The 72,089-nt window shown below is 47.4% G+C and overlaps 1 protein-coding gene across 1 annotated transcript; it reads left to right on the top strand.

Annotated features, from left to right (window-relative positions):
- Positions 1–47,145: 47,145 nt before the first annotated feature.
- On the top strand, positions 47,146–62,881 carry LOC122928472 (protein mono-ADP-ribosyltransferase PARP12-like). The gene is made up of 12 exons (XM_044281332.1): positions 47,146–48,000; positions 48,141–48,276; positions 49,342–49,633; positions 50,211–50,297; positions 50,383–50,503; positions 56,288–56,450; positions 58,571–58,694; positions 59,707–59,803; positions 60,531–60,612; positions 61,257–61,387; positions 61,462–61,613; positions 62,118–62,881. Exons 1-12 carry the CDS (start codon positions 47,711–47,713, stop codon positions 62,420–62,422), a joined length of 1,980 nt encoding a protein of 659 aa, XP_044137267.1. The 5' UTR covers positions 47,146–47,710; the 3' UTR covers positions 62,423–62,881.
- The last annotated feature ends 9,208 nt before the right edge of the window (positions 62,882–72,089 follow it).

The following is a 72,089-nucleotide window of genomic DNA, read 5'->3' as shown; positions in this document are numbered from 1 at the left end:
TTCATGTCCGTGGATCCTCCAAAAATCAAGGAAGACCCACGGACGGAAAAACGGTCACGGATCACGGACCAACGGAACCCCGTTTTGCGGACCGTGAAAAAAAACGTCCGTGTGCATGAGGCCTCACACTTTCGGGCCCCTAAAAAGCCAGGGCAGTATAAATACCCCACATGTGACCCCACTTTGGAAAGAAGACACCTCAAGGTATTCAATGAGGGGCCTGGCGAGTTCCTAGAAATTTTTTATTTTTTGCATAAGTTAGCGGAAATTGATTTTTTTTTTTTTGTTTTTTTCTCACAAAGTCTCACTTTCCGCTAACTTAGGACAAAAATTTCAATCTTTCATGGACTCAATATGCCCCTCAGCGAATACCTTGGGGTGTCTTCTTTCCGAAATGGGGTCACATGTGGGGTATTTATACTGCCCTGGCTTTTTAGGGGCCCTAAAGCGTGAGAAGTCTGGAATATAAATGTCTAAAAATGTTTACGCATTTGGATTCCGTGAGGGGTATGGTGCGTCCATGTGAGATTTTATTTTTTGACACAAGTTAGTAGAATATGAGACTTAGTAAGAAAAAACAAAAACAAACAAAAAATTTCCGCTAACTTGTGCCCAAAAAAATGTCTGAATGGAGCCTTACAGGGGGGGGGGGGGTGATCAATGACAGGGGGGTAATCACCCATATAGACTCCCGGATCACCCCCCTGTCACTGATCACCCCCCCTGTAAGGCTCCATTCAGACATCCGCATGATTTTTTACGGATCCATGGATACATGGATCGGATCCACAAAACACATGCGGACGTCTGAATGGAGCCTTACAGGGGGGTTATCAATGACAGGGGGTGATCAGGGTGATCAGGGTGATCACCCCCCTGTCACTGATCACCCCCCCTGTAAGGATCCATTCAGACATCCGCATGATTTTTTACGGATCCATGGATACATGGATCGGATCCACAAAACACATGCGGACGTCTGAATGGAGCCTTACAGGGGGGTTATCAATGACAGGGGGTGATCAATGACAGGGGGTGATCAGGGAGTGTATATGGGTGATCACCCGCCTGTCATTGATCACCCCCCTGTAAGGCTCCATTTAGACGTCCGTATGCGTTTTGCGGATCCGATCCATGTATCCGTGGATCCGTAAAAATCATACGGACGTCTGAACGGAGCCTGACAGGGGGGTGATCAATGACAGGGCGGTGATCAATGACAGGGGGGTGATCAGGGAGTTTATATGGGGTTAATAAGTGACGGGGGGGGGTGTAGTGTAGTGTGGTGTTTGGTGCGACTGTACTGACCTACCTGAGTCCTCTGGTGGTCGATCCTAACAAAAGGGACCACCAGAGGACCAGGTAGGAGGTATATTAGACGCTGTTATGAAAACAGCGTCTAATATACCTGTTAGGGGTTAAAAAATTCGGATCTCCAGCCTGCCAGCGAGCGATCGCCGCTGGCAGGCTGGAGATCCACTCGCTTACCTTCCGTTCCTGTGAGCGCGCGCGCCTGTGTGCGCGCGTTCACAGGAAATCTCGCGTCTCGCGAGATGACGCATATATGCGTGACTGTGCGCAGGGCTGCCACCTCCGGACCGCACATCTGCGTTAGTGATCAAAAAATAATTTTTTTTTTTGTCACTGCGGTGGGGCGGGTGTGGGCGAACACACGTGTGGGCGACCGATCAGGCCTGATCGGGCAAACACTGCGTTTCGGGTGGAGGGCGAACTAAAGTGACACTAGTACTATTATAGATCTGACCGTGATCAGTTTTGATCACTTCCAGATACTATAAAAGTACAAATGCTGATTAGCGATACGCTAATCAGCGAATAACGGACTGCGGTGCGGTGGGCTGGGCGCTAACTGATCGCTAACTACCTAACCAAGGGACCTAAACTATACCTAAAACCTAACGGTCAATAACAGTGAAAAAAAAAGTGACAGTTTGCACTGATCACTTTTTTCTTTTCACTTGTGATTGACAGGGGTGATCAAAGGGGTGATCAAAGGGTTAATTGGGGTTCAGGGGGGTGATCAGGGGCTATAGTGTGGTGTTTGGTGTACTCACTGTGAAGCCTGCTCCTCTGCTGGATCCAACCGACGAAAAGAACCAGCAGAGGAGCAGGCAGCCATATAACAGATCATATTTACTAATATGATCTGCTATCTGGCACTTTGATTGGATTTTTTAAAAATCAGCAACCTGCCAGCCACGATCATTGGCTGGCAGGTTGCTGACGAAATACCTCTGTGCGAAATCCCGGCGCGAACTGCGCATGCACGCGCGCATAGTCGCGTCATCTCGCGTCTCGCGAGATGACGCGTATATGCGTGACTGTGCGCAGCGCTGCCACCTCCGGAACGCACATGTGCGTTAGGCGGTCCGGAGGTGGTTAAAGAGGACCTTTCACTTTAATATTTATAATCAAATTATTATCCTACCTTATAGTGGGACCCCCCCCCCTCCCCCATTGATGTCTTGGCACTTTTTTTTTTTCTAAAGAACCCCCCCGTTCGTCCGCTGTAGTCCCAGTATCTTTTGGCGCCTCATATGACGCCGTATATCGGTTATACTGGGCGTGGACTTGAAGTTCTCCTGGGCGCGATTATCTTCTCTCTGGCTGAGAGCTCATCCAATCAGAGCGCCCCGCTCTTAGCCAGGGAGAAGGAGCTCAAGTTCTAGCCAAGACATTACTGGGGGACGCACTATAAGATAGTATAATAATTAGATTATAGATATCCAGGTGAAAGGTCCTCTTTAAGGTAAAAAATGGCAAGGTCCTTAAGGGGTTAAGGTCCAAATTGTACTAAATAGTAAAAAATGGATATGGTGATGTTTAACAGGTAGGACAGACAGTTTCTGGAGCAGCTTAATGAATTTATGAATGCATTTTTATTCCCTAGGTCAAAATGAGGGACATATAGAGCTGTGAGAAACGAAAGGTGGAATCTGAATGGTTTCTATGGGAAACTAAGCCAGTTCCCCTTTGCATCAGTTTTGATAAATCTCCTTCATAGTCTGAGGAAAGGTTGTCCCCCCCCCCCCCCCCCAAAAAAAAAAATACCCACAGGTGGACAGAATTGAAGCCCCGTCAAACACATAAACCAGCATCAGCTGATACTGGATATTCTAATAGTCACTTTATTGCCCTCATGCAAAAGTCCAAAGGTTTATCATCTGTGTTTACCCAGGGTGGAGAGCGAAAATGAATAATTCTAGGTACATTGTGGGAATTTTTTTTCAGTATTTCCCTCACAGATATAAAAATCCCTAGAAAAATATTAAAACCATTCTTTGTTATGGTCATAAATTCTATTAGTTTCATATCCGTTTCTGGGATATTTATCTAGCTAGAATTTGTCATTACAGGGGTTGTCACCCAGCTTCTTCATAGTCTGAGTATGTTTTTGCCATCTGTTTAACGTATACATTGGGGGGGCGGGGAGGGATACAAAAGCATAGCACACTATGCCTTTCTATCCTGCAGAGTCTGGTAAAAAAAAAAGTATATGTTAACGTATAAATTTTTATTTCTTGCTCTTATCATTAGGGGGACACAGGAGACCATGAAGTATAGCTGCTGCCACTAGGAGGCGACACTAAAAAAAGTGTTAGCTTCTCCTCTAAGCTATATCCCTCCTGCATACACTGAGCTAATCAGTTTTAGCTTAGTGTCTGTAGGAGGCAGACCTTCCTGCTCTGAAGTCTTTTTCTATCGGGTAGTTTTTTCTCTGGTACTTCTGTTGCATTGGACATCGACATTACACTCCGCTTAGGGTAGAATATTCTCCCATATCTGGCCACTTTGTGCATTCCTCTGGGCGAGAGTTGCTCTCTGAGGGGTCTACACCCCCCCCCCCCCCCCCCCCCCCCCCAGTGTTTCTGGCATCAGCATCAATTCAGCCTACTGTTAGTGTTGGCCGGTCCAGGCAGTTTTGTCTGTGGTGTATCGGACAGCTTCTCTTGTTTAGGGAACTGACAACGTGCCTCTGCGGCTCTGGGGGCATCCGTCTACTATAGTACCCTCTCCTTAGGAAATATTTTTTTAGCAGAGGTGTACGTTGTGGTTCTTATTCTGCCTCCATTAGTGTACTGAAAGCTACATCCCTAGATATTCCTGGTGAGCGTCTGTGCTGTAGCCTGCTCTCATTTCACAGTGACGTTAACCTGTCTCTGCTCTGCTTCCTCAGCCTGTCTAGCGCTTGTCATGATGTTGTCCTGGATCTGGCATCATTCAATCTTCCTTTTGTCTAATGATGGACTTTTTTGTGGCTTTACTCTTATGCTGAATTTCTCCCTTCAGCATGGCTGGGATGTTACTGATCCCTGAGGACACTGTTTTCTCCTCCCAGACTACTCACTATTCGCGTATGGTTTTTCCAGTCAGCTCCATTGTGGCTTTCATCTTCTATGACCATCCCTATTTTCTCTTACGAACTGGCCTACAGATGTCTCTTCATCTACCGGGGCGGTCACTCCAGGACTGTTCCTTTGCCTTCTGCGCAGTTGATTCCGTTCAGATTACCCTGTTTTTCCTTATGTTGACATTTCTCTATGTTTTATCTGGGTCCTCCTGTCACTTGTTGGCTGGGTCTCATACGTATCCGGATTCTACAGACCCATTTCTATTGTATAGACCTCCCCCGGTTTTCCATGGGCTCTATTGTCATGCAAGGCGTTCTGGGTTTCCTGTCCGGACTTCCACACCAGTTCTGTCGATATCCAGAAGGTCCCATCCGGATATTTTCAGTCGTCAGAATTCCTTATCCCTCTTGTGGATATTCTGTGCTGCTATCCACATATTCTGACGTAGCCCTTTGGCTTCATTTAACTGGGCTTTCCTCTTTTTACCCAAAGTCACTGTATGTTCTACACTCTTTGGCTGTTCCTCGTGGTTCATGTCCTTTGGGTCCCATGTCCTTTCCCCACATTTCCATGCGGGATCTCATGGCCAGCCTTAGATTTGTTCTGGTCTTTTGTTCCTCCCCATGGCACTACCTTAAAATGTCCAATGGTCTTCTGTGACCCCCAATGATAAAAGCGAGAAAACACGATTTTCTTTGTGCTTACACTCAAAATCCTTTTCTCGCTGAGTTCATTGGGGACACAGCACCCACCCAGTACGCACATTGCTGGCTATTCCTGAAGGGCCCCCATCTGTTCTTGGTTTTGACCCATCTCCACTTCTCTTCTTGCTCTTGTTTTCTGTTGGCTTCTCCTGGCTGCTGCTACTGCTTTCGTACAAAATGCTTAGCTCAGTGTCTGCAGGAGGGATATAGCTTAGAGGAGGAGCTAACACTTTTTTGCTTAGTGTCGCCTCCTAGTGGCAACAGCTATACAGCATTGTCTCCTGTGTCCTCCAATGAATTTGTCGAGAAATCCTATTTTTTAAAATGGAGCTCTACAGAGATGGAGGCCACTGTATGGCATCTGTTTAGCTCAGCAGTTTTTTGTATACATTAAACGGATGGCAAAAATGTGATGTAAACCCAGCCTAAAGTGGATAGCCTGATTAGGTGAGTTATCCATCGGATTACCAGGTATTTAACTTTAAAAACGGAAAATTAACCAATTCACTACCACCCGGGAAATAAAGACATTCTTTATTCCATATCTTCCTCTCTTTTACCCATGTCTTTGTTTTCTTGTGTTCAATCTACAAACCGGATTCCCAAAAAGTTGGGACACTATACAAATCGTGAATAAAAACTGAATGCAATGATGTGGAGGTGCCAACTTCTAATATTTTATTCAGAATAGAACATAAATCACGGAACAAAAGTTTAAACTGAGAAAATTTTCAATTTTAAGGGAAAAATATGTTGAATCAGAATTTCATAGTATCAACAAATCCCCCAAAAGTTGGGACAAGGCCATTTTCACCACTGTGTGGCATCTCCCCTTACAACACTCAACAGATGTCTGGGGACCAAGGAGACCAGTTTCTCAAGTTTAGGAATGGTCTCCCATTCTTGTCTAATACAGGCCTCTAACTGTTCAATCGTCTTGGGCCTTCTTTGTTGCACCTTCCTCTTTATGATGCGCCAAATGTTCTCTATAGGTGAAAGATCTGGACTGCAGACTGGCCATTTCAGTACCCGGATCCTTCTCCTACGCAGCCATGATATTGTGATTGATGCAGAATGTGGTCTGGCATTATCTTGTTGAAAAATGCAGGGTCTTCCCTGAAAGAGATGACGTCTGGATGGGAGCATATGTTGTTCTAGAACCTGAATATCTTTTTCTGCATTGATGGTGCCTTTCCAGACATGCAAGCTGCCCATGCCACACGCACTCATGCAACCCCATACCATCAGAGATGCAGGCTTCTGAACTGAGCATTGATAACAACTTGGGTTGTCCTTGTCCTCTTTGGTCCGGATGACATGGCGTCCCAGATTTCCAAAAAGAACTTCGAATCGTGACTCGTCTGACCACAGAACAGTCTTCCATTTTGCCACACTCCATTTTAAATGATCCCTGGCCCAGTAAAAACACCTGAGCTTGTGGATCTTGCTTAGAAATGGCTTCTTCTTTGCACTGTAGAGTTTCACTTGGCAACAGCGGATGGCACGGTGGATTGTGTTCACTGACAATGGTTTCTGGAAGTATTCCTGAGCCCATTCTGTGATTTCCTTTACAGTAGCAGTCCTGTTTGTGGTGCAGTGTCGTTTAAGGGCCCGGAGATCACGGGCATCCAGTATGGTTTTACGGCCTTGACCCTTATGCACAGAGATTGTTCCAGATTCTCAGAATCTTCAGATGATGTTATGCACAGTTGATGATAGATGCAAAGTCTTTGCAATTTTTCGCTGGGTAACACCTTTCTGATATTGCTCCACTATCTTTCTGCGCAACATTGTGGGAATTGGTGATCCTCTACCCATCTTGGCTTCTGAGAGACACTGCCACTCTGAGAAGCTCTTTTTATACCCAATCATGTTGCCAATTGACCTAATTAGTGTTAATTGGTCTTCCAGCTCTTTGTTATGATCAAATTTCCTTTTTCCAGCCTCTTATTGCTACTTGTCCCAACTTTTTTTGGGATTTGTTGACACCGTGAAAATTTGAATCAACGTATTTTTCCTTTAAAATGATACATTTACTCGGATTAAACGTTTGATCTGTCATCTACGTTCTAATACAAATAAAATATTGACATTTGCCATCTCCACATCATTGCATTCAGTTTTTATTCACAATTTGTTTAGTGTCCCAACTTTTTGGAATCCGGTTTGTACATACTTTTTTCATCCATTTGTTTCCCATTTCTCTCCCTGGTTGAATTATTCCACCTCCTCAGTGACAGCAGCACATTGTCTGTACATTGCTACAGGAACCTGTCATCATGTACCCACACTGCTCTATTTGCCCACGCTACCCATCCTGTGCCCTGCATCACTTCCTCCCTAGCACACTCACATGCGGAGTGGCTCTATTTAGACGACGTTGTCCTCTCCCATCCAAACCTGAGCCACACATACTAGAGCCCTGCAGCGTGTCCTCGCTGTCCCTCAGGGCCTCCACAATTGCTGCTAGTATTCCTCATTTCTGGTAAGCTTTTTCAGACGGTTATTATGAGGTTGCTCCCAGGGGCGGATTGACCATAGAACCTACAGGGAAATTTCCTGGTGGGCCAATGCTGAGGTACATAACATTCTGATCCTCTCATCATTAATTAATGCTAGAGTCATCAAGCACTCATGCACTTGGCCGGCGGTCACTGGTGCCCTCCTGAAATGCTGTTCTCAGAACAATCATACAGCTAAATACTGCAGTGGGGACGGCAGTATGTTGTGTTGCACTATAGTATTTGGTCGGTTCTGCTGGGGTAGTATTTTGTGCTGTGCTAAGGTAATGCTGGCCCTTCCCTTCTGTTTTCCCTGCCTACATGGGCTGCCCTGCCTTCTGGCATTTTGAACCTGCCTACAAAGAGGCCCAGGAGTGGATTGGGAATTTAAAGTGGCCCCATGTTGTAGGTGGGTTCAAACTGACAGAAGATGGGCCAAAACAAGTAGGCGAGGACAACCAAAGTAGGCAGGGCCTGCAATACTGCAGTGCAGCGCAGAATACCGCCCCAGCAGAACCAAATACCACAGGACAGCACAAAGTACTGCTGCCCTTACTGCCTTGAGGACAGTAATACAGTTCTGGAGGGCGCCTGCAGCCATTGAGCATCAGATCATTATGTACCTGGCCTGCGGCCATCAGAGGGCTTGAGTAGCCCTCTGGGCACCGGGCCACCCCTTTAGGGTCTATGGCCAATCCGCCCTGATGGGGCCACTTTTAGGTTGTTTTCCAGGGCCACTTTAAGTTTCCAATCCGCCCCCGGTTGCTCCTGTGATCCTATACTCTTATACACATGCCTGAGATAGCGAAGTCACCCACTGATATATATTGACACTTGTGGATCGCTTATGGAGAGCACCCGACAGGATAGGGAGGGTGATGAGGGACTGTTGGTCCCCTCTTCCCTCTCCTTAATTTCCCTGGTTTGGAGGAGTATAGGCCAGGTAGTGTTTGGTAGGGAGGTTAGGAAGGGGTTAATGGAAGTGGGAGGTGGAGTGTTAGGAAAGTGGGAGAGTCGGTGGGAGGAGGTTTAGGGGAGGTATATATAGGGGAGTGTAGGGGTGAGGACTTCCTCTTGACAGGGTAAGCAAGTTGGTGAGTACTTACCGCTGGCTTGGCTCTAGAGATGTCCGCAGGTGATGATGCGCTGCGCGCTTCTCTCCTGGCGCGTTTTCAGGCGGAGGGGGAAGGATGGCTGCGATCCTTTTTGCGCAGCTTCGATCCTTCCTCTGCCTCCGTCCCTCATGTGTCTGCCCCGTTTCGTCCGCCTGGTATGCCGCTTGGTGAGTTCCCCCCTCCTGAGGTGCCTCGTGGTCCGCGGCGCTCGGCCCGTAATCGCCGCCCCCCGGCTAGGCTGCGGCCTGTGTCTCCCTCCCCTATCGTTGCGGTGGCTTCCCCTGCTCCATGTGTGCCGGCATCGGGGTAGGGACCGGAAGTAGGCCGCGTCTTGGCTCCTCCCCTTCCGGTTTCTCCCGCGGCGGGCTCTGGTGTCCCGGCGTGGCAGGCGAGTGGTGCCATTTTCATGGGGGCTCGGCATTCTAGCGATGGGGCAGTGGATGACTGCCCCATCACTCCTCCACCTTCCCAAGTGGTCCCTCCCTCCCCTTGTTGCCCCCCTTTGACAGCATTAGTTTGCCCACCCCCCCCTGTGGGGGTTGACTTGTCGGGGGGGAGGCCCCCCCCTTACTGGGGGTCCATCTTTAGTGTGTGGGACTGCAGTTTTGGAGCCTGGTTTTCAACACCCCCTTACACCAGTACTTCCCACTACTTTCCCAGCGGCACCGGCAGTGGTTACGGGCAGGCGCAGGGAGCGATCATTGTCCCCCACTTCCTCCAGAGAAGGCGGGAGGCGGGGGGGGCGCAGCCGCTGCAGACGTCGTTCCAGTCGGCATTCCAGGTCCTCCCGGTACAGCAGGCGGTCCAGATCCTCCAGGTGGCGTTCCCCATCCTCCTCAGAGGGGTCTTCGGGCGTATCGGAGGAGTCTGTCAGGACACCGCGTTCCGGGCGTGGACGACTGGCGGTTGGTGAGGTTTCCAGGGTCCCGAGCCTGGCTTCGGTGGCAGTACACAGGGAGGCTGTGCCTGTACCTGCGGTGGTTCCGTCGGCGGTTCCGGTTCCTGGTGAGTACCAATATGTGGGGGCGTGGGGAGCGGGTGGGGGTAATACGGGTTTAGAGTCTTTATTGAAGTCGTTGTTAGATAGGTTGCCCGTGGTTTCACCTGTTCCTCTTGCGGGTCCGAGTGAGGGTGGGGCGGAGGTTCCGGGGGCGGCGCTTCCGCAGGTGGCGAAGGCCTCTGTGGTGTTGGCAGGTATCCATAAGGATTCATGTTTTTGTGGGGTCAGTCCTTTGGGGGCTCATTTGGAGGAGTCGGTGAGGGAGAAGATCTGGTCTCACCAATATGTGGACATATGGTCTTTGGTGTCGGTTGATCAGCATGGTGTGGATAAGGAGAGGCGATTTGTGGACAAGCCTTATGATAAGCGGATGAAGGTTGCGCGAACGATGAATAATTGGTTGCAAGCGTTTGCGGTGTTGGGGTGTGTTATGGGGCAGAGGCATCCGGAGCGGTGCGCAGAGTTGTTTATTTACATGGATACGGTGTATAGTGCGTATAAGGCGCATGGGGGTAGTGCTTGGTGGAAGTACGATGAGGAATTTCGTAGGCGGTTGGCGCTTCAGCCAGAGTTGGGGTGGGGGGTGAAGGCCACGGATGTTTGGCTCCGTTTGATGACGGCTCCTCGCCCCCCTTCCTTTCCAGGGGCGGCCACTGGCGCTGGGGCCTCAGCGGCCCAGGGTTCAGTGGCCGTTAGACGCCCGGGTGCCTGTTGGTTGTACAATGAGGGTCACTGCAAATACGCTGGATTGTGTTGGTACAAACACGAATGTTCTGCCTGCGGGGGTTCCCACCCTGCGGGTAGGTGTCCCAGAGCCCAGGGTCGAGGGGGTAAGCCATCGGCGTCCTTCGATCCGAAGGACTCCGGTCAGCGTGGAAAGGATGGCCCCTTGGTTAGACCGGTACCCCAATAGGAGGGCGGCGGACGTTTTGCGGAAGGGGTTTTCGGAGGGTTTTTTCATACCTTTTGTCCTTAATAGATCCCTGGTTCTTTCGGACAATCTTAAATCGGCGAGGGAGTTTCCGGAGGCCCTTAGGGAGAAGCTGCAGAAGGAGGTGGCGGCGGGCAGGATTAGGGGCCCCTTTGTTCACCCCCCTTTTTCAAATCTGAGGGTTTCCCCGTGGGGTGTTGTTCCCAAAAAAGAGCCGGGCAAATTTCGCCTGATACATCACTTGTCGCATCCGAAGGGCGCATCTGTGAATGATGCTATCCTTCAGGAAGAGGCATCTGTGTCGTATGTATCTTTTGATCGGGCGGTGGCGCTAGTGCGTGAGGCGGGAAGGGGGGCCCTCTTGGCTAAGTCGGACGTGGAATCTGCGTTCAGGCTTTTGCCTATCCATCCGGATTGTTTTCATTTGCTTGGGGGTTGTTTTGAGGGGTTTTTCTATTACGATACCTGTTTGCCCATGGGGTGCTCCATTTCGTGCCACTATTTCGAGTTGTTTAGTACATTCTTGGAGTGGGTGGTGCGTGTGGAGTCCTGTTGTTCGTCGGTTATTCATTATCTCGATGATTTCTTGTTTGTCGCACCGGGGGGCGATGGAGCTTGTCAGTCTCTTTTGTCGTCCTTTTTGTCCTTGATGGAGCGTTTTGGGGTTCCCATATCTGCTGAAAAGACGGAAGGTCCGGTGACGCGGTTGTCTTTTTTGGGTATCGAGATTGATTCCGTGGCTATGGTTTTTCGTTTGCCGCAAGACAAGTTAGTCGGGCTTAAGGCTTTGATTGAAGGGTTTTTGGTGGTCCGGAAGGTGACTCTTAGGCAGTTGCAGTCGTTGCTGGGTTTGTTGTGTTTTGCGTGTCGGGTTATGCCGATGGGGCGGGTTTTTTCGCGTCGATTGTCGTTGGCGTCGAGAGGGGTGGTCTCTCCTCGGCATCGGATACGGCTGACGGCGTCTCTCAAGGCTGATTTGAGGGTGTGGCGTGAGTTTTTGAGTTCTTACAATGGCCATACTTGTTATATTTCCCAAGAAATATCTAGTTGTGAGTTGGAGTTGTGGTCTGATGCGGCTGGTTCCTGTGGATTTGGTACAGTGTTGGGTAAGGAATGGTGCGCGTCCCCGTGGCCGGAGGAATGGAGGGCTAGGGGTTTGGTGAGTAACCTGACATTGTTGGAATTGTTCCCCATTGTGGTGGCGGTGGAGATTTGGGGTGATAGGTTGGAGAATCGGCATGTGTGCTTTTGGTCGGATAACCTGGGTACGGTTCAGTGTATTAACAGGTTGTCGTCCTCGTCGCTGCCGGTCTTAGCGTTACTTCGGCAGTTGGTACTTCGGTGCTTGGAACGTAACATTTATTTCAGGGCCCGCCACGTTCCGGGGGTGGATAACAGGATTGCTGATTCTCTCTCTCGGTTTCGTTGGCAGGTTTTTCGGGAGCTTCATCCGGAGGCGGAGATGGATGGATTGGATTGCCCGGATTTCCTGTGGCGGCTGGTTCTCAACAATTGATGACGCTGGTCAGCTCTTCGGTGACTCCGGCCACTTGGCGGGCGCATGGTAAGGCCTGGGCTGAGTGGTTGGTGGTGAGAGGTGATAGGGACGTGGCATCCAAGGATTACGCGCGTTTGGAGGTTACGGTGGAGTGGTTGTTGGGGTTGCGCGGCCGGGGGGTGTCTGCTCCGGTGGCACGTCGTAAGTTAGCGGGGGTGGCTTTTTATTTTAAGTTATGCGGGTGGCCGGATGTTACGAAGACGTTTTTGATCCGTCAGGCTATGAAGGGGTGGCAGAGGGAATATGTGGGGCGCGATAGTAGGCGGCCGATTTCATTTAGTTTGCTGGGTAGGTTGGTGGCTGTGTGTCGGGTGGTGTGTTCTTCAGAGTTCGAGCGGGCGTTAGTTGCGGCTTGTTTTGGGGTTGCATTTTTTGCGGCTTTGCGTGTGGGGGAGCTGGTGGCGCCTTCGGCCTCTCGTACTGGGGGTTTGTTGGTGTCAGATGTGATTCTTAATAATAATGCGTTGCGTATTCGGGTTCGTTGTTCCAAGACTGATCAGCTTGGTAAAGGGGTGTGGTTACCCATTCTTCTGGTGGCGAGTGGGGCGTGCCCGGTGCGGTTGGTGGCGGAGTATAGGTCACTGAGGGTTAGTGGGGGGAATTTTTTCGCGCATGCGGATGGGTCCCCCTTGACTAAATTCCAGTTCGCATCCGTGTTGCGTAAATGTTTGGCGGAGTTGGGTTTCGATCCGGGCGAGTTTGGTACCCATTCCTTTAGGATAGGCGCGGCGACGGAAGCAGCTAGGGCTGGTTTGCCGGAGTCGGAGGTCATGCGTATTGGGCGTTGGCGGTCTGCCTGTTTTGCGCGGTATGTGCGACCAGAGTTATTGGTGGATTGATAGCACAAAAAAAAAAAAAAAAAAAAAAAAAAGCGAGTTTGTGTAAGTTGCTTGTGGTTTTTACTAATTCTTTTTCTTTTCAGGAATCGCCCGTCCGGTGGTCTGGTTGGTGGGGCATTCATACATCTTCTGGGCGGCGCAGAGGGCCGAATGCAGGCCGGGAGGTCGCAGCCTGGGATTCAGGGAAGTGGAGGTTCATTGGAGGGGGCTTCGGGGGTTGAAATGGTCTCAGGTGTTGCCGGAGGTGGTAGAGATTGGGCGTGGATCGGTGGGGCCGGTGATTCTGGTCCTGCATGCAGGTGGGAATGACCTGTGTTCCCAGAGGATGCTGGAGTTAATGGCCTTGATGAGGTCTGACCTGGAGCGTTTCCCTGCCTTTTTCCCGGAGCTGGTGGTGGTATGGTCAGAGGTGGTGCCTAGAGTGGTTTGGCGTGGCGCCAGGAATGGGGAGGCTATGGAACGGTGTAGGAGAACGTTAAATGCCCGGATGTCTCGCTTTGTGCGCTCCAAAGGGGGGGTGGTGGTTCGTCATTGGCAGTTAGAGGGAGATAATAGATCTTTGATGAGGCCGGACGGGGTGCACCTCACGGAGATTGGGCTGGATATATTTTTGTCCGGTTTACAGGATGGCGTCGAACAAGCTTTTAGTTTGCTGGGTGGTGGTCGGAGCCCCGTTTGAGATACGGTCCTCCTCCGTGGCGGCATTTGGAAAGCAAGTCGTGGTGAAGAGTGACTGGCGTACGTACGCCCTGGGGATCCAGGGTGGTACACCGCATAGGAGGAATGGTCTGTGGAGGAGGTGGTGTTTTGTTACCATTTTGTTAAAGAAAAATTTTTGCTGTGGCCGATCATCACCCAGTAAAGGATTGGTTAAAGAGCTGAGGTGTCAGAGTTTTTATTTGGTTGAGTTAAAAGGGGGGGGGGGGGTTCGGTGGTCCCTGCTCCTCCTTCTCTCCCTCATTCATTTCCCTGCCCTATCCCTAGGTTAGTACCAGCAGTCTGGAGAGCACCCGACAGGATAGGGAGGGTGATGAGGGACTGTTGGTCCCCTCTTCCCTCTCCTTAATTTCCCTGGTTTGGAGGAGTATAGGCCAGGTAGTGTTTGGTAGGGAGGTTAGGAAGGGGTTAATGGAAGTGGGAGGTGGAGTGTTAGGAAAGTGGGAGAGTCGGTGGGAGGAGGTTTAGGGGAGGTATATATAGGGGAGTGTAGGGGTGAGGACTTCCTCTTGACAGGGTAAGCAAGTTGCCCGCCCTCCCGCCCCTTTTGAGTGGTTTGATTGTTTTTTATAGCAGGTCTATTTTATATATTTATATAAAAAAAAAAAAAAATAAAAGAAAAAGTTTGTGGTGGTTTGTTCACTGTTTCTCTATTTTGAGGTTCGGTGGACAAGGGAAGTCACAGCTGGAGGCGGCATTTGGAAAGCAAGTCGTGGTGAAGAGTGACTGGCGTACGTACGCCCTGGGGATCCAGGGTGGTACACCGCATAGGAGGAATGGTCTGTGGAGGAGGTGGTGTTTTGTTACCATTTTGTTAAAGAAAAATTTTTGCTGTGGCCGATCATCACCCAGTAAAGGATTGGTTAAAGAGCTGAGGTGTCAGAGTTTTTATTTGGTTGAGTTAAAAGGGGGGGGGGGGGGGGTTCGGTGGTCCCTGCTCCTCCTTCTCTCCCTCATTCATTTCCCTGCCCTATCCCTAGGTTAGTACCAGCAGTCCTGGGTGCTGTCATCTGTCTTCCTATTAGGAGTGAATGGCCATTATCACATATCGCTTAAATGTTTGGTTTTATTCCGTGTGTGGCATTGCTCCAAAACCATGGAGTAGCTGCATAGCTGATCACAGTATGCCCCTGGTGGTACTGACACTGGACTAATGACTTCAATCCCGCCTCCAGTTTATGCCTTCTGTAAGTTGGATACCATGCCATCATTTTTCTGCAGGAATTGGAGGACTGTCATTCCTAGCGCTATAACCTTTGGGGGACATTTACTAAGCATGTTGCGCCAGAATTATGGTGGTTATATGTGCCCAAAATAATGGCGTTTTGATTTACGCCAACTATATCAACAGTTTTCTCCTGAATGTTCACCATAAAGAATGCATCACACCAGAAATGACTTATAAATGTCAAAGTGGATGGGCTATAAAATTGGCCCATATTACGCCTCATTTATAATCCTTTTATTGGCAGGAATGGCTACAATTGTTGCAGACAATTAAGCCAGGTGAGGGACTTGACCTGGAAAATGTTGCCCTGGCACCATGACTTCCTAAAGTACTGGGACCCTCCCCAGCCTGGCCTTGATAACCACCTCTTGGAACTGAAGGAAAGTTCCTTTGTGGCCTGCACATTGAAATAACACGTACGCATTGCACATTGCCATCTGTACGTGTATGGCCAGCTTTTTGTTCCACACTTTCGTTTTTTGGTGTGGCACTGGACTTCAGAAGTTGATCTGAAAGATCCACCCCTCCCATGTACCTGTTATAGGCCAGGATACAAACTGGTTGGGGGGTAGTGGTTAGTGCAATCACTGCAGCAGATGTTCCAGATGTTCTTCTTCTTTTCATAGGTATCAGTAAGCAGTGGTGGTGAACCACAAGTCCCAGCAGGCCAGATACAGCACAGAGGGGCACAGGTAGACTCTGCATGCAGCCGCCAGCTAAAATGACTGCATGCAGAGGGATTCCCTCTGCTGCTGTATCGCTGCCATTGGTAGGGGACGCCAAACACTTAGGTCCCCTTAAGCCTGACCTTGGTGGAGACTGGTGCAGACTAGTTCATCACCAGTCACCTCCACATGACCGCCCCGCAGCTTCCTTCTGCTTCCGGCGCTGCGATGTGCCGGTCTTCATCGACCGTCCAAATTGCAGAGCTTGAAGCTGCAGGGGGGCAGAAATACACCATGCTGCCCTTACCCAGTATGGATGCTGGCCAGTAAGAGCAGCCATGGTCCCCTGATTCCCCCAGAACCCGGCGGACCTTGCAGCTGCGCCATACATGTATGGCTCAGGTCCTTAAGGGGTTAAAGTGACTGTTGCAAAACCAACCTCGCCACTGGGTGCTGGAGAAGCCTGGTTGCCAGCCTTTTGCCACAGGATTATGGGCCCTCTCATCAGCCCATGCTAAACTTAAACCTCATGGCAATTTAACTGTTTGGCATCTGAGCGCTGTTCGGATATATTGAGCGCTCAGATCCAAGCCATCTGGGGATAAGTTGAATGTGGGGGTTCTGTTCAGTTTGATAGGAGTTATGTATTTTTGTGTAGTTTTGCTGTTGTTGTGAATAGAGGTTTTTTCTGTACCTAGTTGGCTTACCACACCCAGTTAAGCCAATTATCTCACATAGCCTAACCCTGGGTTCACACCTAGGCGTTTCTCAAACGCGCGTTACTATGCGCGTTTTGTCGTGCGTTTTTATGCGCGTTTTTTTAAATAGTGAACGCGCGTTTGACGCGTGTTTGGGTGATTGACAGCAGTGTTGTCCAAAGAGTCTATGGCCCAAACGCGCGTCAAACGCGCCAAAAAAAGCTCCTGTACTTGTTTGAGCGTCGGGCGTTTTACAGCGCGATCGTACGCGCTGTAAAACGCCCAGGTGTGAACCATTCCCATAGGGAATCATTGGTTTCTCTGTGTTGAGCGTTTTACAGCGCGTAGGAACGCGCTGTAAAACGCTCAGGTGTGAACCCAGCGTCACTCTCTGTAAAAACTGGTTTTGGGCAGAAAAGCCATGCTTCCTTTGGTCACAAAGGACTTTTACTAACTTTTGAACCCCTGGTCTAATTCGTGCCTTTTTTGGATATGTTAAATGTCTATGTTTTATGTAATAGCTGCACAGTTAAATATTCTTATGTCTTTTATTGTCTTTTGCTACCATGTGGCTAATTGAGTTTTGCCTCTGCCTTTGGAGATAAATTGGATTACTTCCCAATTGTCTCCAGAACAGAAGACATTTTGAAAAAAACTGTATTCTCCTGCCTGTGATAATTACATTAACCCATTGTGTAAGGTAATTGTATCACAGGCAGAGGGGAGGATTTGGTGTGGGAGTGTCTGAGTGTATTGTACAGGGTTACTGGTTGTTTTACAAAACCCAGTGGGTGGTACTAATGTGTAAGAATGTGTATATAAGAACAATAAACACACAGCTCTGTCTGTCCACTGCTTTACCCTCAGCACAGAGCTTGGTCTCGTTCTTGGGGGGGATTTATTGTATGCTGCCAGTTCGACTGATAGGAGTGTAAACCTTTCATATGGTTTTTCCTATTCGACTGTATGCAGCATTCATATGGTTTCCGGTTCGGGAGATTGGTGTCTTTGGTAGCTGCCTTTGCATCTGGAATATCTTATAAACGGCGTTTACCCCTTTTTATGTCCGGGGTGCCGTTACAGTGACATTCATCAAAAAAGAAACCATAACAAAAACATCCCAAGTCTCAGACAAAAGTCACAATTCACCACAGGAAATGTCGCAAATATGCTTCAAAAGTTGCAAATATGTTTATAAAGTTGCAAGTTTGACCTGACAGAGTTGGCTGAAATGGCGCATCTCAGTTTAAAAAAGTTGCATTTTAGTGCTATTGGCGGTAAAATGTTGCAAATCAAGATAAATATGTGAATAATCAAGTTTATATTAAAAAAAATCACAAGTGGCGTGCGGCTTTTGATATGAGGTGAAACAAATCACCACTTTTGATTTGTAATAATATTTTTGGGGCGCAAATTACACCATTATTGATAATAGTCCCCTTTTGCCTGCAAGTAGTCCCTTGTGAGTCTGTTTTTTATTCTGATAAAACATACATAGGGACTGTAAGCCTGCAAGGGGGGGGGGGGGGGGTTGCGTACGGTTCTGTACATTCACGGAGGCACAGATGCTATAAAGTTCACGTCACTTTTATTTAGGGTCCGATTTCAGGAGGGTTACATCAACACATGCTTTTTAGTGGAACCCAGGATTTCCAGTATTGCAGTAACAAATCACAAAACAAAAGCCTTCCCGTCTGCGACTAACTAATAACACAAAGAGTTTGTCTCACCTAGGCTACGGTTGTTAGGCTGACGTTCACACAGCAGGTAGTTTGCGCACTGGTCCTCAGTATTCACAGCACCGTGTGCTGTCCTTGCAGGCCTCTACCTAAGTGAGCCAAAGCACTCTGTAAATAGTAACCTAACCAGGTTAACTGCCTTAAGGCGTTTCAGAGCATACCAACAAACTGGCCTGGAAGGAAGGGAACGATTGCTCCCTATACCAACCTTAACAACCGTTCCGCATAATCCAGGCCCCACGTATTTCCAGAAAGAATCCTGCCTAAACAACTAAGTTTGTTCAGGACACAGCACTCCCTGGATTACACTTACTTCACCCAGGTGAGAAATCTGGGTGAAACAAACCTTCCTTCCACCGGTATTCCACCTGCATGACCACAGGACAACCGGGGGGACATTTATCAATAATGGTGGAATTTGCGCCCCCAAAAAAAATACTAACGTTACAAGTCAAAAGTGGTGATTTGTTTCACCTCGTATATCACAAAGCGCACGTCACTTTTAAAATGTGACTTTTTTAAATATAAACTTGATTATCCGCCTATTTCTCTCGATTTGCAACATTTTAAACGCCAAAAGCACTATAATGCAAATTTCAAACCGAAATGCGCCATTTCTGACACCCCTGCCAGACTGCACTTGCAACTTTTGAAACATATATGCGGCTTTTGAAGCATATTTGCAACATTTCCAAATGTAAATTGCAACTATTGTCTCAGACTGGGGACGTTTTTGTTGTTTTGTTGAATGACAATTTACTGACAAAACCCTGTTATTTAGCTCATTTATATTAGCTAAAAATAAATGCGATTTGTATCACGATCTTTGGGTCTACCCGCAGACCTATTACCTATGGGGTCAAGTGGCGCAAATAGTGAAAGAAATATGGAACCTTAATATTCCACTAAGACCTTTGATCTATCTCTTCCATTACTGAGAGGAGACGGGCAGTGAGGGCCCAAACAAACAAAGGCTACTGTCTCTCTCCCATGCCATTTGCTTGGTGACCAAGAGGTGCCTTTTGCAAGACTGGTTGCAGCCCACGATTCCGTCAAGAGGGTCAATCCTACAAAACCTAAAGGGTTTATAGAACGTAGAGAAACAAAAAGGCATAAAGAGGGAAATGTAGACAAGTTCTTTAAAAAATGGCGCTGTTTCATAGTGCAACTCCTCTCTATCTAGTATATTGAAACGATAATGAGGCCCTTTACTTTGACCCAATGGTATCTGAGTATGAGTTTGAAAGGTACATAGCCCGCGGAATACTCTCGCTGGATTAGTATGGGAGTGTAACATGCAGATAAATGTTTCTTTCATGGAAGGATTCTTTTTGTTGAGGACATGTTTGTATATGTTTTGCTGATGGTTGTACGATGCGTTGTGTCTCAAATAAAGATATAAAAATAAAAAAACACTGTTTTAATACTTACCTATCACTTGTTGGTTTTACTTTTCATAAATGTGACTTTTTAATAAAGTCACATCTTTCTGCCATAAATGCAAATTTTTACACAAAACAAAACCACATAAACTGACTTAATTGTCCACAACAATTTGAGCCATTTCTGCTGATAAGAGGATGATAAATGAGGTGTAATATGTGTCAGGATCTTGCCTGATTCCTCAGGTCGCAGTACCTAATCAGACCAGGATCAGGTACCAGCAGTCAATCGGGACAAGTACTGACACTACACACACCATCGAATTTGATCACCCTGCTTCCTACAATCTACGAGATTGCACGGGAGATCAAATTGTTGCCGGTTCCTTCTGACTAAAACTTCTGAGATTCTGCTCTGTCCAATTTATAAGAATTGGTCCAGGCAGTCTGTAAACCCGCCTTTAGGGCGTGACATATGGGTTGGCTGTGACTTTTATGACCGGTCCATCATGCTGAAATCTGGTCTAAAATGGATTTCTGCCAATAACTCTACACAGGAGAATGCCCGCCCGATAATTGTGGGCTCATTTTTCATCTCTCAGTATTGGGGTCACGGGGTACCAAACACTGGGTGTCCACATCACCCCAATCAGAAGAACTGATTTCCTGAGCTAGGATTTAACATAGGTGGTTGGATTTTGGTATGTGTGGCACTGTCACCTCCTGACCGTTAAAATGGCGTACCTCAATAATCTCTATTGAGTTGTGTTTTCGAGTTATGAATGGAGTAAGATTTTTGGATTTTCCCACTGACAGCGAGGCATGGAGAGCAGCTTGCCCCCACCCTCCTTAAGTGTGCCACTATCATAAAGTAATAAACCCCTCTGAAGCTGTCCACTATACAGGCATGTTTATATAAAGTGTCGTGGAGGCCAGTGATCATTGTCACCTCTGGGTCAGGGACTAAGAAGTTTATGGCGGTGGTCTGGTTTTGGATGTGGGGGAAGATGGAGAGGGGGAGAAGGGACAGTTATTTGTTTGAATAAGGGGGAGCTCCGAGTCGGAGAAGGGACAGTTATTTGTTTGGATAAAGGGGAGCTCCGAGTCCCCCAGAACACAGGCCAAGCACTCATGCTCAGTGTGCCACACCTCCCCCTTTTAGAAGGTGCCTGGGGAGGATGACTCAGGTCATTCTCCAAGGCTCCTGTCACTGTGGTTTCAGCAGCCCTAGACAGCCCATCCGGATTCCCATGGTCGCTCCCCTTCTTGTGCTGGACGGTGAAATCATACTGCTGCAGAGCCAAACTCCATCGCAGCAGTTTTCCGTTGTCACCGGCTACACGGTTCAGCCAGCTCAAGGGGTTATGGTCAGTTATCACCGTAACGTTGTGCCCATAGAGGTATGGCTCTAATTTCTTATGAGACCAAACTATGGCAAGACCACTCTTTCTCAATAGTGGCATATGCCACTTCCCGGGGCAGCAACTTCCGGCTGAGGACAGCTCCTAGGCCATAGGTACAGGCTTCCGTTTGTACCACAAACCTGCGGGTGAAATCAGGGGCCTGAAGAACGGGGTAGTGGGATAGAGAGCGTATTTCAAGGCATTGAAAGACGTCTCGCAGTCAGGTGTCCAAGTGACCAGCTTGGGGAGTTTTTTTTCTTAGTGAGGTCTGTCAGGGGCTTTGCTAAGGCACTGTAATTGGGCACAAATTTCCGATAATATCTGCATGTACCCAGATAAGACATTACTTGTTTTTTGGTCTGCGGGGTGGGCCAGGTAGTAATAGCTTCCACCTTGTCAGTCTCAGGTTTAATGGTGCCTCCGTCTACCAGGTGTCCCAGGTAGCGGACTTCAGTCATGCCCACCTGGCACTTTTTGGGTTGATAGTCAGCCCAGCGAAGTGGATTTTCTCGAGGACCTGGGTCAGTTGGGTGAGATGCTCCTCCCACGTGTTGCTGAAGACAGCGATGTCATCGATTATAAACCACTGCGCAATGTTCCAACTGTAGTGTCCCACTAGGTAAAGGTGGGCACTACACAAGGGTTAATGTGTTTATTGCATTTACTGTCATGTGTTGTATTTCCCTGTGTTATCTGGGTGTCAGGGTGCAGTTTAGCCTCCCAGATGTTAGAGGGAGCTAGAGAGCCATATATATATATATATATATATATATATATATATATATATATATATATAGAAACATAGAAACATAGAATGTGTCGGCAGAAAAGAACCATTTGGCCCATCTAGTCTGCCCAATATATCTGAATCCTATGAATAGTCCCTGGCCCTATCTTATATGAAGGATAGCCTTATGCCTATCCCATGCATGCTTAAACTCCTTCACTGTATTTGCCGCTACCACTTCTGCAGGAAGGCTATTCCATGCATCCACTACTCTCTCAGTAAAGTAATACTTCCTTATATTACTTTTAAACCTTTGCCCCTCTAATTTAAAACTGTGTCCTCTTGTGGTAGTTTTTCTTCTTTTAAATATGCTCTCCTCCTTTACCGAGTTGATTCCCTTTATGTATTTAAAAGTTTCTATCATATCCCCTCGGTCTCTTCTTTCTTCCAAGCTATACATATTAAGGTCTTTTAACCTTTCCTGGTAAGTTTTATCCTGCAATCCATGGACCAGTTTAGTAGCTCTTCTCTGAACTCTCTCTAGAGTATCTATATTCTTCTGGAGATATGGCCTCCAGTACTGCGCACAATACTCCAAGTGAGGTCTCACCAGTGTTCTGTACAGCGGCATAAGCACTTCACTCTTTCTACTGCTTATACCTCTCCCTATACATCCAAGCATTCTGCTGGCATTTCGTGCTGCTTTATTACATTGTCTTCCCACCTTTAAGTCTTCTGAAATAATTACTCCTAAATCCCTTTCCTCAGATACTGAGGTCAGGACTGTGTCAAATATTCTATATTCTGCCCTTGGGTTTTTACGCCCCAGGTGCATTATCTTGCACTTATCCACATTAAATTTCAGTTGCCAGAGTTCTGACCATTCTTCTAGTTTTCCTAAATCCTTTTCCATTTGGTGTTTCCCTCCAGGAACATCAACCCTGTTACATATCTTTGTGTCATCAGCAAAAAGACAAACCTTACCATCGAGGCCTTTTGCAATATCACTTATGAAGATATTAAACAAAATTGGTCCCAGTACAGATCCCTGTGGAATCCCACTGGTAACATGACCTTGTTTTGAATGTTCTCCATTGACTACAACCCTCTGTTGTCTGTCACTCAGCCACTGCCTAATCCACTCAACAATATGGGAGTCCATGCTCAATGACTGCAGTTTATTGATAAGTCTTCTATGTGGGACAGTGTCAAAAGCCTTACTAAAATCTAGATATGCGATGTCTACTGCACCTCCACCGTCTATTATTTTAGTCACCCAGTCAAAAAAATCTATAAGATTTGTTTGACATGATCTCCCTGAAGTAAACCCATGCTGTTTTTCATCTTGCAATCCATGGGATTTTAGATGTTCCACAATCCTATCCTTTAATAGGGTTTCCATTAATTTGCCTACTATTGATGTCAGACTCACTGGTCTATAGTTGCTCGATTCCTCCTTACTACCTTTCTTGTGAATGGGCACGACATTTGCCAATTTCCAATCTTCCGGGACGACTCCTGTTACTAATGATTGGTTAAATAAATCTGTTAACGGTTTTGCCAGCTCACCACTAAGCTCTTTTAATAATTTTGGGTGTATCTCATCAGGCCCCTGTGACTTATTTGTCTTCACTTTAGACAGCAAACTTAGAACATCTTCCTCTGTAAAGACACATGCATCAAACGATTTAATAGTCATCCTTTCTAGTGGAGGTCCTTCTCCTTCTTTTTCTTTTGTAAAAACTGAACAGAAGTATTCATTAAGGCAGTCGGCTAGCCCTTTATTCTCTTCTACATACCTTCCGTCCTTTATTTTTAATTTAGTTATTCCTTGTTTTAATTTCCTTTTTTCATTTATATATCTGAAGAATGTCTTATCCCCTTTTTTCATAGACTGAGCTAGTTTTTCTTCTGCCTGAGCTTTAGAAGTTCTTATAACTTGCTTGGCCTCTTTCTGCCTAATCTTGTAGATTTCCTTATCTTCATTGCTCTGTTTCTTTTTATAATTACAAAATGCTAGCTTTTTATTTTTAATGATTTGGGCCACTTTTGCTGAGTACCACAGTGGTCTCTTCCTTTTTTTGCTTTTACTGACAAGTCTAATGCAATTTTCTGTTGCCTTCAATAATGCACCTTTTAAGTAGTCCCATTTCTCCTGGACTCCATGTAATCCGTTCCAGTCTGATAAGGACTCATTTATGACTAATTTCATTTTTGAAAAGTCTGTTTTTCTAAAATCTAAAACTTTTGTTTTTGTGTGGTGGGACTCTTTCACAGTTCTTATATTAAACCACACTGACTGGTGATCACTAGATCCCAAGGTTTCGCCTACAATGACATCATATACCGAATCCCCATTTGTGAATATCAAATCCAACCATTTGTTGTAGGGATAACCCCAGTAGGGAATTTAGAATATCTGTACTCCTGGTAGAACTTGCTATTTTGGTTTTCCAGTTTATATCTGGAAGATTGAAATCTCCCATAATGATAACTTCTCCTTTCATTGTCATTTTAGCTATTTCTTCAACTAGTAGATCATCTAGTTCTTTAACTTGATCAGGTGGTCTATATATCACACCTACACGAGTTACTGCATGATTAGCAAACTGCAACGTAACCCAAACTGACTCTATGTTGGCCTCACCAACTTGTATTAGGTTAGATTTAATGCTATCTTTCACATACAGGGCCACTCCTCCTCCTTTCTTGCCTTCTCTGTCTCTTCTGTACAAAGAGTACCCTGGTATGGTTATGTCCCAGTCATTTCTTTCATTAAACCATGTCTCCGTAACAGCCACTAAATCTACATTCTCAGATGCCATTATTGACCCAAGTTCATTGTTTTTCTTTACCTAAACTGCGAGCATTTGTAGAGAGGACTCGGAGCTTATCATTTCTTACCCTCTGTGCTTCTGACCTGTTCTGGCATTGTTTCGGAGGGCAATTGGACTCTTTTATTTTCACTCTTTTGCCCCCCCCTTCCTAGTTTAAATACTCTTTTGCAAATTCTTGGAGTTGTTCACTAAGTACATTTGTTCCTTTGAGAGAAAGATGCAAACCATCTTTTTTGTACAGTTCCTTTCTATTCCAAGTAGAGCTATTTTGAGAAACAAAGCCAAATCCTTGCTCTTGACACCATTTACCAAGCCATATGTTGAACTCCTTTACTGCGCCTCTGCCTATCATTCTGAACATTATGCACAGGCAGAACTTCAGAAAATGAAATGGTGGATGCAAAATCCTGTACGTCATTACCAAGTGTGATAAAAGATTTTTTCACCTCTGACACTTCATTGCAAGCCAGGTCATTTGTCCCTAGATGGACAAGAACATCCACGTCCCCTTCCTGCTTTGCTTGCTTAACAATATTAATAATACGTCTTCTATCTCTTCTAGCAGTAGCCCCAGGGAGACATCTCACAAAACCATTTTCTTTAAGCTCCACACTTCTTATGATTGAATCACCCAGCAACAGCTGCTTCCTTTGAGACTTCACTTTATCTTTTTTGTCCTTGGCTGCAGTCTTGCATACATTAGACATAGGAGTCGATGGTTTCTCACCATCTGTGCTTGAGTCCATATTCATGTTGTCCTTACATTCTGAGAGTGCTGCAAATGAATTTTGGAGAATCACCGACTGTGGGACATGTCTTCTATCCACCACTCTAAGTCTTCCAGAACCTACAGTAACCCATCTGCCATTTCTGGGGGTCCTCTGTGGCAGTGGCATTGCATCAGTCCTAGCTGGAGTTTGTTTAACAGATAATGTAAATATCTTAGATTTCAAAAATGCAATTTCCTGCTGCAGTAAGGAGAACTGTCTACAGATCTGACAGCATCCGAATCGCCAAAGAGTGGAACATGAAATAAATGCACAACAATTCCTGCACTGAACCAAGTCTGCCATTTTAAAGAGGAGAAAAAATATATAAATAAAAAAAGAAATAAAAATTGGTAAATTTAAATCAAACAAATCTTACCTTCTTTTTGTATTGTTTCCACCTTCCAGCCTACCTCCTGACTATCTCCTGCAATATCTCTTCACTGTACTTAATGTAGTACTTGAAGGTAGAACTTGCAGCTAATGAATTAGGAGACAGGGGAGTGAGACAGGGGATTAGCCCAGTGAGACAGGGGATTAGCCCAGATTAGCCCAGTGAGACAGGGGATTAGCCCAGACAGCGGAGTGAGTAGTGTATTCCAGGGAACTAGAGGAGTTACCTCGTCAGCCTGAAGCTCCTGAGGCTAAGCTTAGCTCAGTTGAGATACCCCAGTAGTAGGAGAGCACCTCCTGGGAGCAACCTGCAGTTTCTCTACCAAGAGAGGAGAACACAACCAAGTACAGATAAGTAACCTGATGAGCAGAGACACTATAAAGTGAAGAGCAAGGGTCTATACTGGAGGAAGGAATTCATACCAAGGATTTAAGCCAGCACTTAGGCATCCGGGCCTTGGGATCCAGCCAGCTAGAGTAGCTGAGGGGATAGAGCAGAATTGCACTGCAAAGCATTAACTGTTTGCCCTCCAAGTATCTTGCATGATTAATACCTGCCATCATTGTGAAGTAAGCCTGCTTGGGACATTGTGTTCAAGGGACTGCATCATCATCTGTAACTTCTGTAATAGACTGTACAAAGTTGGACTGCTTACCGTTTACCAAGTAAAGCAACATTTGGTTCACCATACAATCTGTGTACCTCAATTACTATTCCTACCAACCGGTGTGCCACCGTTACAGGCACTGGCGTCACGATCCTTAAAGGGGCCTTGCCTCAGGCACTCTAAACACCTGCAACAACCAGGGCACCTCACCCAACATCAGGCCAGGTCTCTACACCCAGAGTGTGCCCCAGAGGAACTAGTGTCTGCCTCTCATTCACTGCTGCATGCCTGCCCAGGGTCCTCCAAAAAGTGAGTAACCCTCGATTGCCCATACCGTGACCTCACTGTTGCTATACCCTGCAGGTCTGGCGTGCTGCACAACCCCCCCAGCAAGTCATTTACCACTCGCTGAAAGGTGGCTGGGGCATTTTTCATGCCAAAGGGCATCACTAGAAACTCAAAAAGCCCAAAGGGGGTGATGAAGGCCGGGGTCAGGGGTATCTGCCAGTACCCTCGGCTCAGATCCATGACTGTTATAAACTGGGCTGCTACCAATTTGTCTAACAGTTTATCAATCCTGGGCATTGGATAGGCATCAAAGACTGTCACAGTATTTAACTTCCGGTAATCTACACAGAACCGGGTTGTCCGGTCCTTTTTTGGGACAAGGACGACAGGAGCAGCCCAGGCACAGTGGGATTTTTGGATAATGTTTAAGCCTAACATCTCCCCTACCTCTCGCTTCATATTGTCTAGGACTTCCCGGGTAATCCAGTAGGCAGACTGCCGAATCGGGCGGTGACTGACGGTATCTACATGGTGCTCTGCCAATTGTGTCCTACCTGGTTTCCCCATAAAAAGATCCTGCTGCACAGAAAGAACTGCTGCAAGTTCACTTTGTTGCTCCCCAGAAAGCTTCGGGTTGATTTGTAAAGCTTGCATAGATCCGCAGCCCTTGCTGCCTGCCAGGAGATCAATCAGGAGATCCTCTTCTCCATTCTTGGGTAGGCTACACACTGGCAGGGCCCATGTAGCCCTGTCCTGGTGGGCTTTAAGCATATTCACATGAAAAGTCCTTTCCCTCTTTCCCCCGTCATCCATAGCCACTACATATGTCACTTCATTCACCCGTTTTGTAATGGTATATGGCCCTTCCTAGGCTGCCTGGAGTTTATTCTGGAGCATGGGAATCAGGGCCCACACCTTCTGCCCAATTTCATAAGCTCGTTCTCGGGCATGCCGGTCATACCATCTTTTCTGGTTGGCCTGGGCCTTGGTAAGATTCTCCCAGACCTGACCAACCAGAGTCTCCATTTTCTCACGGAGGGTTAACACATAGTCCACCACGGATGTCCCGGAACCCGCAGTCTCTCCCTCCCAGGCCTCACAAATGAGATCCAGGGGTCCACGGACCCGTCTCCCATACAGAAGCTTAAAGGGGGAGAAGCCTGTGGATGCCTGGGGTACCTCCTGGTATGCGAACAACAGGTAAGGGAGATAGCGTTCCCAGTCCCGGCCTTGGGTCTCCACAAACATCTTAAGCATCTGCTTTAGGGTCCCGTTAAAGCGTTCACAGAAACCGTTTGTTTGCAGATGGTAGGGGCTGGCAACTATATGCTCCACCTGCATTTTCTTGCACACTCACTGCATCAAGTTAGACATGACTTGTCCCCCATGATCAGTGAGCATCTCCTGTGGGAACCCTATGCGAGAAAATATATCTAACAGAGCATCTGCCACTGTCTGTGCGGATGGAAGACAAAGCAACAGCCTCTGGTTATCGGGTGGCATAGTCTACCACAGTGAGTATAAACCTTTTGCCAGAAGAGCTGGGAATGGCCAAGGGTCCGATGATATCCACTGCCACCCTCTAGAAGGGCTCATCAATTATGGGCAGAGGGATCAGCGGAGCCTTACTTACATCCCCATGTTTTCCGACTCGTTGGCAAGTAACACAGGAACGACAATAGTTGGCAATGTCCGTTCCCATGTTAGGCCAATAGAACCGTCAGGACAGCCTGGCTTTAGTTTTCCGTACCCCCAAATGCCCAGACCAGGGGACTTCATGAGCTACTCTGAGTAGCTGAGCCCGGTACCTTTGGGGTACAATAAGCACCCTCTCAGCAACCTGTGATTGGCTGGGGTCAGGGAAAACCGTCTCTCTATATAGTTTTCCCTGTTCCCAGTAAACTTTTACCTTGTCAGACTCTCCAGGGGGCCTGGCGGCAGAGGCCCTTAGATCTTCCAAAGTGGCATCTGTAGCCAGGGCCTCCTCGAACTCCAAGTTTGTGGCGGGTGCCTGCTGCACCGCCCAGGTAATATCAGGGAGAGGAGGTGGGGGAGCGGTATCCCCCCCAGATGCTTCCCCTGGGCAATCAAGTTCCCCGTATTCTCCTCAGCAGCATTCTGAGCACTCTTCTGTCGAGTCACAACTGCTATGGAGGGTACAGGGGCGCCCCGGTCAATGGTACCTTTTTAACTCAAGTATATCACCTTCATCATTCATCTGGGAAGTCGGTGGGGGACAGACAGGTGTCTGTCCGGCGTTCCCCTCTGTGGAAAGAATATGGTTAGGCAAAACACAATGGTTCACCCCCAATCCTTGCCCAAAGTCCTCTTCCAAGGGTCCCTGGTCCACTGGCAGAGGGGGGTGAGGCAGGGTCGGTGGGGGTAGAAGCAGGTTCATACTGGGAAGTCATGCGGCCCGTCAGTGCCCAGCAGCACGTTAGCAGGGATGGAGTCTGACAACCCCACTTCTCTCAGGCCGCACCCTGCACCCCAGTCTAGGAACACACAAGCCATGGGGACAGTAGGGCTGACTCCCCCAATCTCTGTGACCGTCATGGTCTTTCCGGGAAGGATGTCTTGGGGGTCCACCAGCTCGGGACGCACAAGGGTCAGCTGTGCACCGGTATCTCGCAGCCCAACTAACCTTTTTTTCCGATTTTAACAGGTTATCAGCATGGGGATTTGGCTGGGTGGCCACACAATACATGGCAGGGGGTGAACTGGAGGGTTTCCCCAGTGGCCCAGATTTCTTCTTGTCCGGGCAGGTGAGGCTGATATGGCCGGTCTTGTTGCACACATAGCAGCGCCGGACATCTGTGGTTGCGGGTTTCCCGCCAGAGGGGTGGGTGTTTGCCCCAGTGGGCATTCAGTTGGCGGCACGCAGGGGAGGAAAGCTGGACTTGGGGCTCTTCCAACTAGGACTCGGCTTGTGGTGGTCGGGCACCCTGCTTGTCACATACAGGTCAGCAATCTCGGCGGTTTTGTCTGCTGTTTTGGGCTGTTGCGTTAGGACAAATTGCTTGACCTCAGGGGGGCAGATGTGAAGTAGCTAGTCCTGGATGGTGAGGTCAGCAAGACCCTCATAGGTCGTAATGTCCAGGGCCTTGACCCACTGGTTAAAGGCAGATCTCAGGCCACCCAGGACATAGGTGTAGCTGTCAGTGGGGCCAAGCTGCAGAGTCCTAAACCGTTTCCGATACATGTCAGGGGTGAGGTTGTAGCTTTTGATTATGGCTGCTTTGATTTTAGCATAGTCCCCATCACAGTCCATAGGCAGGTTAGCAAAAACATCCAGTGCCTTCCCTCTCAGGCCTGGAGTGAGATTTTCCCTCCTGGGCGTCGGGGAGCTGATACTGGCGACACACCTTTTCAAAGCTCCCGAAGAAGCCATCAAACCCTGACCTCTCATCCATCACGTGGTACTTGTCAAAAGATGGCATTGATTGACGTACCTCTCTGGTTTCTGTGGGGGCTGATGATGCAATGCCCCGGTCAAGCCGCGCTAACTCCAGCTTCAGCTGGCGCTCAGCTTGGCGCTCTGCGGCTTCCCTCTTTTTTGTCCGGTCCACTCCAGCAATCCCTCTGAGCTGACAGAGATTGACTAGCGCTTCCTTCGTCATCCTCTGGTATGAAGTAGACATGATGGTGCACTTCTCCCAAATAAAAGATAGAAAAGAAAAACAAGAGTGGGTAGGGGAAACTGTCCTGTATGTATATGTTCTGCTTCAAAACCAAAATAAATAACCTCAGCACGGTCAGCTCACCTGTACACTGGCACCGTACTGCCAGCTGTTAGTGGAAGATTTAATTGCTTAAACCAGGTACTAATGCTTTAAAATTAAATCCCACCTCCCAGTGTCGGACTGGGGAACCTAGGGACCACCAGTAAAATTTATTCTGGGGGCCCACCATACGGATTCATTCAAATATACCGTATTTTTCGATTTATAAGACGCACCTGATAAGACGCACCTAGGTTTTTGAGGAGGAAAATAAGAAAAAAATATTTGAATCAAAAGGTGTGCTTTTGGTAGGTTTTGAACTAATGGTGGCCTGTGGATGACGCACTGTTATGGGGATCTGTGGATGACGCACTGTTATGGGGGGCTCTGTGGATGACACTGAGGGGGGCTCTGTGGATGACACTGAGGGGGGCTCTGTGGATGACACTTGTCATCCACAGATCCCCATAAGTGTCATCTACAGATCCCCCATCAGATGGATCAGTGTGGAGGGAGGAGGCGGGGACACTCATGGCGGGGCCCGGTGCAGTGACTCTACTCTAATACACCGGGCCCCGTAACTGTCAAACATTCAATTTGATCTCTATATCTAATTATATATGCGCTGTACGGTACTTACTGTAGTACCGGAAGTATAACATTAGAACGGCGCAGACCGGCATCTCCCTTGGTCATGTGCCGCCTGTCGCAGCTCCCTCCTGATGCGCCGCTTGCCCCAGCTCCCTCTGTCATGCGCCGCCTGCCCCAGCTCCCTCCTCATGCGCTGCCTGCTTATCTCACTTTATGAATGAACAGGCAGGCGGCGCATGACAGAGGGAGCTGGGGCAGGCGCCGCATGACAGAGGGAGCTGGGGCAGGCGGCGCATGAGGAGGGAGCTGCGGCAAGCGCTGCGCCGTCTTAATGTTATACCTCCGATACTAAAGTAAGTACCGTACAGCGCATCTACAATTACATATAGAGATCAAATTGAATGTTTAACAGTTGCGGGGCCCGGTGTATTAGAGTAGAGTCACTGCACCGGGCCCCGCCATAAGTGTCCCCGCCTCCTTCTTTCACACTGATAATTCGCTGGCCGCGCTGTGGAGCATAGCGGCCAGCGAAGTATTCGCTTTATAAGACGCATGGCCATTTCCCCCCCACTTTTGGGGGGGGGAAAAGTGCGTCTTATAAAGCGAAAAATACGGTAATAAATATTTTAACAAGTTTTTTATATGAACATAGGCTGGTTGAGGTGCTGTACACTGAATATATGTATGTAGTGCAGTAAGTCTACTGTATTATGTGCCACTTGTGCAGGGGGGAGACTAGGGGCCCACCTTGCTCAGGGGCCCACCAGGGGATTCCCCTGTACCCCTGTGGGCCAGTCCGAGCCTGCCACCAATCTGTCAGGATCTTGCCTGATTCCTCAGGTCGCAGTACCTGATCAGACCGGGATCAGGTACCAGCAGTCAATCGGGACAAGTACTGAAACTACACACACCATCGAATTTGATCACCTTGCTTCCTACAATCTACGAGATTGCACGGGAGATCAAATTGTTGCCGGTTCCTTCTAACTAATAAACTTCTGAGATTCTCATTTTAAAGCAAACAGGTAGCTGAAAATTAGGAACTCTATTTGCCTTACCCTGGGTTCACACCTGAGCGTTTTACAGCGCGTTCCTGCACGCTGTAAAACGCTCAACATGGAGAAACCAATGCTTCCATATGGGAATGGTTCTCACCTGGACGTTTTGCAGCGCGTACGATCGCGCTGTAAAACGCCCGACGCTCAAAAAAAAGCTCTTGAGCTTCTTTGGGGCGTTTTGTCGCGAGTTCCCGTACATAGACTTTCGGGAACGAGCGACAATGGGCGTTCGCTTGTCTCTGTATGCGCGATTGCAAACGCCCGTACAATCGCGCATACAGAGCGCTCCATCCCGAACGCTCAGGTCTGAACCCAGGGTTAAAAAGTATTGCCCGTACTAGGTTAAATAATTGGTTTTAATAAAAATTGAAATATTTAAAAAACAGAAGCATACAAATATACACAGAACAGTTATTAAAATAAAAAGGATAAAATAAAACTGACGCCTACTTTACTCACACAGAGACTTGCAGCTATCAGGTCCTGAGGCAAGACAGAAAGACACGGATCCTCATTCAATCAGATTGGCCTCAAAATGGGGAACACTGTACAATCTGCTCTGTCCAATTTATAAGAATTGGTCCAGGCAGTCTGTAAACCCGCATTTAGGGCGTGACATATGGGTTGGCTGTGACTTTTATGAGCGGTCAGTCATGTTGAAATCTGGTCTAAAATGGATTTCTGCCCATAACTCTACACAGGAGAATGCTCGCCCGATAATTGTGGGCTCATTTTTCAGCTCTCAGTATTGGGGTCACAGGGGTACCAAACAGGGTGTCCACGTGACCCCAATCAGAAGAACTGATTTCCTGAGCCAGGATTTAACATAAGTGGTTGGATTTTGGTATGTGTGGCACTGTCACCTCCTGACCGTTAAAATGGCGTACCTCAATAATCTCTATTGAGTTCTATTGTCGAGTTATGAATGGAGTAAGATTTTGGGATTTTCCCACTGACAGCGAGGCATGGAGAGCAGCTTGCCCCCACCCTCCTTAAGCATGCCACTATCATAAAGTAATAAACCCCTCTGAAGCTGTCCACTATACAGGCATGTTTATATAAAGTGTCGTGGAGGCCAGTGATCATTGTCACCTCTGGGTCAGGGACTAAGAAGTTTATGGCGGTGGTCTGGTTTTGGATGTGGGGGAAGATGGAGAGGGGGAGAAGGGACAATTATTTGTTTGGATAAAGGGGAGCTCCGAGTCCCCGGAACACAGGCCAAGCACTCATGCTCAGTGTGCCACAATATGCACCAATTTGATATCCCCGCCCACTTTGACATTTCTAACTCACTTGATGCATTCTTTATGGTGAAAATCCTGGAGAAAACTGTTGATATATTTATAGCAAATTCAAACGCCATTCTTTTTGGCGCATTTTACAACATAATTCCGTCCCAACATGCTTAGTAAATGGTCCCCACGGGGTGGCAGTTACAGCACTATAGCATATTCAGGTTCCAGTTTGGGTCACCTTCTTAACCCCTTTAGGCGGCGGTGATCGGAAATGCACATGACGTACCGGTATGTCATGTGTCCTTAAGTACCAGGACAACATGCTGTACCGGTACGTCATGTGTCCTGAAGAGGTTAAAGGAATTCTTTAATGATTATCCCTCTGTGAATAATTTGATTTATTGATTGTTGACACTGACAGTCAATTCGTCAGTGCTGTGATTATACAGGTGCCCCATAGCAGTGTATGCTAGGTACAGGTGCCCAATAACAGCCCCATAGCAGCAGTGTAATGCCAAAAAAATAACAATGCTATACAACAGTGGTGGCAAACCTATGGCATGGGTGCCAGAGGCGGCAGTCAAAGCCCTCTATTTGGGCACCCGCACCCTGGAAAAAGTCTATGGTGTACCAATATGCCTTAGGCCCCTTTCACACGGGCGAGTTTTTCGCGCGGGTGAAATGTGTGAGTTGAACGCATTGCACCCGCACTGAATCCGGACCCATTCATTTCTATGGGGCTGTGCACATGAGCGGTGAATTTCACGCATCACTTGTGCGTTGCGTGAAAATCGCAGCATGCTCTATTTTGTGCGTTTTTCACGCAACGCAGGCCCCATAGAAGTGAATAGGGCTGCGTGAAAATCGCAAGCATCCGCAATCAAGTGCGGATGCGGTACGATTTTCACGCACAGTTGCTAGCAGACGATCGGGATGGGGACCCGATCTTTATTTTTCCTTATAACATGGTTATAAGGGAAAATAATAGCATTCTGAATACAGAATGCATAGTACAATAGGGCTGGAGGGGTTAAAAAATAAATAAAAATAATTTAACTCGCCTTAATCCACTTGTTCGTGCAGCCGGCATCTCTTCTGTCTTGTTCTGTGAGGAATAGGACATCACTGCGTTCATCACATGGTCCGTCACATGATCCATTACCATGGTAAAAGATCATGTAATGGACCATGTGATGAGCGCAGTGACATCATCAAAGGTCCTATTCCTCACTAGAACAAGAGAGAAGAGATGACGGCTGCGCGAACAAGTGGATTAAGGTGAGTTAAATTACTTTTATTTTTTAACCCCTCCAGCCCTATTGTACTATGCATTCTGTATTCAGAATGCTATTATTTTCCCTTATAACCATGTTTATAAGGGAAAATAATACAATCTATACAACCTTGAACCCAAACCTAAACTTCTGTGAAGAAGTTCGGGTCTGGGTACCACATTTAGTTTTTTTATCACGCGCGTGCAAAACGCATTGCACCCGCGCAATAAAAAAACTGAACAACGGAGCGCAATCTCAGTCAAAACTGACTGCAATTGGGTACCTACTCGCGCGGGTTTGCCGCATTGCATCCGGACCTTATCCGGACACGCTCGTGTGAAAGAGGCCTTAGACTTTTCCTGCCATTCATCAGCGCAGGGTGCACCTGTGAGCGGCACAACCAGCGCATTGAATGCAGCCAAGCTATTATAGCTAAATGATAAAGTCCATGAAGATATACTATTTTGGTATTCAGGTTAAATTGCCATGTTGGCACTTTGCGATAAATACGTGGGTTTTGGGTTGCAGTTTGGGCACTCGGCCTCTAAAAGGTTCACCATCAATGGCCTAGTGTGAACTCAGTGGTAAGTCTTTCCCCAGTATAGTGTAACTGCTGCAGTCAGTCCATAGTCTAGTGTAAATGCTGTGGTCAGTCAGTCCCTAGTCTAGTGCAGTGGTGGTGAACCTATGGCAAGCGTCTCTGTCGGCACCCACACCCTGGAAAAAGTCACTCAGTCTATAGTCTAGCGCAAGGATGGCCAACCAGTGGCTCTCCAGCTGTTGTAAAATTACAATTCCCACCATGCCCTGCTGTAGGCTAATAGCTGTAGGCAGTCTTTGCATGCTGGGAGCTGTAGTTTTGCAAAAGCTGGAGAGCCGCAGGTTGGCCATCCCTGGTCTAGTGTAAATGCTGCGGTCAGTCCGTAGTCTTGTGTAAATGCTGCGGTCAGTCAGTCCATAGCCTTTATAACTGTCTACCACCCACTTCTACCCAAGATGTCACAGTCCTTGGGGAAACACTGGTGACTTAATACTGGGCTAGGCTTACCTCTTGGTGGTGGAGTTTAGTACTCTTACACTGACATGTAAGTGACCACGCAACATACAGGACCAGTTGGTAAGGACAGTTCTTTCACAAGCGCTGACAGCGCACATTCCCCTGTCCTCAATGTGGCCAGTGTTCCAATATAATTTAGGGAGATAAGGTTGTACATCCATGTTCAGGAAAAAATATATGGATTTACAGCTTCAAAATACAATTCCATTCCCAAATTCATTGGGCTCCCAAAGGCCACTAGTGCTTCTACAGTGGAGCCTTGGCTGACCATTCCTGCTGTTGCTCTATACATCCCTATGAGTAGTATGGGAACAGCTGAGAGAGCATGGTGGACCCCAGTGGCGTAGGGATCGCCATAGCAATGGCTATGGGGCCCTAAGCCACTGGGGGGCCCTGGCTGCCCGCTGAGGATTAAATTATTATTTTTTTAAATGTGGGTGGCGGTGTGATAGGGGCCCCGGCCCCCCCCCCTTCATTGGTGGCAGCGGCAGTTCCGATCGGAGTGCCAGCAGTGTAATGCTAGGGCTCTGATCGGTTACCATGGTAGCCAGGACGCTACTGAAGTCCTGGCTGCCATGGTCAGTTACTCTGCAGCATACTTACATGCGCTGTGGCCGCTGGGCGCTCCTCCTTCTTGTAACTCGTCACAGGTCTGTGCGGCGCATTGCTATAAGCATAAGCAATGTGACGCACAGACCTGTGAGTTACAAGAAGGAGCGCCACGCCAGGCTGCCACAGCGGATGTAATTATGCTGCAGAGTAACTGACCATGGCAGCCAGGACTTCAGTAGCATCCTGGCTGCATTACACTGCTGGGACTCAAATCGGAACTGCCACCAATGATGGAGGGGGGGCGCACTGCCCACCAATGAGTTTAATACAGGGGAGGGGGCGTACTGCCCACCAATGATTTTAATATAGGGGAGGGGGGCGCACTGCCCACCAATGATTTTAATATAGGGGAGGGGGGGCGCACTGCCCACCAATGATTTGAATACAGGGGAGGGGGGCACACTGCCCACCAATGATTTTAATACAGGGGAGGGGAGGGTGCACTGCCCACCAATGATTTTAATACCGGGGAGGGCGCACTGGGGGCTGGTGGAGAGGGCACTGGGTCCACTGAATACCACTGTGCTGATGGTGGAGAGACTGGCCTCTACATAATTTTTTTTCCAGAGCAGCTTAGAGAAAAAAGGCCTCAGTCTCCCACACTCCTTCTGTCCGGCCAAGCCAGCCAGCACCCCTGAGGCCAAGCCAGCCAGCACCCCTGAGTCTTCAGGACTGTAAGTAAATATTTTTTTTTGCCTTCCTCTGGATCAACTTGCAGGATAACAGGCCGAACTGGATGGACAAATGTCTTTTTTTCGGCCTTATGTACTATGTTAAATTATATATAAGGGGAGTTTATAATATGAAAGAGACTAGTTATGTCAGAGCGGCTCTTCACCTACGCGTGCATCAGCACTAGATATATATCCCTTACTCTCCCTAATACCCAAACTACACAAGATACATATCCCTACCTTCTGTCTAATATACATACACACCCCACGATATGTTCTTTCACCTTCTTGTGTTACAGACCCCTGTACATTTTAACAATCTTCTTTAATACACAGACATTTAGATTCATACATTTCCTACACTGGCACAAATGCGTTGCCAATGACCAACTGTCTGTGCTCAGTCCTACGCGTAACTGTTGAAAGTGCATGAGGAGCTGCGGATGTGGCGGCAAGGTCCGAGAGGTATGTGGGGGTGGGAGATCCGGGGGGCATACATTTTTTTTTGCTATGGGCCCAGTTATTTCTAGCTATGCCCCTGGTGGACCCTAACTAATTATTGCTTAGAACATATAGGAAATGTCATATTTGGCATTGTCCTTATAAATATGAAATTACAGATGTTACAGTGCTCTATCAATGGACTGAATTTGTTAAAAAGGTTAAGTTTAGGTTGTTACTTGATAGCCTTGCTTTTTAATCCACTAGATTATGTACACATCTGTGTTGGAGGATATTTTTCTAATCCAACTGGCTGCCAACTTGGTGGAAACCACATGGACCCCATTATATGGTGGAGAGACTGGCCTCTACATAACTTCGATGTATCGAGCGCGGGTATAAATGTAAGCCAGCTTCCTAGCTGTCTTACATTTAGAACATTTTCTACGCCTAAACCAGGCGTAGAAAATGACGAATGAGATTGGCCTGCCAGCCCTTTCCCGCCCACGCTACTCCCACCTTTTTAAGCCTGGCATGAGTGGGGGGGGGGGGGGGGAATCACAGATTGCACCGCAATCTGGGCCAGAAATACGCCTAATATAGGAGTATTTCTGATAGTAAATGACCCCTATATTTCTATAAAGTGAGTATTGTGATACACCTTCAGATCAAACATGAGGTTCTTAGCGCACAATGTAAAGAAATTGTGCGAGCAGATCTGCCCCGTCACGGCGACCTCAATCAGATGGGTCCCTGCCCTAAGACTTTTTTGTTTAACTGGACACCCAGATATACAGCACACATAATGTAATACAATGTACAGTCGTGGCCAAAAGTTTTGAGACTTACATAAATATTGGAAATTGAAAAAAGTTGCTGCTTAAGTTTTTATAATAGCAATTTGCATATACTCCAGAATTGTCATGGAACCATGAACCAGACGTGCAACAAGAGATAAGTGGAAATAAGAAGGCTTTATTGAAAATCAAGCTGTAAGCAAAAGTCCAAACGGATGGCTAAACCGAAGCAGGGTCTTGCGAAGCCAGAGGTCAGGAACCAGAAGGGTAGTCAGACGAAGCCAGGATCAGGAACCAGCGGGGTAGTCAGACGAGGCCAGGATCAGGAACCAGAAGCAGCAGCAGTCTTAGAAGCATGTGAACACAGGAGGACCAAGCAAGGAACTGAAGCCACAGACCTCCTATATATATGAGCTAGGCATCCAGCTCCTCCCAGTGGGAAGGAGAAGCCGCAGGGTGGGAGGCTACAAGAAACCCAGAAACCAAGATGGCCGCCAGCACATGTCAAACGAAGGAGAACAGCAAGAAGGTAAGACCATGACAGTACCTCCCCCTCAAGGGCCCCTCCTCCGCGGAGTAAGTAACGGTTTCTGAGGGAAGCGTGCGTGGAAGGCTCGGAGCAAGGCAGGAGCATGGACATCTGCGGAGGGAACCCAGGAACGCTCCTCTGGACCATAACCACGCCAATGGACCAAAAACTGCAACCGACCGCGGACCAGGCGTGAGTCCAGGATATTGCTCACCTCATACTCCTCACGATTGCCCACTTGGACCGGACGAGGCCGAGGAACCGAGGAAGTGAAACGATTACACACCAATGGCTTCAACAGGGAGACATGAAACACGTTGGAGATCCGCATGCCAGGAGGAAGCGCAAGGGCATAGGCTACCGGGTTTACCCTGCGAAGCACTCGGAAGGGACAAACAAAGCGAGGCGCCAGCTTGGGAGTGGGCACTCGAAGGTTGATGTTGCGGGTGGACAACCATACACGGTCTCCGACCTGGTAGGAAGGAGCGGGTGCTTGTCTGCGATCAGCCTGGAGTCTCTGGCGCTGCGCAGAGACCTCAAGGGACCTCTGGATCTGTACCCAAGAAGCACGTAGGACGGAAAGGTGATCCTCCACAGCCGGAATATCCTGGGGAGAGAATACCTCCGGTAACACGGCAGGTTGGAACCCATAATTGGCCATGAAGGGAGACGTCCCAGAGGAAGAGTTCACCGCCGTGTTCCTGGCAAACTCAGCCCAAGGCAGGAGGTCAACCCAATTGTCTTGGTGATCGGAGACATAGCAACAAAGGAATTGCTCCAAGGCCTGATTGGATCGTTCTGCGGCCCCATTGGACTGAGGGTGGTAGGCCGAGGAGAAAGAGAGATGAATCCCCAACTGGGAGCAAAAGGCGCGCCAGAACCTGGACACAAACTGACTCCCCCGATCCGACACAATCTCCTTGGGCAAACCGTGCAACCGGAAGACCTCCCTGGCGAAAATCGTGGCCAACTCTTGTGCAGAGGGTAACTTCTTGAGAGGAACACAGTGGCACATTTTGGAAAACCGATCCACAATCATGAGAATGACCGTATGGCCTCGGGATGCAGGGAGGTCCACAATGAAATCCATCCCCAGGTGTGACCATGGGCGCTCCCCGGTGGCTATGGGTTGCAAAAGGCCCAACGGAAGGTGCCGAGGGGACTTACTCTGGGCACAAACGGAGCATGCCGCTACATATGCGGCGATGTCGGAACGTAGAGAAGGCCACCAGAACAGACGTGAAAAAGCCCAGGACAGCTGATTCTTTCCAGGATGCCCCGCGGCCTTGGAGTTATGGTAGGTTCGCAACAACCGAGTGCGCAACTCCTCAGGCACAAAACATCTGCCGTTGGGTCTCCCAGAGGGAGCACCAGATTGAGCCGCCAAAATCTGCTCACCCAGGGGAGAGGTCAGGCTAGTGCGAATGGCGGCCAGGATCTGATTCGGAGGTATGACCGAAGTCGGAATCGACTCCTCCCCGGACAGCTCGGAGTACTGCCGTGATAAGGTATCCGCTCTGATGTTCTTGGAACCGGGTAGGTAGGAGACCACGTAATTAAAACGTGACAAGAACAGAGCCCATCTGGCCTGACGTGGTGTCAATCTCTTGGCCTCAGAAAGGTAGGTCAGATTCTTGTGGTCCGTCAGGATGAGAACTAGAACCACCGAACCCTCGAGCAAGTGCCTCCATTCTTTAAGGGCCTGCACGATGGCCAATAACTCCCTGTCACCAATCTGATAGTTGCACTCCGCGGAAGACAGTTTCCGGGAGTAAAACCCACAAGGAAGCAGAGGACCCTCTGGTGTTCTACGCTGAGACAGAAGGGCGCCTACTCCCGTCTCAGACGCGTCCACCTCGAGGACAAAGGGCAACCCAGGGCTGGGATGCGACAGAATCGGAGCCGACACAAAGGCGGACTTTAGAGCCTCAAAAGCTCGGATGGCCTCGAGCGGCCAGACCTGGAAATTACTGCCCTTCCTGGTCAGATCCGTGAGAGGCTTGGCTAGCATAGAAAAGTCCCTGATGAACTTCCGATAATAATTGGCGAAGCCCAAAAAGCGCTGCAGGGCACGAAGACCACTGGGCTGGGGCCACTGTAAGACAGCCGAAACCTTCTCGGGATCCATGGAGAACCCCTCAGCGGAAATGATGTAACCTAAGAAGGTTACCTGGGATCGGTGAAATTCGCATTTCTCAAGCTTACCGAACAGCTTGTTCTCTCGTAACCGTTGCAACACTCGTCTGACATCCATAATGTGGGCCTCCATGGATTCAGAATATACCAAGATGTCATCCAAATAGACCACCACACACTGCTGCAACAGGTCACGGAAAACATCGTTGATGAATTCCTGGAAGACTGCGGGCGCATTGCACAACCCAAAGGGCATAACCAAGGATTCATAATGACCGGTCCTGGTGTTAAACGCGGTCTTCCACTCATCGCCCGCCTTGATCCTTACCAGGTTATATGCCGCCCTCAGGTCAAGTTTGGTAAAGACCGTGGCCCCTTTGAGGCGATCGAACAGCTCGGAAATCAAGGGTATCGGGTAAGCGTTCTTGATCGTGATGCGATTGAGACCCCTGTAATCGATGCAAGGCCTCAACTCACCGCCCTTCTTTTTCACAAAGAAAAATCCAGCCCCTGCCGGGGACGAGGATTTGCGAATGTGTCCGCGTGAAAGCGCCTCCCTCACGTACTCCTCCATGGCCTCATTCTCCGCTACCGACAGTGGATAGACTTTGCCACGAGGAGGAACGGCACCAGATTGTAACTCTATGGCACAATCGTATGGGCGGTGCGGAGGTAGGGCAACCGCGCGCACCTTATCGAATACATCCTGGTACTCTTCGTATTCAGGAGGCAACAGAGAGTCCGAGGAAGTACACAGCAACTTGACAGGCCCATGGATGCAACTAGCCCCACACTGCGGTGACCACGAGAGGATCTCGGCCGATCTCCAATCGAAAGTCGGATTATGCTTCTGGAGCCAGGGGTACCCCAAGACCACCGAGTAGTGTGGAGACGAAATAACCTGGAGACAGACCGACTCTCTGTGAACGGCACCAATGGCTATCCCCACTGGAAGGGTCTCATGAGTCACGTGTGACGGCAGAAGGGGTCTGCCGTCTATCGCCTCAAGAGCCAGTGGGGAACCTCGAGGCTGCAGAGGAATGGAATTGGCGGCAGCGAACACACTATCAATGAACAAACCACCAGCACCAGAGTCCACCAACGCCTGGGTCGTCACCGAGCCCCCGACCCAGGAGAGGACAACAGTGATCAGTGGTTTGTCAACACGGGAAACCGGGGACGAGGAGACTCCACCCAAGATCTGCCCCCGACAGGATCTCAGGTGCGAGCGTTTCCCGGACGGTTCGGACATGCCAACCGAAAATGCCCACCGAGACCACAGTACATGCATCGGCCCTCGCGTCTCCGGAGTACCCTCTCCCCCTCGGACAGGCGAGCAAACCCCAGCTGCATGGGTTCACCCCCAGACAAGTCATCCCCAGGAGGCGTGGGAGGAGAGGGAGGCACGGGTGGGACAGCAAACGTAGGCGCCAATCTGTTAGAAGACCTCCGCAGGTTCTCCTTAAAGGAAGGTCTCTCCCTGAGTCTGGTGTCAATCAAAATCAGGAAAGAAATAAGAGACTCGAGCTCCACTGGTAGGTCCTTAGCTGCAACCTCATCCTTCAAGGCATCCGAGAGACCATGAGAGAAAGCAGCGACCAGAGCCTCATTATTCCAGCCCACCTCTGCTGCCAGGGTACGAAACTCAATGGCGTATTCAGCTACGGATCGTGAACCCTGTCTGATGGACATAAGGAGCTTCGCAGCAGAGGCAGCACGAGCCGGCACATCGAATACCTTCCGAAGAGAAGCAACAAAACCGGAAAACTCGGCAACCACCGGATTGTTGTTCTCCCATAAAGGGCTGGCCCAGGCCAAGGCCTTGTCCGAGAGCAGCGAGATCAAGAAGCCCACCTTTGATCTCTCAGTGGGAAAGGCATGTGGCAGCAACTCGAAATAAATGCCCACCTGGTTAAGGAAACCTCGGCACTGAGTTGGCTCTCCCCCAAAGCGCTGTGGAAGGGGGGCAGAACCGGTCATACCCCGAGACACCGCAGGCGCAGCAACAGGTGTCGGGGTAGACTCTGGCGCAACAACCGGAGCGGCAGTAGGAGCGGGCCCAGGAGCGACAACCGACCCATCGGCAACGGAAGCGAAATGAGCCGTGCGTTCAAGCAGGGTTTGCAACGCCACAGCGAACCGACCCAACAGGTGATCCTGCTGATCAAGTCTGGCAACCAGCGTAAGTAGCGAGGATGGCCCTGTACCGTCAGAATTCATGGCTTGGTCCTAATGTCATGGAACCATGAACCAGACGTGCAACAAGAGATAAGTGGAAATAAGAAGGCTTTATTGAAAATCAAGCTGTAAGCAAAAGTCCAAATGGATGGCTAAACCGAAGCAGGGTCTTGCGAAGCCAGAGGTCAGGAACCAGAAGGGTAGTCAGACGAAGCCTGGATCAGGAACCAGCAGGGTAGTCAGACGAAGCCAGGATCAGGAACCAGCGGGGTAGTCAGACGAGGCCAGGATCAGGAACCAGAAGCAGCAGCAGTCTTAGAAGCATGTGAACACAGGAGGACCAAGCAAGGAACTGAAGCCACAGACCTCCTATATATATGAGCTAGGCATCCAGCTCCTCCCAGTGGGAAGGAGAAGCCGCAGGGTGGGAGGCTACAAGAAACCCAGAAACCAAGATGGCCGCCAGCACATGTCAAACGAAGGAGAACAGCAAGAAGGTAAGACCATGACAAGAATGTTATGAAGAGTGATCAGATGAATTGCATAGTCCTTCTTTGCCATGAAAATTAACTTAATCCCAAAAAAAACTTTCCACTGCATTTCATTGCTGTCATTAAAGGACCTGCTGAGATCATTTCAGTAATCGTCTTGTTAACTCAGGTGAGAATGTTGACGAGCACAAGGCTGGAGATCATTATGTCAGGCTGATTGGGTTAAAATGGCAGACTTGACCTGTTAAAAGGAGGGTGATGCTTGAAATCATTATTCTTCCATTGTTTACCATGGTGACCTGCAAAGAAAAGCGTGCAGCCATCATTGCGTTGCATAAAAATGGCTTCACAGGCAAGGATATTGTGGCTACTAAGATTGCACCTCAATCAATAATTTATAGGATCATCAAGAACTTCAAGGAAAGAGGTTCAATTCTTGTTAAGAAGGCTTCAGGGCGTCCAAGAAAGTCCAGCAAGCGCCAGGATCGTCTCCTAAAGAGGATTCAGCTGTGGGATCGGAGTGCCACCAGTGCAGAGCTTGCTCAGGAATGGCAGCAGGCAGGTGTGAGCGCATCTGCACGCACAGTGAGGCGAAGACTTTTGGAAGATGGCCTGGTGTCAAGAAGGGCAGCAAGGAAGCCACTTCTCTCCAAAAAAAACATCAGGGACAGATTGATCTTCTGCAGAAAATATGGTGAATGGACTGCTGAGGACTGGGGCAAAGTCATATTCTCCGATGAAGCCTCTTTCTGATTGTTTGGGGCATCAGGAAAAAGGCTTGTCCGGAGAAGAAAAGGTGAGCGCTACCATCAGTCCTGTGTCATGCCAACAGTAAAACATCCTGAGACCATTCATGTGTGGGGTTGCTTCTCATCCAAGGGAATGGGCTCACTCACAATTTTGCCCAAAAACACAGCCATGAATAAAGAATGGTACCAAAACACCATCCAACAGCAACTTCTTCCAACAATCCAACAACAGTTTGGTGAAGAACAATGCATTTTCCAGCACGATGGAGCACCGTGCCATAAGGCAAAAGTGATAACTAAGTGGCTCGGGGACCAAAACGTTGACATTTTGGGTCCATGGCCTGGAAACTCCCCAGATCTTAATCCCATTGAGAACTTATGGTCTATCCTCAAGAGGCGGGTGGACAAACAAAAACCCACTAATTCTGACAAACTCCAAGAAGTGATTATGAAAGAATGGGTTGCTATCAGTCAGGAATTGGCCCAGAAGTTGATTGAGAGCATGCCCAGTCGAATTGCAGAGGTCCTGAAAAAGAAGGGCCAACACTGCAAATAGTGACTCTTTGCATAAATGTCATGTAATTGTCGATAAAAGCCTTTGAAACGTATGAAGTGCGTGTAATTATATTTCACTACATCACAGAAACAACTGAAACAAAGATCTAAAAGCAGTTTAGCAGCAAACTTTGTGAAAACTAATATTTGTGTCATTCTCAAAACTTTTGGCCACGACTGTAGAGCATCATCGCTATATCTGTAACTAATCTATCAGCATCACCGCTATATCTGTACAATAATCTATCAGCATCGGTGCTATATCTGTAACTAATCTATAAGCATCATCGCTATATCTGTACACTAATCTATCAGCATCAGTTCTTCATTCAGTTCCCTGGCTGTGAGCTGGCCAATCGCAGCGCATAGCGTCACAGCCAGGGAGAAGGAGACGCCCCATGAGGAACATGGCTGTCTCCTCCTCCCCAGTGGTGTTACTAGAGGTCTATGGGCCCCAGGGCAAACTTTGGTTTGGGGGCACCCACCCCCATTAACCCGCAACCCCATTACCCTGCCCTGTGTGTGTGTGTGTGTGTATATATATATATATATATATAATTTGGCCCCGACCCAGACTATAATATATTTCATTTGGCCCCCACCCAGACTGTATATATTTCATTTTGACCCCTGTATATAATTGAATGATTGGCTACCCCTGCCCCCCTCTCACTCTGTATAGATTATATTTTTTTGTGGCCCCTTCTTATATGGCTGGTGTGGGCCCCCCCTTTCTAAATTAAGTTCCTAGGGCCACTGCCAGGTGCCCCCAGTATGGCACAGCTCCTGCCAGGCTGCCACCCTCTCTGTATAGATATTATTTTCTTTTTGTGCCCCCTCCCCCGGCCCTTTCTAAATTTAATTCATAGTACTGGGTGCCCCCAGTATAGTGCGTGCACAGCGTGTGCATACCTAAAAAATAAATACTTACCCCTGCTCTGTTCCGCGTTCGGTCGTCCCATCTCACTGGCAGCATCATCACGTCTTCCCACGAGACCCGTGACCTCCAGCGCCGGCATTGAGCAGAAAGGGTGTATGTATGGGGATGTGCGCAGCCGCACTAGCCATAGAAAAAAATGAGCGATATCACGTCATCAGTATGCCCTACACTGCCAGGTATTTACTGTATATATACTCGATTAGTGACTGTCAGGACAAGAAGTGTTACAATCCGGCGGAGACATATCTGGGAAACCCTTGCTGTGTGTGGATAAGCATTATCCTTCTAATGGCTCAGCTATTTCCATTGGCCCCATAGAAATGAATGGGAGTGGTGGCCACGCAAGCGTGGTGCGCTCCCATTCGATCCTAAGGGGAGAGCACTTGGCGGTGGCCGAACCCCGAGGTCCTCCGGCCACCACCTTCCCCACTCTGTTCTCGCTGTAGATGCAGGTCTCAGATATGGGACCCACACCTATCAGATAATGGGGGCATATCCTAGCGATATTCCCCCCATTGTTTGAGATGGGAATACCCCTTTAAAGGGAGTCTTTCACCTAAAATCACCATTATAGAACACTAACATCAGGATCTCCATTACATTCCCCATATTAGAATGCTACCTTCCATATTGCTGTCCATCGCCAATTTTCTCAGAAAAACACTTTTATTCAATGTTAATTAGGTTCTGAAGGTGCCCATGGGCGGCGTTCATGCGGCCGTTGCCCAGGTCCCTCGTCGCTTTTCATACGAAACCCCTCCCCTTTCACCCCTCTGGCCCGCCCTAGATTCTTTTGATTACGTCCTCCTCTTAGTGAGAAATCCAGTGCCGTTCAACAGATTCGCCGCGCCTGCGCACTTCATTCCCCCTTATGGGCAGAGGCACAAGAGCGTTTAATGCGAATCTGTTCAACGGCGCTGGATTTCTCACGAAGAAGAGGAGGTAATCAGAAGATCCTAGGGCGGGCCAGAGGGGTGAAAGGGGAGGAGTTTAGTATGAAAAGCGCCGAGGGGCCTGGGCAACGGCCGCATGAACGCCGCCCCTGGGCACCTTCATAAGCTAATTAACATATTGAATACAAGTGTTTTTCTGAGAAAATCGGCGATGGAAAGCAATATGGAAGGTAGCATTCTAATATGGGGAATGTAATGGAGATCCTGATGTTTCTGTTCTATAATGGTGATTTTAGGTGAAAAGACCTTCCACACCAGACTACCAGTGTCGCCTACACTAAGCAAGAACTACAACTCCCAGAATGCATAATTGCCTGGCTGTTCTCAGAACTGTCACAGAAGTGAATGGAACATGCTGGGAGTTGTAGTTTCACCCACAGCTGAGAACCTACACTACCCTTCCTAATTAGCCCCCTAAACCCCTTTCTAGCTTTCCTCCTTTTACAGGGGGCTATACAAGGCCTCCTTTATGGTTCATTAGCGGCAGGCATTCCGCCCGTTTGGGCTCTCCTGTTACTTCAGAGAGAATCTCGACGGTGACCGTACAAGCGTTGCGTCCAGCACGGAAAGGGTTAACTGCGAGATCCTTCCAGGACGGCTTGTCGGGGACGCGCCTGAGTGAGTGACGCATGCGCAGTGAAGAGTCACAGGGACTGGAACGCGTAACGTGCGAAACCAAACAGAAGCCAATGAGGAAATCTGTTTTGGTATTTCAGTTTCGTTTCTCCGGGACGTTCGTCCCTGTTTCCTGGAGACGGCAGACCTGGGGCCATGGAAGAAAGACACAAGGGGCCACTGGGTCATGTGGAGCTGCTTTAGATCCGACGATCAGATCTGGGGGGCTTTAGGATTTTATTCCCTGCTTGAGTGATTAGCAGACTTTTAGATCCAGGGGTCCGGGTTATAGGTCTGGACTCTGCTGTGTTGGGTTCCGTCACTGATTGAACTTTTATAGTTTTATAGTTATATCGTTTTATAGTTGAAACTTGGGGGGCAATAGTTCAGGGGTCCGGGTTATAGGTCTGGACTCTGTTGTGTTGGGTTCCGTCACTGATTGAACTTTTATAGTTTTATAGTTATATCGTTTTATAGTTGAAACTTGGGGGGCAATAGTTCAGGGGTCCGGGTTATAGGTCTGGACTCTGTTGTGTTGGGTTCCGTCACTGATTGAACTTTTATAGTTATATCGTTTTATAGTTGATACTTGGGGGGCAATAGTTCAGAGGTCAGGGGTGCCGTAAAGCCATGGCCGTCACTCTCTCACTACAACTATGCAAGGTGCTGTGCTCTAATGGGGGCAGTATGGAGCTAGGCCAGTTGGGCCAGGCCCTGAGGCTGAGTCCCGAGAAGATGTCCCGGCTTATAGAAGCAGAGGAGGGGCGCCGCTTTGTGATCAGGAGCACAGAACGGGACAAGGAGCAGGTAGCGGTGTACGCCAGCCCCCTGAGGATCTGCGCAGACCGCAAGCAGGAATGTACCGGAAACTGCGGGAGGCTCCATGTGTGCCGCTACTTCATCCTGGGCAGCTGTAACAGGTGAGAGGAACGGGTCCCCGTACAAGCCGCCGCAATGAGGTTGATGTCCGAAAATCGAGAATATTTGATAGTATGACCCCTCTTAGTTCAGGTCGGATTAGTTCAAAGTTATAATGGCTTTCCTGTCTCTTCTATTTCAGGCCACACTGTAAATTTAGTCACTCTATCGATAGCGGGGAGGCCACCCGGATCTTACAGGAACATCACATAAATGGCGTGACGATACCGGAACTGCGCTATCTGCTCCTACAGAACGACCCGCACCTCCTGCCGGATGTAAGTACAGGGGAGAGGAATAGAAGTCAGTGTTATGATGTGGTTATTGGTTCTACATCTTCAAGGGAAAACTGAATGATCACCGATATGGCCGCCATGGCAACTCCTACATAGGTAGTCACCCAGACTCTCCCTGCCTATTCTTGTCCGCAAGCTGCGGAGAAGAATAGGACATGTTCTATCTTTTGCAGAGCTGCGGACCTGAAGATCGGGGCCGCGCTCCACAAATGCGGATGCCGACAGCACACTGTGTGCTGTCTGCATCCATTCCGTCCCTATAGAAAATGAATGGGTCCGCACCCGTTCCGCAAAATTGTGGAACGAATGCGGACCCATTTGCGGACGTGTGAATGGAGCCTAATCATGTGTCAGAAAGAGGGACGATGTGAGCGTGGCATATTTAAAGAAAATGACCATCCTTAATTATTCTAGTCATTTTGCCTGTAAGGGGTTTTCATGGTCTCGGATTTCTGTCAGTGAATGGAAACAATTTAGTCCTATGTTCACACAGCTGCAGCATGTTACAGTGTATCAGCTTAGAGGCAGGATAGGAGAGAGATTTATGCTGCCAGTGACTTTTCGTTTTTGTTTTAGAGGATGATCTGTCCACATATACTTTTTAATTGACCGCAAGCAAGGTTCTTGATAATGCTGAATAATGGATGTACAAAGTTTTAGTGACTAGTGGTGGCACATAGATGACGTTATGGGTTTGTACTGAGCAATTATTTGTTTCAGGTGGAGTTGCCCTTTAAGCTCCAATAGAAAGAATTGAATAGAAGCTTTTAGGCTAGGGCTACACGATGACATGTGTCGCGCGACACATAGGGCACAACTACACTGCAACGTGTGTTGCGCGACATTTTCTATAATGATAGTCTATGGTGTCATACTGCGACACGACAGTCTCAGAAAAATCCATCTTGGGTGGATTTTTTGCTAGTGTCGTGTCGCAGTATGTCGCAGTGCGACACCATAGACTATCATTATAAAAATAGTTGTGCGACAAAATGTCGTCGCGTTGCCCTAACCTTATAGGATAAAAGTGCACCTCTTCCTTTACAGGTCTGCTTACACTACAACCGGGGCGACGGTCCTCACGGCTCCTGCACCTTTAAAACCAACTGCAATAAGCTGCATGTCTGCCAGCATTTCCTGCACGGCGACTGCAAGTTCGGAAGCAAATGCAAAAGGTCACATGACCTGGATTCGGAAGAGACGAAACGGAAGCTGCTAAAGTGGGGCTTGGCCGCCAGCCTCATCCCTGTGATCCTGCAGATTTACCTAAACGCCAGCGCCATAAAGAATGGCAGCTCAGCTACACCAACTCCAGAACCAAGGTCTCCAGACAAAATAGGTAAGGGGTCGACTGTCTGTACTCAAAGGGCATCTGTCAGCAGATTTGTACCTATGACACTGGCTGACCTGTTACATGTGCGCTTGGCAGCTGAAGGCCTCTGTGTTGGTCCCTTGTTCATATGTGCCCGCATTACTGAGAAAAATGATGTTTTGATATATGCAAATTGGCCTTTAGGAGCAATGGGGGCGTTACTGTTACACCTAGAGGCTCTGCTCTCTCTGCAACTGCCACGCCCTGCACTTTGATTAAGGCTACATTCACACATCCGTATGATGGGTGCGGACCCATTTATTTTCTATGGGGCAGGAATGGATGCGGAGAGCACACTATCCGCAATGCACTACGGACGTCTGAATGGACCCTAACCTGACCGGGCATGATCACGTTTACACTGCCTGGCCCTGTCAATCAAAGAGATGACATGCCCATTAATTACATGGCGAGTTCTGTGGGATTGGGGACCCAAGCTGTCACATAAATGTATGTTATGGCTTCTTACGGTGAATGTTCCCAGCTATGGATTGTCACTCTGTGTGACCCTAGAGACCATGCTAATCAATTATCTCCTTTACAGACAAACCTGTCACCCCAAAATCTGCTGCCCCCCAACCCATCGATGAGATCTGCTTATACTTCATATTAAACAACTGCAGCTTCAAAGGTGAGAAATTCTGTCTAACCCCTTCCCCGCGGAATGTATGAGTTCTTGGAGGACCTCTATACATTACGGTGCTCTCATGTTACAGACCGCTGTGTGCGGGACCATTATCATCTCCCATATCGGTGGCAGATCTGTATGGATGGCACCTGGAAGGACTTGGCAGACATGGAGGCCACTGAACAGGCATACTGTGACCCCAACAGCAGGTACAGGGATGCTGGTGACAGTCCTTTTCCCGCAGTCTATCAGTATGTATACAGTAGTCCCCAGACTTGCCATGCGCTCAGGATGCAATGGACTCTCATAGGTCAACCCCAGTTGAGTGCCGATCGGGTAGCGGGACAGTCTGATTGGCTGGGCTAAGCAGCAGTGGCTCCCTTCAGCCAATCAGCAGAACAGTTTCTTGTGGGAATGCTGATTGGTTGAAGTACAGTACAGCAGCTGATGACGTCTGGCTGCACAAAGGGCGTGCCACATTGTACACAGCAGCAGACCTGCCGCAGCAAGGACAGTGACATTACAGTGTGAGTCCTAATGACGTTATACTGTACAGTACAATATGAACTCTCCATGCCAATGTCCTTCTCCATCTATTACTTTTAGCCACAATACTTCTCCGATCAGTGCCAGCCAATGCCCTCCATTACAATGTTCCCCTAACCGTGCCAGCCAATGCCCTACATCTCTCAGCCATAATATCCCCTAACAGTGCCAGCCAATGCCCTCCATTACATTGTTCCCCTAACCGTGCCAGCCAATGCCCTACATCTCTCAGACATAATATCCTCTAACAGTGCCAGCCAATGCCCTCCAATACAATGTTCCCCTAACAGTGCCAGCTAATGCCCTACAACTCTCATCCATAATATCCCCTAACAGTGCCAGCCAATGCCCTCCGATAGTGTCCCCCTTACTGTGCCAGCCAATGCCCTACACCCATCAGCCATAATACCCCCTAACACTGGCAGCCAATGCCCTCCATTACAGTGTCCTTCTAACAGCTAGCCAATGCCCTACACCTGTCAGCCATAATACTCCCTAACAGTGTCAGCGAGTGCCGTACGTTACAATGTTAGCTATAATGCCATTAAACAGTGGTGGCCAATGTCTGCCATTATAGTATCAGTTACATTAACCCCTAACAGTACCCTCCATGACAGTGCCCTCCATAACACTGTTAATCACAAGGACAAGAATAGACCCTGAAGATGGATCACTCCTTGTAGAAAGCGTATTTTGTGCTTCTCCAGGTTTTCAGCTGGAATTGTGAAGAAAAGTCTATTATTACCTGCTCCCTGCTGCGCAGCCGACTCCTTCTATCCACTGCACCGTTCGCCGCTCTCCAGTCCACACTTGTAAACTTCTGGCACGAATGAGTCATGTGTGCTGCTGCACCCAATGACTGACCACTGCAGGGACCTGTTCTCACTGAAAATTAGGCATCATGCACATGACCATATGTATTTTGCGGTCTGAAAATTGCGGATCTGCAAAATATGGATACCGTCTGTGATGCATCCGCTTTTTTTGTGGACTTCTATGGGTCTGCATTTTGCAGCCAAGTATAAGACATGTAGTATCTCTGCCTAATGGACATACGTATATGGATGATCTATGTGCTTACTGCTTCTGTATATCCATTCTGGAAAATTATAGAATATGTCCGCAAAATGCAAACCATTGAAGTCAGTGGATCCGCAAAAAAAATGTGCATTTCACATTGAGTAATTGCACAAAAAAATGTATTCCTTTAGGTAACAAGTATAAACGGCTAAAATTACCCCCCCCCCCCCCCCCCATGGCTTACAGCCACTGTAAAAAGGGCAATAAAAGACAAAAATAGGGCATTTAAAAAATACAAAGGGGTCAGCTGTAGCGTTTGACGATTATGAGTCTGCCCGCCCTTGGTCTCATGTCTTTACCTTCCTCCTCCTGGCCGTAACGACTACTGATGCGACTACGCACGGCAGGAACGTAAGTGAGACCGGGGCCAGCGCATGCGCAAGGTACACTGTGGTGCCCCGGCCAGACTGTGGGCATACAATGCGCCGACATCGCGGTCAACGGCGCATGCGCGGGATTACGGCCAGGAGGAGGAAGGTAAAGACATGAGACCAAAGGCGGGCAGACTCGGCGGATGGGCGGGCAGACGCGGCGGATGGGGGAGTGGATTAGTATGAAGATGACCCAGGTGCCTGGGCACCGGCCGTTCTAAGGCCGCCCCTGGGCACCTTCACTGCCTAATTTGCATACAGAATAAAAGTGTTTTTCGGACGAACGACTATAGCAGGGAACTAAGGGTAAGAACTGTTTTAATAGGGGGGATGCCATGGACATTAGTCTATTAATAGGTTTATAGTGTCAATCGGCACGAAAGACTCCCTTTAAATAAGGTAAATGTGAACAAGGCTCCGGGTCCAGATGGACTACACCCGAAAGTACTTAAAGATCTCAGTTCAGTCATTGCTGTGCCCCTGTTTATAATTTTTGATTGGCTTTATGAGGTGAGTAGAAGCCTGGACAGAGGGGCGGCTGTGGATGTAGTGTTCTTGGACTTTGCACATGCATTTGATACTGTCCCTCATAGACGTTAGGTAGGTAAAGTAAGGTCTTAGGCTTAGAAAGTATAGTCTGTAATTGGATTGAAAACTGGCTGAAGGACCGTGTCCGGGGAGTTGTGGTCAATGATTCCTATTCAGAATGGTCCCGGTTTATAAGTGCTATGATGGGTTCTCTATTATTTAATTTATTTGTTAATGATATTGAGGACAGGATTAATAGTACCATATCTATTTTTGCAGATGACACTAAGCTGTGTAGTACTGTACGGTCTATGGAAGATGTCCATATACTACAAGCTGACATGAACACTCTGAGTGTTTGGGCGTCAACTTGGCAAATGAGGTTCAATGTGGACAAATGTAAAGTTCTGCATCTTGGTAGTAATAATCTCTGTGCTTCATATGTCCTAGGTGATGTAGAACTGGGAGAGTCACTTATGGCCTCATGCACACGACCGTTTTTTCTTTTAAGGTCCGCAAAAACGGGGTCCGTAGGTCCGTGATCCGTGACCGTTTTTTCATCCGTGGGTCTTCCTTGATTTTTGGAGGATCCACGGACATGAAAAATGAAAAAAAAAATCTAAGTCAAGTTTGCCATTGAAATGATAGGAAAAAACGGACACGGATCACGGACACGGATGACAATCTTGTGTGCATCCGTGATTTTCACTGACCCATTGACTTGAATGGGTCCGTGAACTGTTGGCCGTGAAAAAAATAGGACAGGTCATATTTTTTTCACGGCCAGGAAACACGGATCACGGACGCGGCTGCCAAACGGTGCAGCTTCCGATTTTTCCACGGACCCATTGAAAGTCAATGGGTCCGCGAAAAAAAACGGAAAACGGCACAACGGCCACGGATGCACACAACGGTCGTGTGCATGAGGCCTATAGAGAAGGATCTGCAAATGCGGTCTGCAATATGGCAACGGGAAGCACACGTTCGTGTGCAGGGGGCCTTCATCGGGCTGTTCTCGGAACTGCCTGCACCCGGAGACCGCATTTCTTTTCAGACCGGCTCGCGCACAGGCACAGGTAAGGATTTACCTGTGCCTCGCCGGACTTGTCAGTTAAGATGGCAGATCGCATGTGTTCGCGGGCGAACACGGTGAACTGGCCATCACTGGCAGAGATCACATGCCTCTTCACAGAAAAAATGCTATAACATGAGCAGATTTGAGAAAAAGACCTTAAAGGGACACTGACAGGCCCAAAAAGCCCTCACTGGCCGGGATCGCATCGCGCGTCTGCTTTATGCGCATGCGCCGGGCACAGCAGATGCGCGATGCGATCCCGGCCAGTGAGGGTGCCGGGCGCATGCGCATAAAGCAGACGCGCGATGCGATCCCGGCCAGTGAGGGTGCCGGGCGCATGCGCTGAAGATGGCCGGGGACACTAGTACAGCGCTTCAGAGTAGCCGCCCAGCTCAGTGAATATTGATGAGCTGGGCGGCGCTTCAAACGGCAGTTGTGGCGAGGCTGGCTGGGCGCAAGTTGATATGAAGCACCGCCCCTTGGGCAGATTGAACACCAGGAAAGCAGGTTATAAAACTTCAGATTACTGTATTTATGAGGTGGACAGGGGGGATACTTAGATGATTCTAATACCCTTTATAAGACCTATACTGTCATATATACCCCTAAATATGCTTTTTGGGCCTGTCAGTGTCCTTTTAATCCTAACTTCTACAAACCTATGCATGCAGAATCAACCTAATTAAACTAATATGAAAAGTTATTCTAAAAATCTACTTGCATATTAGTTATACCAGCAAGAATTAGTCTTTATGTAGAAAACTATGATTTAAATCAAGCCTTACTGACTAGTGATTTAAATCAGTTTGATTTAAATCAAATCCACCCTGATTATCAGTGTCATTATACAGCTGGGACTTGTAGTCCTACACATACAACATGCTGCAGAGTCTCCCAGCACTCAGGGCAGCTCTTGTATCCACTCCCTTAGCAGTGTCATTATACAGCTGGGACTTGTAGTCCTACACATACAACATGCTGCTGAGTCTCCCAGCACTCAGGGCAGCTCTTGTATCCACTCCCTTAGCAGTGTCATTATACAGCTGGGACTTGTAGTCCTACACATACAACATGCTGCAGAGTCTCCCAGCACTCAGGGCAGCTCTTGTATCCACTCCCTTAGCAGTGTCATTATACAGCTGGGACTTGTAGTCCTACACATACAACATGCTGCTGAGTCTCCCAGCACTCAGGGCAGCTCTTGTATCCACTCCCTTAGCAGTGTCATTATACAGCTGGGACTTGTAGTCCTACACATACAACATGCTGCTGAGTCTCCCAGCACTCAGGGCAGCTCTTGTATCCACTCCCTTAGCAGTGTCATTATACAGCTGGGACTTGTAGTTCTACACATACAAGTTGCTGTTGATTCTCCCAGCACTCAGGGCAGCTCTTGTATCCACTCCCTTAGCAGTGTCATTATACAGCTGGGACTTGTAGTCCTACACATACAACATGCTGCAGAGTCTCCCAGCACTCAGGGCAGCTCTTGTATCCACTCCCTTAGCAGTGTCATTATACAGCTGGGACTTGTAGTCCTACACATACAACATGCTGCTGAGTCTCCCAGCACTCAGGGCAGCTCTTGTATCCACTCCCTTAGCAGTGTCATTATACAGCTGGGACTTGTAGTCCTACACATACAACATGCTGCTGAGTCTCCCAGCACTCAGGGCAGCTCTTGTATCCACTCCCTTAGCAGTGTCATTATACAGCTGGGACTTGTAGTCCTACACATACAAGTTGCTGTTGATTCTCCAAGCACTCAGGGCAGCTCTTGTATCCACTCCCTTAGCAGTGTCATTATACAGCTGGGACTTGTAGTCCTACACATACAAGTTGCTGTTGATTCTCCAAGCACTCAGGGCAGCTCTTGTATACACTCCCTTAGCAGTGCAGGGGGAGGGGCAGAGATTATTTTTATTGCATGTAAACAAGGGCCAGAAGAGAACCAGGGAAATGAGGAAATGGATATTTGTTTGCATAAAACTTGCGTAGCTTAGTTATATATCGCTGACCATCAGATTTACGTACAACCCCTTTAATGCTTATGAAAATGTGTAGAAATCAGAGTCTCACTTCCTTCTGGGTGGGATTCACGTCCCCCACCTATCCCTTGGTTGAACTTGATGGACTTATGTATTTTTTTCAACCGTATTAACTATGTAACACATGGACTGCATCCACTGCCATAGGTCTTGGAGAGAGAGACAAAATTTGTTAAAAAGCTGGAGAACCCCTTTACTTTGCTCAGTCCTCCCTTTTTTTATATATTTTGGGTTTCCATTTACTTCGGAACCAATTGCCTATTTTCCACAAAGATATGATTTCAACATGGTCATCGTCCCAATTAATATTGTATGTTGAGGGGTGACTGTATTCTTCTCTTATAGGGGCACTACTCTGAACTTTGACACCATGACTTATCGGTCTTATAAAATGAGGCGACTGAGCACACAGTCGTCGGCTTCCAAAGCTCCACACTTTGTCCTCACTACGGACTGGCTCTGGTACTGGAAGGATGAATACAATCAGTGGGTGGAGTATGGGAAGGAGGTGAGTTCTAGGCACTGTGTATTCCAGTCTCCGGTAATTGACTATTTGCCACTAGAGGGCGCTGCACTGGAGTTGTCGGCTAAGGATACTTTCACACTTGTTTTTTTTCTTTTCCGGCATTGAGTTCCATCCTAGGGGCTCAATACCGGAAAAGAACTGATCAGTTTTATCCCCACGCATTCTGAATAGAGAGCATTCCGTTCAGGATGTCTTCAGTTCAGTCTTTTTGACTGATCAGGAAAAAGCTAAAACAGCAGCATGCTACGGTTTTATCTGCAGCCAAAAAAACTGAAGACTTGCCTGAATGCCGGGACCAGCATTCAAAAAGGTGGAAAAAAAAAATGCCGGATCTGTTTTTCCGGATAACACCGGAAAGATGGATCCGGTATTTCTTTTTTTTTTTTTTTTTTAAATCGGATCAATTTTTATTTAGTAAAAATAAACAAACAATATCATTTTACAAAATTCTTGTGTCATATATTATGTTCAACACAGTGCAAAAATACTATTTGTACAAAACAGGATAGTCAATAAACAGGATCCTTAACATAAAGATCCAACAACCAAAAAACTGCCTGCTGGATTCCTCTGCCGCAAGTGTAAAAGTATCATAAGTTGTAATTTGTTGCAGGCTGGGATATGTAGTTCATAGTAACATAGTTAGGCTACTTTCACACTTGCGTTTGGGGTTACGCTTGTGAGTTCCGTTTGAAGGCTCTCAAGTGGCGCCGAACGGATCCGTACGGCCCCAATGCATTCTGAGTGGATGCGGATCCGCTCAGAATGCTTCAGTCAGGCACCGTTTGACCTCTGTTCCGCTCAGCAGACAGACACCTGAACGCAGCTTGCAGCATTCGGGTGTCCGCTTGGCCGTGCGGAGCTAAATGGATCCGTCCAGACTTACAATGTAAGTCAATGGGGACTTTCAATGCAAAGTCTGGACGGATCCCTCTGACTTAGAATTTTTTCTGAAAGATGATGCAGACGGATCCATTCTGAACGGATACCATCTTTTTCATTATAGGAGCGGATCCGTCTGTGCAGACGCCAGACGGATCCGCTCCGAACGCAAGTGTGAAAGTAGCCTTAGTATGGCTTAAAAAAAAGACGTACATCGATCCAATTCAGACTGTTGGCCTTCCAGAGGAAGGCAAAAAACCCTCATGGGGTAGAATCCAATTGTCCTCATTTTAGGGAAACAAAATTCTATGATGCTTCAATCAGGCAATCAGAAGAACTCCCTGGATGAACGACCCCTCTCTAGTAGCTATAGCCTGTAATATTATTACGCTCCAGAAATACATCCAGGGCCCTCTTTTAGTGACTTCACCATCACCATCTCCTCAGGCAGAGAGTTCCATAGTCTCACTGCTCTTACCGTAAAGAATCCTCTTCTATGTTTGTGTACAAACCTTCTTTCCTCCAGACGCAGAGGATGTCCCCTCGTCACAGTCACCGTCCTGGGAATAAATAGATGACGGGATAGATCTCTGTACTGACCCCTGATATATTTATACATAGTAATTAGATCTCCCCTCAGTCGTCTTTTTTCTTAACTAAACAAAACAACCCTAAGGATAGGTCTTCAACACCAAACTGGCCAAGGTCTGAATTGTGGCACCCACCAGCTGCCCGAAGAGACAGCAGTGCCCACACGAGTCCAGCGCCCTCAGTGCTCTGTGTGGTTTCAGCAGTACCGTATTACAGCCTGTTGGGGGATCTGCTGACATCACAAGGCCTGAACTTTACATTTGGATTTTTTTTGATCTTTGGGGTGGAACATCCGGGGTGCATTATTCAGTAATGTGTGCTCACAGCCAGCAGTGAAAGGGTTGCGAGTCCTGTTCTATAATGATTATCTGCACTCTGCTCTTCTCAGTCACAAGAGTCCAATTACAGTAGCCTGTTAGTGCTGAGATGGTTCCCCCAGCGGGCAGCTGGAATTAGCCCGTGTTTGTTTTTTTGCCAACACCCAGATCAGAGCAAACAAGGAAGAACTAGATGAAAAATAAAACCGCACCACCTCTGATCTCTGAACGTCATACGTAAATCTCCTATCCTTGTAATAGAGCGATACAAATAAGGGCCCCGGATCTAATCTGTGTATTGTTTTATACCAGACAGGCGCCCACACGTCCTCTGCCACCATCACAAGCAACGACCTTGAAAATGTTTTCCTGTCTGATGAGAACACCAGCGTCCAGTTCAAGGCTGGGAAACACAGCTATGTGCTAAGCTTCAAAGGTGGGGGAGGGGAGCGCGATTGTTCTTTACCCCCATCAGCCATGTACAGGAGGAGGGGGCTTAGTATTACAGAGCACTGGGTAGCATATAACCCTGCATGGCCCTGTACAGTAAGGCTGGTCATATATATTATATAGCTGTAGACCAATGCATACACAAGCAAGCTTGGCTAGGCCGGGCATACATGTACTCTGAATGGAGATCAGCAGGTTCAGCCAGCTTTACATTCTAAAGCCATGCAGATTAAGGGTCCATTCACACGGATCTGCAAAACACGGACACCGGCAATGTGTGTTCTGCATTTTGTGGACCGCACATCACCGGCACTCTCATAGAAAAAGCCTTAGGACACGTTTTATTTATTTTTATTTTTTGTGGATCTGCAAATGCGGGTGCCAACAGCACATTCCGGCCCCATTGAAAATGAATGGACCCTAACGGTGTATTCCTTTCTTATAAATTATGAATGTCATCAACTAATGATCAGTGAGCTCTGGGGTTCTCGCCAATCCTGAGCTTGAAGGGGCTGATTCAGTGCTTCGACCTCGTTTTCTCCTGCATAGTGTCACCCCGGCCCCCCGCTGTGCAGGGAACAGCAGCAAGACTGAATACAGCTGTGCTGCAGTTCCTTCTTCCTCCTTCATTCCCTCTTATTTTTCCTTCCCTCTTTTCCCATCATTTTCCTTCTTCTTTCTCCCTATTTTCCTCCCCTCTTCCTTTTCTTCATCTTCCCCCTGCCCTCTTTTTCCATTTCCTTCTCCTCTTTCTCCCCCCCCCTCTTCCTTTTCTTCTTCTTCTTCTTCTTCTTCCTTCCCACATCTTTTTCCTTCCCTCCTTTTTCTCCACTCTCCCTCTTCCCTTGCTTCTCTTTCTTCCACTTTCTTCTTCTTTTTCTTTCCATCTTTCCTTCCTCATTTTCTCCCCATTTCGTCTTCTTTCTTCTCCTGCTTTTTTTCCTCTTTAATTTCCTCTTGTTTCTGTCCTTGACATTTTCTGTCCATGTCTACCCCAGAAATGATCCAGCGGAACACAAAGTACGGCACGGAGAGGCCAGTATGCCGGAGACCAGCGTTTGTGTCTGCCGAGGAAGTGAAGAAGAGGAAATTAAGGTAAAAGTGGAGAAGATTATTAAAATAAAAATCCCTAATTCCAGTATCTGATGGTCCAGACATTTTTCTAATCCGGCATGAGACAAAAATAGACCCATGCCGGAGTAGCAGAAAGTTACCAGCTTGTCTGCCCCTCATTGTACATATAATGCTGGATAAGGGCTCATTCAGACGGCCGTATGAATAAGTCCGCATCCGTTCCGCAATTTTGCGGAACGGATGCGGATCCATTCATTTCAATGGGACCGCAAAAGATGTGGAGAGCACAAGTGTACTGTCCGCATCCGTGGTTCCGTTCCGCGACCCGCAAAAAAAGATGGAGCATGTCCTATTCTTTTCCGCAATCGTGGGCAAGAATAGGCATTTTCTATTATAGTTGCAGCCATGTGCGGTCCGCAAAACACTACGATCATGTGAATGAAGCCTAACTCTGTAACTCCTCCTGTCTTATACCCTGGTCACATCCAGAGCTGCGGCCATTATTCTTGAGGCTATGTTCTAGCTCTGAGACTGCAGAACCTCACACACCCCTGCTGCTGGCTCACTATGTGAACAGGGTATCCTCTGCTATGCTGCATTTTAGGAGGTAGTGTATACATCATGCCCTGTACAGTTTTTCTCTATGGCTAGAATATGCATCTCCCACAATGCAATGTATTATCACCAAACTGTTACAGGGAGGCATCTGTCAGATCCGTGCTGGCAAGAGTATTCTTTTGTGTTCTAGGAAGTCTGATCCATCGAAGGGAACTGACAAGTCAACCCCCCAACACTGGGACAAGGGGCAGATACCAGATGTGGGTTATAAGGTGAGACAGCTGTGGTCAGGACCAGTACTCTGCACTGGAGGTTAAATGTGGGCTTATTTTTAGAAAAGGTAAGGTAGCAAGTAATCGTAATGCAGCAGCTATGGAAGTGACTGGAGTAGAAGACATGACATAGCTCAGTACATAAGTGAAGCAAAGTACTTTATACGGAGATTTTTCCTGTGAATTGTAGAGAAGTATAATATCTGTAACAGCCCACTGGGGGGCGCTGTTCTCTTATACTCTATGGTTGATGTGTCACATTTCAATTGAATTGTGATCACATTAAGGCCACATGCACACGTTCAGGATTCATGTCCGGAGCATCCGCACTGAAATCCGCAGATGTTCGCAGGCAAATCTGTGCGGTCAGTCCACATCAATTGGTGCGGATTTGGTGCGGTTTCGGTGCAGATTTTACTAAGTAAATGAAGAAAATCCGGTCAGGAAAAATAAAATAAATTGTCATGCTGCAGATTTTGAAATGCGCACCGCAGGTCAAAATCCGCGCAGAAAAAATCTGCATCGTGTGCACTGAGAATTTCAAATTCTCATAGAATACAATGTATATGACCTACAGTGCGGATTTTCCACACGCAATCGTGTGCATTTAGCCTGAATATTCTCTCTTGTCATGTGTTCTGCAGCTCGTCCGTCTGTCTGAATCTTCTGAGGAATATAAGAAAATTGATTCTATGTTTCACCGCACACTGCCGAGTCAAAAGATCCAAAGCATTGAGCGGATTCAGAATCCGGCTCTGTGGGAGATTCATCAATGGTAAGGAACAATGTATACAAGGAACCTGCAAAAAAACAACGGTTCTACGGGTGAAAATAATAACTGTATTACAGGCAGAAGGAGCAGATGAAGAAGCGCAACGGAGGAAAAGAGGTGGATGAGCGGCAGGTTTTTCATGGAACCGGCAGCAGCCTTGTTGATGCCATCTGCCAACAGAACTTTGACTGGCGTGTCTGCGGAGCTAATGGGACAGCATACGGGAAAGGTAGAGAACCACGCTCATATAAAAATACTGGACACAGCTTATAATACAGGGACAGCTATTCTATCTATTACTGCTGACAACCAGCCTCTATATCATGTCTGAGAGGTTGTCACAGCCCCGCCCCCTGTTACTGACATCACTGAGTATAATAGTAATATAATTACACTGTGATCAGACATGAGATCCACACACCTTATACTACAGTAACAGCTATTCCATCTATTACTGCTGACAACCAGCCTCTATATCATGTCTGAGAGGTTGTCATAGCTCCGCCCCCTGTTACTGACATCACTGAATATAATAGTAATATAATTACACTGTGATCAGACATGAGATCCACACACCTTATACTACAGTAACAGCTATTCCATCTATTACTGCTGACAACCAGCCTCTATATCATGTCTGAGAGGTTGTCACAGCCCCGCCCCCTGTTACTGACATCACTGAATAGGATATAGTCATATAATTACTTAGTGATGTGTTCCATTTCTTTTGCAGGCAGTTACTTTGCTCGAGATGCCTCATATTCTCACCGTTATTGCAGCCGTGCCGACTCTTTGCATCACATCATGTTTGTTGCCCGTGTGTTGGTGGGAGATTTCATACGTGGGTCATCCTCATATCTGCGCCCCCCAGCAAAATCAACTTCCAGTTTTTACGACAGCTGCGTGGACAGCGAGAGTAATCCATCCATATTTGTTATTTTTGAAAAACATCAAATATACCCAGAATATCTTATCAGGTACTCAGATCGGCAGGATGACGTGTCTGCTCTGAGCTCCCTCCTCCGGGCTTTTAAATGACGTAATGACTCCTACTGTCCCCTTCCACCCTATGTCCATGTCTAAACTGCTTACCGAAAGGAAATTCTTTCCATTCCTCTGTCACGTCTACAGATTGTGGGTGATTACACTGCCTTACATAAGAGTAAGATGCTCCGGAGTGGTTACCTGCTCCCCACCAAGCCTTTTAATAGAAAATGGTCTAATATGTTCAGGTGCATTGGGAATATAATAGAGAGAGGACTCCTAATGTAATGTATCATCTTTTAATGGGGACCTGTCAGTTTATAACGAAAATCTGCCCTTTGCTATTAACAGTCCCCTGTTGTGGGAACACAGGTATGTGTCATTTGAGCAGCAATCTCCTGATGGGAGTATAATGGCGGCTGAGCGTGTCCAGTTTTTATTATCTCCTGTGGACCTTAGTCCTTGCCTCAGGTGACCTTTCAGCCTCATGAATAAACCTTACCTACCACAGATGATGGGACTGGCACAGCGTGATTATTATTTTAAATATGATGGTGATGTCTCCGCTACCCAACACTTCAAGTGATCTCTTTAACCCCTTAATTACCAATGACTTACTGTGTACGTCATGATAGGCTGTTACCGCATCGTGACGTACACACTACGTCATCAGATCAAAGTGTCGCGGCAAGTAGACTTGTGGTGACACCAGCATCTAAACGGGTGTTCCGGACAGCACTCGGCAGGGGACCAAGCGGTGTGGTCCCTGCCTTTGGATCACTGTGATTGGTCAGCCAAAATCGCAGCATTGAGCCTGCTCAGATCCTACAACGCAGCTCCGATCTCCTCAACCTGTCAGTTAGTGTTGAGGAGATTGGGGATGCACTGTTAGGGAATCCCCAATCCCCTAAATTTAGAATGGCCGAGCACCCGCCCCCCCCTCCTGCAATATTCAGGATGGCGTGAGTGCCCTCCAGTCATATTCAGGATGGCTGAGCGCAGCAGAGTGTCAGCTGTAACAACTGATATCGGCTGGCACTGATTTCGGCAGTCTAACCCCTTCCATGCTACGCTGTATGGAAGGGGTTAACGGGGAGGGAGCTCCCTCTTCATTGGTTACCTTGTCAATCGGACGATTTCACAGGCATCCAGGCTTGCCATGGTATGTAAGCTTGACAGGTTCTTGCCAGAGGCAGAAGCCTGAGCAGGCTTAGTGTAAATGAAAATACACTGCAGTACACTATACGGTGTACTGCAGTGCATTGTACAGCCATCAGACCCACTGGATCTTTAAGAACCAAGTGAGTCTGGTTCCAAAAAGTGTTAAAAAAATAAATAAATAAATTCCTATATCTGCACATATATAATTGGTTAACAATGAAAAAAAATACACTACACATGATTGGTATCACGTCTGTAATGACCAGATCAACAAAAGGATCACGTTACTTTTCCCACATGGTGAACGCCATTTGCAAAAAAAATAAATAAAACTATGATGGAATTGCAATTTTGCCCATCTCACTTCCCAAGAAATAGTTTAAAAAGTGATAAAAAAAAATCATATCTTTCCATATCATCATCACCACGACGGCCATACAAGGAGATTGACCTCTGTAGGGGCAGGAAGCAGAGAAAGGTTTAAATACTCCCCTCCCACCACGAACACCAGTGTTTCCTGTCCCTACAGAGGACAGGGGCGGAGAAAGGTCTCCCCAGGCAGCTGCCGTGGAGATGAAGGTCCAGAAGTGGACGGAGTCGCGTACCTGCTTTAGCGGGACCCCCCTGTCAGCCCGCGGTCTTGTATTAACGCCGGACAGGGGGAAAGGGAGGGACTCGCCTCCGGTTGATCTGGGGCCTGCTCCCGGGGCACGGAACGCCCGCTGGTTCACCGAAACCATGCCAGCTTGTGCGCCCAGCGCCATGCGGCACTATACAAATTCGTCACTTCCGGGTAGCAGTGATGTTTCCGGAAGTGACGCGGACGGGGGGTGCCGGCTCCAGGAGGCGGGAGAATTCAAATGGATCCTCCTTGCGGCAGCGTCCTGCGGTGAGTACTTACCTTACTCTGGCTGTACTTCAGGATGTCTGCATCTGAGCATACTGAGGCCTCTACTCTGCTGTCTGTAAGTTCCCCATAGGGGAGAGTTTTTTCTTCCTCTCTCACCCGGGCACATTATTGATGAGGTTTTTTCTTGGCTTTTCCAGACTGCTAAGGATTCTCTGAGAAAACCCAAGAAGTCATCAAAGTGTATTTCATGTCTTAAGTGACTTCCTGATGACCACCCTAAGAAGTTGTGCAGGGATTGCATTTCTAAGATTGTCCGGGAGGAACAGCCGTCCCTCATGGACGAGATTAAGTCTATGATGCAGGAAGAGATTAGATCCTCCTTTGCGGCTTTTTTCTCTCTTCAAACAGAGAAACCTGTTGTTTTGGAGCCCCCCGCTAAACGCCACAAATCGGACGATTATATTTCATCCGATTTCTGAGGTTTATGGGGGTTCGGCTTCCTCCTCTAGACATATGGAGGATGAAGATAAGCTCTCTGAATGAGAAATTTCAGAAAACAGAAGGAAATTTTACTTCTCCTCTGAGGATATGCCCGAGCTTTTAAAAGCCGTCAGAGCTACTATGGGAGTTGAGGAGGTCCCTGCTACTCCATCAGTACAAGATGAGATGTTTGGAGGTCTCAGGGTGAAGAAATCCAGAGTCTTCCCTATTAACGATAATATCAAGGGGATGATTTTGGATGAATGGGCAGATCCAGAGAAACTGCTAGGCGTTGCCAGATCCTTCCAAAACCGGCTTCTCTTTGATCAAGAAGAAGCTAAGACCTTTAATACCATTCCTAAAATTGACACCCTGGTAGCTAGGGTCAATATAAAGACCAGCCTACCATTTGAGGATGCCTCTCAGCTCAAAGATCCACTGGATAGAAAGGCTGACGGCCTATTGAGAAGGTCCTGGGAGGCGCGGCCATGTTCACGCTGAAGTCGAACATAGCAGCCACATCAGTTGCCAGATCTATGTTCATCTGGCTCTCTGAGTTAGAGAATAGGGCCTCCAGCGATTCCTCAACAGATGAGATTTTGAGTGCCATCCCCCTGTTAAAATCTGCTACAGCCTTTTTAGCGGACGTCTCCGCGGAGTCGGTACGTTTTTCAGCAAAAGATGCGGGTCTGTCCAATGCAGCTCGCCGTGCCTTGTGGGTGAAATGCTGGTCGGGGGACAAAGTGTCAAAATCCAGACTATGTGGCATCCCCTTTTCTGGAGAGTATGTCTTCGGACCAGAACTAGAGAAGATCCTAGAAAGGGCCTCTGATAAAAAGAAGAGTTTTCCGGAGGAAAAAGTCTACAAAAGGAAGTATCCCTTTCGTGCCCCTTCCAACCAAAGTAGTCAGTTCTCTGGTAAGGGCAAGACGGGCCGTTTCAGTTACCCCAAAGGGGGAGAGGTAGGGCTCCCGCTTCTGCCCCCCAAAAAGGAAATGGAAACCAGTGACATCAGGGTAGGAGGGAGATTGAGGATGTTTTTTCCCCGTTGGGAGGAGATATCCTCAAACTCCTGGGCTCTGAGGATTGTAGAGTCAGGTTACAAAATACAATTCTCAGACTTCCCCCAAGAAGATTTCTAGTCACCAAGGTTGCGATCCCAGAATTCAATCATCCTATTCAAGTGGGCATTCGGGAACTACTCGCAAAAGGGGTAGTGGTGAAAGTACCACGATCCGAACAAGGAGAGGGTTTCTATTTGAACCTCTTCCTAGTGAAGAAGGAGGGATCCTACCGCACAATAACAAACTTAAAGCGCCTGAACAGATACATTACCTATCAAAAATTCAGGATGGAGACCCTAAGATCTATAGTCCCTCTGCTCCAGAACAATTCAGTAATGTGCTCGGTCGATCTGACCAACGCCTACTATCATGTACCGATACATCCCAGATCTCAATGGTTCTTAAGGTTCGCGGTCAGAGACCATCTCGGCAGAATTCTTCATTATCAATTCACCTCTCTCCCCTTCAGCATATCATCAGCCCCTCGAGTTTTTACAAAGCTAATGATCGAGGTAGTGGCTTATCTAAGGAATGAAGGTCTCACAGTTTTTCCATACTTAGACGATTTTCTAATCTTAAACAGTTCCGTTCCTCTTCTGCAGAGAAATCTAAGTTTTTTCCGTCAAACCCTAGAGGGTCTGGGTTGGTTGATCAACATAAAAAAATCTCAGTTAGATCCGACAACAAAGATCCAGTTCCTGGGGGTTATTCTGGATTCCCAGAGACAGATAACCTGTTTACCTCAGAGCAAGATACAGGACATCCAGAAGAAAATCTCCATCTTCAACTCAAAGAATTTCTGCTCCATCAGAGACTCAATGAGTCTCCTGGGGATCCTCACATCCTGCATACCGTCCGTTCAGTGGTGTCAGATCCACTTCCGAACCCTGCAGATGTGGATCCTCAGGGTTTGGGACAGAAGGTAATCTTCCCTAGACCAAAGGGTGATCATCCCTCAGAGGATAAAAACCTCCCTTATTTGGTGGAAAGACAGGCTCAATATCTCCAGGGGGGTGCAGTGGTCAAAGAATCCCTATGCCCAGATCACCACAGATGCAAGCCAGTACGGCTGGGGAGCGAAGGTCGGAGATGTTTATTACCAGGGAGTCTGGCCCAAATCTTTCAGTCTCCAGTCATCAAATCTTTGAGAATTGATGGCAGTCTGGGAAACTCTAAGGCAAGCAAAGAGTCATCTTCAAGGCCATCACGTAAGAGTCCTGTCAGACAATACGACAGTGATAAGGTATTTAAACCATCAGGGAGGCACAGGTTCGAGCAGCCTGCTGGAATTGTCGGCAACGATATTCACCTGGGCCGAGGCGAACGTCCGGTCAGTGTCAGCAGTCCACCTGAAGGGGTCCCTAAATGTGGAAGCCAACTACCTAAGCCAGGCAAGGATAGATCACTCAGAATGGTCCTTAAACGAGGAAGTCTTCCTGATGATAGTGGACAAGTGGGGGAGACCAGCAATAGATATCTTTGCCACTCGAGTAAACTCAAAGCTGCCAGTTTTTTGTTCCCTACATCCCAGAGACAGCCTGAGATTTCTGGACGCCTTCTTTTTCAGATGGAACCGAGGTCTCCATTACGCTTTCCCTCCTCTTCCGTTAATACCGAGGGTGGTACAGAAGATCATACAGGACAGTACTTCAATCACACTAGTGACACCCTACTGGCCAAAGAGGAGCTGGTTCCCAATCCTGTGGAACCTTGCCAGCGAAGATCCTTGGATTCTGCCAAAGAGACGAGACATCCTTCACCAAGGTCCGATCCTACACCCGGACCCGGACTTCCTCAACCTAGCCTGGATCCTGAGACCCAGATCCTAAAGCATCAGGGACTATCGGATGCGGTAATTTCAAACCTAAAGGCTTCCAAAAAGAAGGTGACCTTTTCAATTTACCTGAAGATCTGGAAACGTTTCTGCTCATGGTCGGGTTCGCCTTCACCGAATACCTCAGCTCCAAACATCCAAATGATTCTGGACTTTTTTACAAAAAGGTTTTGACCTGGGATTAAGACCTTCCACACTCAAGGTACAGGTATCAGCCCTTAGTTGCTTTTACGACACCGAGCTGGCAAGCCATAGGTGGATAAAGCGTTTCATGAAGGCAATAACGAGGCATCGTCCTTAGGGGACTATCACATCCTCCATTTGAACCTCTGAGTGACTGCTCCTTGAAGCATAAATCCTGCAAGACTGCGTTCCTGGTTGCCATCGCCTCAGCCAGAAGAATAAGTGAACTACAGGCCCTTTCAATTAGAGAGCCTTACCTACAGGTCCTGGAAGGCAGGATAGTTCTAAAACTAGACCCGTGTTTTCTACCGAAAGTAGTCTCGAAGTTTCATAGGGACCAGGAGATCACTCTCCCTTCCTTGTTTAACAACCCATCTAATGATTCGGAATCTACCCTTTATTCACTTGATGTCAGACGGGCAGTACTGGATTATTTAGATACCACTAAAGACTTTAGGAAATCAGACTGCTTCTTTGTCCAGTTTGGAGGAAGAAACAAGGGTCAGAAGGTTTCCAAGTCCTCCATTGCCAGATGGATCAAAGCTACCATCGCTTCTTGTTATTCCTTACAGAATCTTTCCTGCCCTGGCAATATCAGAGCCCACTCTACCAGGGCAATGTCATCTTCTCAAGCAGAAAGAGCCGGTGTCTCCCTTGAGGAGATCTGTAAGGCAGCCACCTGGTCCAGTATCCATACTTTTGCCAAACATTATAGGTTGGACCTTTTCAAAAAGACTGATATGTCTTTCGGACAAAAAGTCCTTCAGTCTGTGTCCCCCCCTGTAAATTCATATTTGATATACCTCCTTGTATGGCCATCGTGGTGATGATATGGAAAGCCGGAATTAGTACTTACCGGTAATTCATTTTCCATGAGATCACCACGACGGCCTGTATTTCCCTCCCTGTTAATTACGTGGGGGTTGATATGATGGAATATCTTCTCCTCCTGTTTATTTATTTATTTTTTCACGTGTGTATCCACCACCCTTTACTCTGGTATTTTGGAAGCACTGGTGTTGGTGGTGGGAGGGGAGTATTTAAACCTTTCTCTGCTTCCTGCCCCTACAGGGGTCAATCTCCTTGTATGGCCGTCGTGGTGATCTCATGGAAAATGAATTACCGGTAAGTACTAATTCTGGCTATCCCAGAATAGTACTAAACCATCGCCTCATCCTGCAAAAAATGAGCCCCTACATGAGACCATTTCCCCCCCAAAAAAAGTCTTTCAGAAAATCGAGACACAAAAACATGAGATTTTTTTTTTTTCCAAAAATGCTTTTATTGTCTAAAACTGAAATAAAATAAGAAAAATATATACTTGGTATCAACGTGTAACAACCTGCTCGATCATAGGCTACTTTCCACTAGCGTTTTTGCTAGATCCGGCAGGGTTCAGCAAAGACATTTCTGTTACTGATAATACAACCGTCTGCATCCGTTATGAACGGATCCGGTTGTATTATCTTTAACATGGCCAAGACCATGGCCAAGGTTTTATAAAAATATGCAGATTTATTGGATACAAGGTTATAAACATATATGAGTAAATAAACACAATGATACATGCAAATGAATATTTATAGCGTTAATATAAAGCATTACAAGCTTAACAATACATGTGAGTGGAAATAACTTTATAACAAAGCTATTATTAGGTTAGGATATCAAAGTAGGAACATAAGTTATATACATTACTCTTGTTCAGAGAAAACCTCATGATATCAGGATGGGCATGTCTAATCCTAGACATCAATATGGAATGCTAAATACATTCCACCCCCTCTAACCAACTACACATCACATGACATCCAGAATGGGCAAATCCATTCAAGAATATAACTTAGAAGAAATAACTGTATCCTTCCGCCCCATCCGGGACTATTTTCACACATATGACTTTGGTAAGACTATTAAGACAAATAACAGGGATCTAGGATCATTGCTAGATCATATCTTAAATGGGAAGGACTTGAAATAAGTCTTTCCTGTGGGAATCCATCACTTAGCTTGGCGAAGAATGTTCTATCAATATATGTATGTATATATATATATATATATATATATATATATATATATATATAAGCAATTATTTAATGCTTTGCTAGATTATGAGTCTTGATTCTTCTGCAGGTAGAATGAAGTCTCACAATATCCTAAGACTACATCTAAAATATGGAGATGATCAATTAATTAATGTATTTTTTCACCAATCTAGATGGTATAATTTCACCCACACTATCAAATTAGTCTTAATAAAATAAAATATCATTTTCTGTGTCTCTTACCAAGTCCTAGTAGAAATCTCACTTCTGCTCTTAGGAAAGCTGGGTGGTCCATCATAGCGCATCTCACCATGGTTTTCATCTTGATAGACCCCTCTAAAGAGCTTAACTTCTCTTTCCTCTTTCTTGTGTGTGGTTGTGTCCCCCCTGTGTATGGTTTATGATCACAAACTTATCAGTTAGACACACCTTCCTAGTTTGGAAGTTTCCAATCATAGTCGGATGGGCGTGATCATTGATAAAAAATGTGACATCATAACCTTACCCAGAATGCACTTTTGCTACTGTTGTAATGTCACCTACTCATACCTACTTTATTTGTGTATCGTAAATAACTTCAATGGCTTTGTTTTCTCAGAGATATCAGTACCTCCTCTCATACCAAAGAGGTGAATAATTGTTACAAAACATACATCTTCACAGACACTCTTTTAGAGACAAAGATTCTCCTAATGAGAAATATATATAATATACTGGATACATGTTGTCTTCATAATATATAGTTTTTTATATATATATATATATATATATATATATATATATATATATAATATGTCCTACTGATTGTCTTATGCTAAGGACTAAGGCTCATTAAATGAATACATGAATATTATATATTTGCTTTATTGATAAATGCCTAATTGTATAGGTAATTATCACCAGCTGCATAGAGCTTATCTTAATCTTCCGTCATAAATTTAAAAGTGGTTAAGGAGGCTTCTTCTCAGACTGGTACATTCATGAGAAGAATAACACTAAAAAGTAGAAACCTTCGTGTGACCTTACTTTGGCCTTCTCAAGACATACAAAATTGTAACTATAGTCGAGCATGGCTCTTAAAGGGAATGAACATTCATCTTGACTAAAATAATTGGATATCAATGCATTTACCTATGAAAAGGCACAACAGTGGTGTTTCTGTCCATGCCTCCGCACAGTTAAAGAAAAAAAAAATGGAACTTGTTCTATTTTTTTGCGGTGCGGACAGATCACGGATCCATTCAAGTTGAAAGGGGCTCGATCTGTCCCAACCGCCGCAAATTGCGGTCCCCAGTGCACGGAACTTTCACACTAGTGTTTTTGCTGGATTCGGCAGGATTCAGCAAAAACGCTTCCGTTACTAATAATGCAACTATTATGACTATTTATGAAAGCCTCTATCAGTGGTGGCGAACCTATGGCACGGGTGCCAGAGGCGGCACTCAGAGCCCTCTCTGTGGGCACCCGCACCCTGGAAAAAGTCTATGGTGTACCAATATGCCTTAGACTTTTCCTGCCATTCATCAGCACAGGGCGCACTACGAACAGCGCAGGCAGAGCACTGAATGTACGCAGGCTATTATAGCTAAATGATAAAGTACATGGAAGATATACTATATTGCATGATAGTATTCAGGATAAATTGCCATGTTGGCACTATGTGATAAATAAGTGGGTTTTGGGTTGCCGTTTGGGCACTCAGTCTCTAAAAGGTTCGCCATCACTGCTCTATATGATCTCCAAGGATTCCACATCTTTAGAACGGACGTGCGTGAATGAGATTCCCAGTGGGCCAGCTCTTCGAAGCGGTATAGTTGATCTACTTTGTCACTCCAGGACTGTATAGAGGGAGGTGAGTCGCTCCTCCAATAATATGGTATGAGCAGGCGAGCGGCAGTTATGAGCATTGTGGGGAGGTTGTGTTTAGTAGGTGTGAAGTTATTTGGGCACCATAGAAGTACCAGTTTAGAAAGAGAGTAGTATAGCAAATTTGATTTATCAGTTTATTTACCTCTTTCCAGAAGGGTTGGATGCATGGACAAAGCCACCATATATGGGAAAGTGAACCTGTCCCTTTACCACATCTCCAGCATTTGTCAGAGAT

This window comes from Bufo gargarizans, chromosome 2 (genome assembly GCF_014858855.1).
Source record: "Bufo gargarizans isolate SCDJY-AF-19 chromosome 2, ASM1485885v1, whole genome shotgun sequence".
NCBI lineage: Eukaryota > Metazoa > Chordata > Amphibia > Anura > Bufonidae > Bufo > Bufo gargarizans.
Note: the sequence above shows the minus strand (reverse complement) of the source record. Positions and strands in the feature narration are given on the sequence as shown.

What these genes read in the sequence shown, in the direction of transcription:
- LOC122928472 (XM_044281332.1), top strand. Translation starts at nt 47,711, where the DNA reads ATGGCCGTCACTCTCTCACTACAACTATGCAAGGTGCTGTGCTCTAAT. An exon ending in ACCCGCACCTCCTGCCGGAT is followed by an intron (nt 48,277 to 49,341) that starts GTAAGTACAGGG and finishes CTTCCTTTACAG; the next exon opens with GTCTGCTTACACTACAACCG. An exon ending in AAACAACTGCAGCTTCAAAG is followed by an intron (nt 50,298 to 50,382) that starts GTGAGAAATTCT and finishes CTCATGTTACAG; the next exon opens with ACCGCTGTGTGCGGGACCAT.